Source organism: Poeciliopsis prolifica, unplaced genomic scaffold (genome assembly GCF_027474105.1).
Source record: "Poeciliopsis prolifica strain line A6 unplaced genomic scaffold, Auburn_PproV2 SCAFFOLD020, whole genome shotgun sequence".
Classification (NCBI taxonomy): domain Eukaryota; kingdom Metazoa; phylum Chordata; class Actinopteri; order Cyprinodontiformes; family Poeciliidae; genus Poeciliopsis; species Poeciliopsis prolifica.
Window position 1 is genome coordinate 1,505,777 of NW_026562395.1, and position 60,948 is coordinate 1,566,724.

Below are 60,948 nucleotides of genomic sequence, written 5' to 3' on the forward strand. Positions count from 1 at the left end.
TTTAACTCATTTCCCCTTCATTTTGACTTCCACCTCCCATGTCTGCCATACTGAAGGCTGAGGAGGTGGACTTGAGCCCTGCCGATGTGGAAGCCGTCCCCTCCGAGGTCTGTAAGGCCTATTTGCAAATTCAAAGCCTGGTGTCATGGTACAAGACTACAGAGGCCGTAATCCTAACCTGTCCTTTCTCCTTGACTTCACCCCAGCAACAGTCACCTGGACGTGCTGATCCTGCCCCCTCTCAGGTTCATAACACTGTTATTGGTGATTTGATCGCCCCAGTGGTTTTTTCTGCTCACGTGGGTTTGTTTGGTGGTTGACATTGCCCTACACACATCAGATCAAATCAGCTGTGTAGCAGATAATAAAAGTCCAGTCAGAGGTTGAGTTGTAAAAACCGATCACGAATGGGCATTTTCAACCATCATTTTCAATTTCTGCTGTGGCTTTCAGTTTCGCAGGTTGTGTTTGGGTTTTGCTTCGTGTGTGTGGTTCATTACATCATTTTGGGATTGCTGAAAAAAAAACGCTGGGGTTTGGTGGTTTATGTGCATGTCTGTTGGTGTTGTGGTGTTTCGAAACGCTTCGGCGGCATGGGTACAGCACTCAGATCATCAGAAATGCCAAAATGGTTTCTTGTTCCTGCACCCATGGTCAACTTTTCTTTTTTCAGTTTGGAATATTTACAGCAATTTTTTTAAAAGTCAAATTAGTTTCTGTTATTTTCTCTGCACATTTGAGTTTATTTTAATTTTTTTCATTAATTTTCTGCGTTTTTGTGCTGTATGTCTGCCTTCCAGAGTCCATTGAGAGTGCATGGGGACAATATTTATGTGAGGCACAGTAATTTAATGTTGGAGGTTGGTACTGGCGTCAACTGATGGCTGAAAACCAGATCTCTGTGTTTCTACTTTTTCTCTAACGCCATCAGAGCTACAGCCTGGTCTTTACTGGACTACCGTACAAGACTGCTGCCCTCTCGCACTCTCAGGCTCTGTGTGCATGCCGGCGTGTGGACGTTTACTCTACTTCAGCTTTTGGCAGATTTTCAGCAAATCCCGTCTCATTGATAAACTTTGTTTGAAGACCTTTCACTGCTCAATGTCCTGATTTGCGCAGCAGCTATTCTGATCAACTACGCCCTTATGTTGTACATTGATACCATACCCAAGGTAAAGTGTACCACTATTCTGGCCAGTAAAGGGGAGTTGGATCCGAATGTGTGAAATGCAAACTATTTGTTTCATGTGCTTTGACACAAAGGCACATAAGAGACTTGGTCATCTAGAAACAATTTCCCAGGCCAAGCGTTCACAATGGCTGCTTTGTGAATAGGATGTGTTGTGTAATGATGTCACTATAATGCATGCTCTGTTCATGTTCAGTGCTGTTTTGTGACTGTGTTTTTACCTTGTTTTGTTCTCAGTCCTTGATTGGTCAAAGGGTTTGATTATTGCCAGGCAGCTGCGTCTAACCTCACTAACCTCTGCCTCCGCACAAGGAGCTTCCTTCCTGTTTTCTCGTGATTGGCTGCCACTGCAGAGACGTGTGGTTGGATAACAAACTAAAACAACAACGCCTGTTCGTACAAATTGGGGCTGATGGTGATCGACTGCTATTGCGCTGAGAAGTCCACAAAGTATTTTTGATAGTTTTAGAGTTAAATGGTTCAAATCGGGGATCTCTTGTTGGAAATTAAATCCTCTAGTTTTCTAAGATGGCCTTTTTTGGCCCTTAAAAAACTGTTTTTAAAACCCAGGTTGGTTTTGTTCATTTTTATTCATTAACAAAACGCAATTTAAAAACTGCTTTTCAGCCTTACTCATGAAACGCTGTTTGATCTGAAACATTTAAGATTGACAAAAATTAAAAGAAATTTTAATTATATATATATATATATATATATATATAATATTATATATATATATATATATATATATATATATATTATATATATATATATATATATATATGGACAAACCAAGTAAAGTGAATTGCTACCAGCTCCATGTTGTACATTCTGCCATGCTGTTTGACCTCATTCATAGAAAAAATAAAACAAGTTGGGAGGCCCCGTTTCACTGAAGTCTGGATTTCCAGGTACTTTTCTTTAACCACAGAAAAAGCTTCAGTGAAGCCTGCCCTCCACCCTGTTGCCCTTTGGATTGACCGCCTTATCCCTTCTCCTTTCATCTTTCCCCTCCCTCCTCAACTACCTTCCCTCTTGCTCTTTTCTGTTACATTTCTGCCTCGTCATCTCACTATTGCTCCATTTTCTTCTTTTTTATTCCTAATCTTCTTTTGGAAAATCTCATCAAATCCTCACTGCTATCTTTCTTTGATTTTCTCCCATTCTCCTCACTGCTTGTACTCATCCCTTTCTCACTTACTCACCCCCCATTTACTATCAAATTCCTCATCCCCCGTATCCTGTCCGTCCCCATCAGGACCTCGATAAGACCCAAGACGAGGTTCTGAAACACCAGGCTAGCATTAGCCAGCTCAAGCGTTCCTTTATGGAGGCGCCACCTCCCTCTCCTCCCCAGCCCAACCAGTGGGAGAAACGTCTCACCTCCTCTCCTGCTACGATACGCGTCCAGCAGCAACAAGTGGTACGTCCATTCGGATGTCTATCTCTCTCAACAACCCATTATATCCGCTGATGATTGCTGGGTTGTTGTGTTAGTTGAACTCAAACTAACTGCATTTCCAAAGCTGTGTGTTTCTATGTACAGGTTGGTCCTCCATTGTGTTTAATAGTTGAACATTTGTTTTCGATTTTCATGGAGTCACTTCTCACTTAATTGAGCAAATGTTGCTGGCAATTAACTTTCCTAACTCCTCTACCTTTTTATCAGTGGTTATCTTGACTAACGGTCTGTTTCATTTTTGACAGCATGTGGGTTTAAACCTGCTTTCTCCTTAATCTCTGACTCTTATAAGTGATAAAAACCTATAGTTTTCTCTCCAGTTCTCCATTAACCCTCTGCCGCTGCTGTTTTGTGTGCGTCTCTTATCGTAGAGCCTCGAAGACGAAATAGCTTCAGTGCTTCTCAGCAGACGCACTACTGCTGAATTTTACTCAGCAGGCACTCCGCCTCCCTGCAGTGTACCAGAGCCACCACTAGATGCCGCTGTGACCACATATTCATCTGCTGCCGCTCCCACGGCTGTCTGCAGTTCATCTTTGTCTCATCCTGTTTCTGCACTCACTGCCACTGAGGTGCTTCTGCTGGTACTAAACATTAAGGTGTCGGTTTACTTTGTATGGTCCCAAATGGACAGTTACATTCCAGTTTGATGATGCTTTTTCTTAATTCAAAGAGTTTAAGGGTGAGAAATATTATGTTCTACTCATTACCTAACATATGTCACGATATCAGTTTGTTTTTGCAAGTTTCCTGTGCAACTGTTTTTTTTTTTTTTACGGAAAATATATCCGTCTTCATATGCTAAAGTGCCAGACTAGGACTGGCATGTTTAATTTTGATATGATAATTTAGAGACAAAACTTACAAAAAAAAGTTGTTTCCTGCTTCATAAAGGCAGCTTTTTGTTGTGAACGTCACATTTATTGAGTTGTGTTTCAGCTCCTTTCTTCTATACTGCAGCACCCAGGACAGTCTCTTCTTTACTCTAAATGTCATAAAAAGGGGTGGAAGTAACTTATTTTTGGAGAAAACAACCAGTATGAGGAGCAGGGTTTAGTTTTTTTTGTACGCTGGACCATTAGCTCACACAGGGGTCATCTCTAGTCCAATCATTATGTGAGATTTATCTTTATTTTCTCACCCATTTCTTTCTTTTTTTTCTTTTTACCTCCTCTCAGTTGACCAGCTTGAAAGTGAACTGACACCTTTTAATGCTTTAGTTAATTAAAGCTGCTTGGCAGATGTGTATATCAAGCCTGCTGTTGATGTTGCATGAATTAATTTGCGTCTGGGAGCACTTAATCCTCAGTGACTTGTTGATGCACTATTTTCAGGATTCATTTGATCTAAATCGACTAACAGCTGTGCAGTGGAAGGGTTTGTCATTTCTGGCGGTAAAGGAATGCAAATTGCCAAATCTGCACCCCAGACGTTCTGTGCCTATTAAAGACGGTGCGATCTGAAACAGCTGTTTTCACAGAGGCTGGAATGGGGGGGTACAAAAAGAACCTTATAATGTGTTTATTGTGTGCCTGTTTGCTGGAGCTTCTTTAAATGGCAAAAGAAACGCATTGCCATGCATGAAAAAAAGACTCTTCAATATCATATTTTCTTTTGTCGTTTGCTTCTGTGAGCAAACTTCATTTCTATTCTTATTTTCATCCTGTTTTTGCTCGCTGAGTTCTTGCTGTGCGCGTGCGGATGTAGCGTCTGTGCAGAACAGCGTCCCACAGACAAAGAGAGGACAAGATGAGAAGTGAAAGAGCCGATGAGAAAAGCTGGTCCCATCCCCACGCTGTGATGACAGGCGGCCCAGTGTTGCTAATTGCTAACTGTGATTTTCCTGCTGATGTGTGACTGATGTTGTCGACTTAACTTCTCTGTCACGCAGGTCAGTGTGCCGCAAACCGAAGCAGCTTCAGCTGATAACACAAGCTCTGAAACCAAAGAACCTGCAAAGGTGGTACTAACTTTCTTTGTAACCCCTCCCAGCTTTCCATTCATGACTTTCGCTTCCTTCCTGCCTCCATTTGTTCTCAACTGAGTTTTTACTTTCCCATTGCCACTTCGGTCGTTTCCTATTTGATCCGATGTTGAGGGTTCCTACACAGTCTGAAAAAGTATGGAATAGAATTTTTAGGCTGTGGATCTGGAAAAGTGGAAAGAATAAAGTCTAGGGAAATATTTTTGTTTCCAGGATTTTTTTTTTCTTGTCCAAAGTTTTCTTTTCCTCTTTATTCTTTGATTTCTTCTTTACTTTTTCATTTTGTTTTCTTCCCTCTCTCCTTTTTCCTTTTCCTTTCTTAGTTTTTTTCTTTTCCTTCTTTCCTTCCTTCTTTCACTCCAGCCTTTAATTAATTTTTAATTAAATGTAAAAGAAAGAGAATTTAAAACCGTGTAGAAACCCTGCAGGATCTTCTTCATTAATACCTCATCTTATTTTCCTCATGTTTTTTGTGTGTATATATATTTTTTTGTTAACCCATTTTTAATTTATGTTCAATGACCATATTTTGCTCTTGTGTTTTTTTGCTTTTTTTTTTTTGCGTTTGTTGTATACGTGTGCACCTCATCGTGTGTGTCTGTGCACTCTGTGTACGTGTGTGCGTGTGTGTAGACCACCGAAGTTGAAATCGAGGAAACTGTTGTCATCCAAGAAGTTTCCAGAGCGCCCAAACCCGGGGTCGTCACATTTACGACTGATCCTCCTGCCGCCTCACCCGCTGAGGGCGAACCTCAGGACCAGAAAGTGAAGGTCGAAGAGGAAGCGGCGGCGGTGGAGGAAGAAAGCCCCGCGAAGCCGGAGAAGGCGTCCTCTGAAAGCGAGAGTGAGGAGGAAGCAGAGTACCATCCAAACGTTTCTGCATCCGTCTCTCAATCACAAATACCAGAGGAGAAGGAAGAAGAAGAGCCGATGGAAGAGGAGCAGAAGCAAGCGTCTGCTCCGGTTGTTCCATCTCTTCCAGTGGAGGTCAACCAGCCTGCAGAAGAAATAAATCGTGAAGAAGAATCTAAGAAGGAGGAGATTCAGTTTGAGGAGAAGAAAGACAATCAGGAGGAGAAAGAAAGCGGACGGGAGACGGAGGACAGCACAGATGATCCGATGGTGACCCCCGAAGAGGCGCCAGAGGGCCTCATGCTGCCCGAGGAGAGCGCAGAGGCCGGCCCCACCGAGGAGCCGGAGCAGCCTAAAATGAACGGAGAAGCCTCGCTGGTGGAAGTGGATCCCCGGCCGCAGGTTATTTGTTGCTCTGAGGTAAAGCCAACTGCGGAGCTCCTCCAGGGTTTTGAACCTTCCTGCCAGCCGTAGAAAACACCCATTTCTTTCCCCGCTGCTTCTCACATCGCCGGTTTCCTTTTCCTGCTTGTGTGAAACTTTAAGCCCCATGTACATTCTCACACTCCTCTCCGTTCTGTGAAAGCATATTGAGAAAATAAACACCTTTTGAGGACAGTTAGGATTGTGCTGTAAGACTTCATCGCCATTATTGTTGGTGTTAATGTCAAATTCCTCAAGAAGCCACCTTTATGTTACTGCCCAGTCGCACTTTTTTATGTCTGCCACATTTCCTACCATTATCCTCATAGATATAGTGCCACTCATTGTGGTGTGTCGATGCTGTTGCCGCCTACGTTGTGCTGTGAAGTAAATGGGGCCTAAGTGGGAAATGCAAGATGCTTTTAGGTGTGCGCGTTTTCATTTTGCATGCTGATTTTCACCTTTATGAGCTGTGCCTGTGTGTCCTTTATTGTGTTTGGCAGTGATGCTGCTCCTCGTATTTGTGGAAATCGCCATTGCCAAGCACTTTGGAAATGCCACCCACTCATGAATGCCACCTTGTTTACATTTCAATAGCCGCTTTGTTTTCCAGTCATTAGAGCCCTGCTGGCTTTATTGGCTCATGTTCCCTTCATGTTGGTGCCGTCTCATGTTGGGAGTTGCATGTTGACACCCAAGAAAGTTCTGTGGTCGGTGCTGCTGCTATAGCTGCTGTAGCTGCTAGTTATCTTCTCTTGGCTAGTTTGTAATTTGCTTTTCCTGGCATGACGTTGCACGAGTTTAAGAGCTCTCGTTCCACCTGCATGAATGTTATTGCCTGTGTGCTTGTGTGTGCGCTTTGTTGATATATCTACACTTTCTGATACACATACAGTATTTACAGTCCCTTGCAATATTACTCAAAATTTCAACTTCACTGCCTATTTTTAGGGATTTCATGTGCGAAGCTAACACAAATTAGTGTAAACTAAAGTTTAGAAAAAACTTTATGCATGTTTTTTTTTTTTCTTTGATTAGGTCCCGTTCTATATGTTTGCTCAGTCCCCTATCTGACTCTGTAAACTTCTTTTTCAATTATTAGGTGACTGACAATTAAAAGCTATTGGTTGATCTGGATTTTATTTAGGAGCATCAGAGTTAACAAGTTTATGCCACACATTTTAGATTTTTAGCCATATATTCTTTCTCTGCAGCTTGAACTATCAATCACTACTTTGTTTTGGTCCATCACATAAAATCCCAATAAAATACATTAAGGGGAGCAACACTTTTGCAAGGCACTGTATATTATCAGCACTTACACAAAAGTCACTTTTGTTTGGTACCGTTGTCTTTGAACCAACTTCTCTTAATTTTGTGTTAAAGTGACGACTGTGTTGGAAGTCATTCTGATGCCAAAGATGTCTTATGTATCTATTTATTTGTTCCCAAAGCAGTCTCATGTTACACCTATTAACAGTCTCTCCTTCCTGCTCACTCCTGTCTCTCCTCCCTCCCCAGCCGCCTGTGGTAAAAACAGAAATGGTGACTATATCAGACACGTTTGCTGCCCAGAAAACTGAGATAGCCACAAAAGAAGTGCCCATCGTGCACACGGAAACCAAGACCATCACATACGAGGCCGCACAGGTGCACACTTGAGAAGCACAGGGAGTTTGTTCTTTTCATATTATTATGATTATTTCTTTCGTCTGTGTACCTTTTTTATTTAATGTGGGAAAACCCTTTAGTTTAACATACTACTCCTATTACTTGTGTCACAAAGTGCTTTCTTTTCTAGCAGCAGGGCATGGCGCCACCAGAGAAAAAAAAAAAGTCTTGCCTTGTAGAGATGAGTTCAAGAACTTGCTGATTTGGAGCCGATGACCTCATTTTTTCTCTCTTTTACTCAGTTGGACGGTAATGGTGACGGTGAACCCGGAGTGTTGATGACCGCTCAGACAATCACCTCTGAGTCTTTGTGTACCACCACCACCACGCACATTACCAAGGTACAGGACATGATTAAGCATTTTCATGTTGCTAGAACCTAAATCTTACAGTCCGTTAGTTCTTCTTTTTTTATGTCTTAAACTTCTGAGTTCAGGGTGTTAAGTTTCGGGTTTTATTCATATAATTTCCATCATTTTAAGATTGATTTATTTATCTATTAAATTTGGTTAAGTGCTACCTTTTGGTTAAAATATATGAATGTTTTTGTTCCATGTTTTAAAGTTGTCGATAGATTGCGCTCTACTTTGAGAAAACTCCAAGGGACATTTTGATGCACGGCAGCAAACGAGCATTATAGTCGAACTTTTAGCCTTTTGACTTCTTGTCTGCAATGGATTTTGACTCTTGCGAACAATTTATCTGTGAAATTTAAATGTTCTTGACTACCTGTCCTCTTCCCTGCTCATTTATCACAAAAACCTGCACAACTGTTTGAGTTTAAATAAATCCTACTGAAAGCTGAAGAAACCCTGAAGTCAAACTGAAGCCGAGTCTGACATAAAATTTTTTTTTCAATGACGCCATCATTCTTTTATGTTTCGTCGCCCCCCGGCTCAGCGCTTCCCTCCCAGCTGTGTCTCGCCAGCCGGGCCATTACACTTACAAATAACCACATGCGACGGTCATCAAAGTCGTGTCCTCCGTTTTGTTCCAGACATTAAAAGGCGGGCTCTCGGAGACGAGGATTGAGAAGCGCATCGTAATCACCGGCGACTGCGACATCGACCACGACCAGGTGGGTTCTCTGCCCCTCTGCCACTTTAACCTGACAACATGTGGAAGATGTGAAAGGTTCTGTCGAAGATCATTTCTTTAGATGTAGAGTGCAAAAGTATTGGGTTTTTTACATTTAAAAACATTGTTGGGTATTTAGACATCTGGTGACATGTCTTGTTGCTGGCAGCCAGAGGGCGACTTCTTCTTTATCACTTTCTCCCTCCATCTTTGCCTTGTTGGATGTTTTTCTTTGTTTTTGTCTAAACTTATCGATCTCCCGGTTCATTTGATTTGCTGTCTTTGCTTCCAAAGATTTTGTGTCTTGTGTTCTAAATCAGTTTAGTCAAACTCAAATGAAAAGGGACTGCCTTTGCATCTGCATGACTCCTGCTCTGTTGTTTGCTTAAGTTGCATGTCTGTTCGGTTTTGCTAAACGTTAGCAAAAACGACCAGCTCAAGTTTCAGCGTTTTGGGAATTAATTCCAATTGGAATAATTTCCTAATTTAAAGCCATTTTAGTCTGTCAGTCCTCTTATTTGCTATTCTGTCAACCCAAAAACGTAAAATGGTCCACTGATCTTTCATATGATGTGTTTATTTTTCATTTTTAATTTAAAATGCTTCTTATTTCATTTTTTTCCCTTTATTTAACACCATCATTTTGCCCTCCTTCCCCTCCACTGCCTGTCGTGCTCGGTGTCTCCCCTCTGTGGCTGCCCTCGGGTACTGCAGGCACTGGCACAGGCCATTAAGGAGGCCAAAGAGCAACATCCTGACATGTCTGTTACCAGAGTGGTTGTTCATAAAGAAACTGAACTGGCTGAGGAGGAGGATTGACTGAACTCAGGTAATAATAGTGAGCGTTGCACTATTGTTTTTGAAACATTTTCTGTCTTTCTGAGGTACTAGAAGAGTTTCAACACTGCAAATTGTCTTGTATCGCAGCATCATCAATTTTAAACAAATCTGGCCTTTAGTGCCAGTAAATTGTAAACATGTTCACACATGTACAGTTCACAGCACTATGTTTGCCACCAAAGAAATAAAACCCAATACAAGACCTAATAAATAATTGATACCAGCGAATATCACTACGGTCTGAATGCGTGTCGGCTTTATTGTCTACTGAACCGACTTCAGAGAAGAAAAAGAACGCACTGATTTTCCCACAGGGTTTTTAACTGAAGGCTTTTTTATGGCATTCTTCTAAAAAAAAAAACCCAATGGGTGTGTTTATAGGGTTCAATTATTGCTGTAGAGGCTTAGTTTCAGTTGACATAAATAGCATAAAATGATGCAGTTTTAGTTCTGTTTAGTTTTTAAATATTTTTTTCTAAAAGTAGATTTTTTATTTTTTCCCCTCCCCCTGGAATTAAATGGTTGATTATTCTGACATTTTTCACATGCTGCTGCAATAGAAGGACTTTTTGCACATCTTTACCAGTAAATGTGCCGGGTGATGTAGCTGAAAGTGGAATGAGTGTATAGGTCTGTGTGTGTGTGTATGTGAGAAAAAAACAACAAAAAAAAACTAAGTGGTGTGTTCTGTGAAAGGTGTCGGAATGTTTCTGACCACAGAGCTGCAGGCTGATTGCCCCCAATCTGCTTTCCAGAACTGAAAGACCAGCAGTGACCCTTACCTCCTCTGACAACATCTTCATCACTTTACAACAACCAAGCTGCACTGCCAAAGGGAGAGAGGAAGAGGAGGAGCTGAAGAATAGGAGGAAGAAGAGGTTCTATCCGGGGAGGGGGGGATTGAAGATGTCACTCTCAACCCAGATGGTCTTTCAGATATTTGTTTTGGTGCATTTCAGTTTCTCGTTGCTAAAAGAGAAAAAAAAAATATCCTCACTCTCTCTGAGGGAACAAAAAGAACCACTTTGTTAGCTTAACGTTTGTAGCTTCTATTCTTTTATATTAGAGCGTTTTCTTTACCTGGTTTATAAAAAAACACAAAAAAAGAGAGAGAGAGGCTATAGTGTGTGTTGCAAATATCGAATTAGGCTTCTGCTGATCTCCAACACGCCTGACATTCAAGAATATTTCATCTACGTCTCTATTATTACATCAGCAAAATTCTAAAATATCCCAAAATTATGTTAGCATAAAAAAAAGCCAATGGCTTCAGACTGAAATAGCCTCAGTCCACATCATTTTGCTCTAAATGAGGGTTTTTTAGAGAATTCCTTTGAAAATGAGTCAGTAAATTACAGCTTCTATTTTCCTTTAAAAAGATGTAAATTAAAAAAAAAGGAAAATATTTAACTCATTAATCCGGTTTGAAGAACATAGAAATCTTTTTACATTTTTTTACCTGATAAAACAACGCAAGCTATTTCACATTAATGCTTTATTATTACTGTTATTAATTACACAATGGCGGGAGCTGTAATTTTGCAGTAAATCATCCAGGTTTTTGGATCTTTTATTATTATTTTTTTTATGTTGTAAATGTAGCTTATTCATCCACATTCCTTGTGTTGTTACCAGCTGCTGAGTAAGGTCATCTTCAGTTCAGCTCTCGTTCTATTTCACCAACACAAGGTGACATTTCACCACTCATGTTTGGCGTGAAATTACATAAGCTTCAAAAGCAGAATGTGATGAATTTCACAAATCGACAGTCAGACGAAGTTGAACTGAAAGTCGGCGGATTTCAACGCTGGTCGATGCATTTCTTGTGCGGAAAAGAAGACAGAAAAATGAAGGTTATTAAAAAAAAACAAGATGATAATAATAAGAGCAGCTTTTCAGTAGCTCAGCGCCTCGTCGGGCTCTTCTACTGTTCAACACTAAGCATTCCTGCTGGGCCCCAGGGGAACATGGGAGATTAAACTGACATTTTAGTGGGAGAGACGACTGGTAAACTGGACGACGATTGGGAGAGAGCCAACCGATACCTCGGGAGTGAAAACCAATTGAAGCGGCGATACAAGTTGGCCTTACTCTTGCGCCGGTTCCAGCGCGGAGATGCTGTATTTTCAGAGAATATCTCCGTGCAAAATTTCTTTTCGTTTAAATTATTCAAAGCGAGCCGCGGAGCAGCGAAGGTACCAAAACGGAGACGACTTGAAACCAGTTCTGCCCCAGATTCAGACTAATGCAACTTTTACACGTTCGCTGTGACTACAAACCTGCTTGTTGTCGTAGTTCTTCACTGTTCACGCCCGGCTGCTTTTTATATCCGTTTCATATCCTGCTACACTTAACACTAAGAAAAAAAAAAAGCCTGTTAAAAGACGATACGGGATGGAGTCACGCATGCGTCATCCTTTCTTTTCTGTCAACTTCAGCCAGCTGAGAACAGGATGCTGCTGTCTGTGACTGGCTTAGGTTTAGATTATCTCAACTGAAATAATCTTACTTCATCTTGCTGCTGGTCTAGTCCAACCAAACGTTCTGCTCTATTCAAGCGTGATTTCAAGCGGTTCCCGTTGCACAAAAAAACACGAGAGGGGTAAAACAGTCGGTACAACATCACAGCGCAGCTTAAAGAGGGAGGAATTGGAGGGCCTGAAGTGCTCTTTAAACCCACAATGAATTCCTATGTTGTCTTTTTTCAAATTTTTGTAGAGTGACACCAAATCACACCGTTTTTAATTCTGAGAACCTTGAAGAAAAGGCTTTGTTGTTCAAGCGGACTCGGCTGAGAAAACATGTTCCACTTCTCTTTAATTGGACCTTTTGAAAATTATGTTGAAAGTAGTACAGCTTTTTCTACACATCCAGTCTGAAAAGTGTAACATGTCCAGTGGACTGCGAGTCTACAGGAAGGAAAAAAAACAAACAAACAAACAAAAAAACGTTCTGAACACAGGTCTTACTTCAACTATGCAGCTAAATAACATTCCACATGGGGAGGGAGCTTTGACTTCTAATCCTCTTGCAAAACAGAAGGAAAAAAATAAAACATGAAAAAAAATAAAACCACTTTCATCATCTCCAGGCAGCTTTGGAAGCGACCGCTGCTCCACATAGGAAAATCTCATTAAATGAACCTGTAATGCCACATCAGCTGAGTCTGTCGAGTCTCTCGTGGTTCGTCTTTTCTCCGTGAAACTGGTCTCGTAGTTGGGAGGGTGGGCTCTGTCGCTCCACCTTCCTGCTTATTTGTAATATTGCCACTGTGTATTTTGTTGGTGAAGAAAAACCACTACAGATCAACTCGTTCTGCCACCTTTTCTCTGCTACTGGTTCAGGGCTCTTCTTCTCTTTGAATCAACCGCAGGAGGTCCAGGGGGTTGGCGAGGTTGACTTTTCCAAAATGTTTGTAGCTTTAATGAAAGAAAAGAGAAAGAAAGAAAAAAAAGATCAGAATTTTAATCTTTTATTCAGATTACAAAGCTGATTATCATTACCAGCTGATTTTAAATCTGTCAGGGATTTTAACTAAAATGTCGTTGGAGCTTTATTCCACACAATAACAGCACAGTTTTGTATCTCGTCTAAACCTAACACTTTTATGAAGACGGACGTTTTGAAGAAATTAACCAGCCACCTCTTTGCTTCCTGCTACCGACACATCACTGGTAGGTTGTTTAGTCTAGCTGCATAATTGTGTTGTCTCCTCACACGCAGCCACTCCTCGCCCCTGTGTAACACTGTTCAAATAAACAATTGTTATACTCTTGAAACACTTCTAGTCGTCTTTTCTTTTTTTTTCCAGGCACTTATTTTATTGACATTAAAACCTAAACAATGCAAACGGACGTACATAGCCTGAGAACTGTGTTGGAGATCAGCATCATACATAATATTAACCTCACAGTATCCAATTTGCAAAAGAGTTATTACACATTTTGACATGCATTCACTGTTTCCACACTGAGTAGAGTTCAGACATTGTATGTACATAAGTTAAATTTGTCCTTCACTGTTAAGAGATTCCTGTCAGGAATGGGAATGTGATCCAAAACTTCTCCTCCTCAGACTGGGCCTCTGTCTGTGGATGACACTTGGGTCCTTCTCAAACCTGGACAGATCCCTCTCAGCTGGGGGTGAGAAGAAGGAACGGGGGCAAGACAGAAAATATTGGCTGAATGATTATTGTATAAGGCAAAGGACATTGAAGAGTAATGTTAAGTTTAGTGGCTAAAAGTTCAGATTGTTTGTAGTAACCATTTGGGTGGGTTCGCTATAGCGTGTATTACAGGTGACACCTGGAACAAGAGCCGCTTCGCCCGCCGGTACACATCAGCTGCTTCCGGAGTCCCAGAAGCCAAAAAGGCCTGATAGGACTCCTTCTTCAGCCTGACAGCATCCCTCACCAAAGGTGTCCACCAACGGGTTCAAAGGTTGCCGCCATGACAAGCCTTGTGGCCACAGCTCTGGTGAGCTGCCTCGACAATGGAGGCATGGAACAAGGTCCACTCGGATTCAATGTCTCCCCCGGAATGTGTTCGAAACCCTGCCGTGTTAGCTGTTGTACAAATAGTAGCTAATATAAACATAGTGAGCCACCAAAGGATTTTCTAGAAGCACTCATGGGTAGATATTTTTTGTTAATAGTGAAATGGGACATGACAGCCATATTTAACTGATTATCTGTGAATGGCTGTAAATTACAGGACTGAGGAGCGTAATTGATTAGATCTGCTCCAAGCATAAACAGCAGATGAGATTTTCACATTAACCAAGTCAAGCTTGTTTACTCTGGACATCTTCAAAAGAACAACACGGGAGATGAAAACACCCTTGCACCTCGCTTTTTTGATTTCATAGCTATTGCTTTGATGTAATTGGGCATGTATGTTTCCTTCAAATCCACTAGCAGGCAGATCAGATGGCCAAAATAGGGTCACAACTTTATTTATGGGATGTGGACGACTGGAGGCATCTGTCTGTGTTTTATGTCAACACTAAGAACAAAGGGGCTCGGGGTAAATCGGCAGAGCAGCATTTGTGACCAAGTCCCAGAACACACACAGAGGAAAGAAATCAAATGTTTCTGAATATTAAACTATTACTAACGACCACGCGCTTCCCCCCTTATACTTCACTCATTTTGGTTCAGACACACACCAACACGATAGGACCACAGTTGTGTAACAATCTCAGTTATCTATCATCATGGGATAAATTTAGATTTATCCCAAAAATGTCACAGTGTTGAGACTCAGGTTATTTTTATTTTATTTTTTTTATCCCCCCAGGAGCCAATTTTGGCCATTTTCACTTTTTTTTTTTTTTTTGGGGGGGGGGGGGATGTAGCTTACTCAGGACCCAAAGATATTTCTTTGTAGCCGCAGGCGACAAGTTGTCATGTGCAGCAAAAATAAATCTAGAGGTATGAATAATCCCTGGCCTGCTGTTAGCACAGTGCACTCGGATGACGCTAGAAAACGGGAAAACCTTTCTGCACATTCTTGTAATTGGCTGCTCCTCATTCTGGGATAAAATGAAAGTTTTTTTGCGGCCCTGAAGGCAGCCTGCCGTGGCGTCTGTTTAGTTGCGTTCACTCGTATTAAGTGCAACAGCGAATCATCTGGGTGACATGTCAACGAAGACCTAAAATCGTGCCCACCCTGTCTGAGTTTCCAGCTGAAGTAGATGATTAGTTGCAGGAGCAGCAGACAGACTGACAGGAACAGCAGCAACCCAAACAGCCAGAGAGGAAGAAAGCTGTCTGTGTCTCTGTTTGTGAGTGTGACAGCCTGTTGCAGGAAAAGGGCCAGATCAGCCCAGGGGCCACTCAGCACCTCCATGCTTGTTCTGGAAGAGAGGAGTGGACATCAGGGTTGATGTGACATAATGGACATGTAGCAAAATCTGTGTTTATGTATTGCAGGCATATTGACATTACGGTACATGTGAATTTCACAATTTTCACATATTTTATTAATCTAGTCCAAGGGCCTGAAATAAAGTTAAGAGTTCCACAGGCTAAACATAGAGCTGTGTTTTTAATCTTAATTTCCTCCATTTCCCCCTCCTCATTTTCACACTTTACATGTTCTTGGATATAAATTGTATTGTAATCCCATGCGCTGCATTCACTTCCAGCCCCATCTGTCACCACAGCTTAATTTAACGGGCATGTGTTCAGCAGCTCACTGACCCAACAAGCAGAGCGTCTGGATCTGTAAAGAGCACCTGGTTTGGGTTAACATAAAACAACGTGGCTCGCCTCGTAACGGAGCCCTCTCACAACACGCTGCTACATTTCTGCGTAAAAGAAACCGGCAGCCTTCAAAAGTCCTACTATGAAGTCTTATCTGCTGCATTATTTACCAAAAGACCTCCAGCTGGTTGGTAAATAAAGACAAGGGTTTTGGTTAATGTTCTATGTTCAAACAGGCGTTTGAATGGAGGGGAGACGATTTGCTTATGCAGAACCTATGCAGAGTGTAGCGCAGTCTGGCTACTGTAAGCACCACCATTACCAACTAAGCTGACACATTAACCACAAATAATCTCCGGCCAGTTGGTCACCATCAAATGTGGTCTGATGTGACTTATGAAGGGTTAACAATCCAATCATCCATCCATCCATCGTCTGCCGTTTATCTGGGGTCGGGTCGCGGGGGAAGCAGCTTAAGATGGGAGGCTCAGACTTCCCTCTCTCCAGCCACTCCTTCCAGCTCTTCTGGGGGAATCCCAAGGATCCCAAGCCAGCTGAGAGACATAGTCTCTCCAGCATGTCCTGGGTTTTCCTCAGGGCCTCCTCCCAGTGAACTTGGCCGGAACACCTCCCCAGAGAGGCGTCCAGGAGGCATCTTGACCAGATGCCCAAGCCCCCTCAACTGGCTCCTCTTGTTGTGGTTGAGCAGTGGCTCTACTCTGAGTCCCTCCCGGATGACCGAGCTTCTCACCCTATCTCTAAGGGAGAACCCAGCCACCCTACGGAGGAAACCCATTTTGGCTGCTTGTATCCGCAATCTCGTTCTTTCTGTCATAACCCAAAGCTCATGACCCATAGATGAGGGTAGGAACGTAGATCGACCGGTAAATCGAGAGCTTTGCTTTTTTGGCTCAGTTCTCTCTTCACCACAATGGACCGGTACAGCGCCCACTTCACGGCAGACACTGCGCCAATCCGCCGGGTCGATCTCCCGTTCCCTTCTTCCCTCATTCATGAACAAGATCCCAAGATACTTGAACTCCTTCACTTGGGGCAAGACACTCCCCTTGACCCGGAGAAAGCACTCTACCCTTTTCCGGCTCAAGACCATGGCCTCGGACTTGAAGACACTGATCCTCATCCCGACCGCTTCACACTCGGCTGCATAAAACCAGAGGAGAATGTTTGGCCAGAAGTTGCGTAGCACATTGGCACATACTCTTCATGCTTGCTGCGCAGCACGGCGGGTGGAAGGTCAACGTTTTTGGCTAGTCTTGCAGCCACTTCACCTTGGTACTCGGCGGTCATTGAACTTTTAAAGCGTGTCCACTGTCAAAGAATAGAATGGATGTTTTCATGTGATTTTGTAGACTTTTTTGGAAGTGGGAAAACTTGATAAATTAGCAGCGTGTCAGATCATCACCGGCTGCTGGGTCACAAGCAATGAAACATGTCTTCTAAAAAGCAAACTAAAGATGTTTCTATTCAGTCTGGTTTTTAGTTGGACCTTGCATAATGTAAATTTTGTTGTTGTTATATTAATCGTTTTAGCGAGCGCAATTTTATCGCTTGTGTGTCGTTTTGGTGATTTAAGATTTAAGCTATATTGATGTTTAGATACTTAAATGTTTTGCGTTTGTACGTTCAGATTTTTAGAACTATACTTTGTTTTTCATAGTTACTCCCAGTAGTTTCTCACTAAATTCATTTGCTTTTCCCCAGTTTATAATAATTCTTGTGTTTACTTATCTATTTGGGTCTTGCAGGTTGTCAGAGTTAGTCTTTCTTTTCTCCCAGTTTTCAACCTCAGAGAAACACTTTGCGTTAGAGTTGTTTCTTTGAAAAGTAGTCTGCCTTGTTGTCAGAGTTGATCCTAAAAGCTTTAAAATGCTTTCCTTTTTGTTTTTTTGAATACTTGTCAATTTTAATCATTTTAAAACCTGCTATGTCCTGAAATGTAAAACATAGCCTGGAAAGAAGACAGCAGCTTTAGAACTGCTTTCTGAGCTCATGACATGGCCCGGTTACTATTATTTGATTTTAAATTATTTTTCTCTCTTTCCAGCTTTAATAGTTAAAATGTCAAACTGTTATAGTGGGAAATGTGCAGATGGCGTCATAGCAGATCACCGGATCCACATCAAATCACTCAACTTTTACGCCGACAGTATTTTAGAAGTTTGCGATAGCCGCCCACATGTATAATTTCGACCGAATGAAGTAACGCAGAAACGTGACGCTGCTAGTTATTTCTGGGTCGCATTCCTACCTGTGAAATTACAGCCTGCATCTGAGAGTGCACTTATGCACTGAATTTAAATTACACTCTTATTCCTGGAGCAAACTGCCATGAAATTAGTCTGTTTCTCACCCACCAATGTCTGGTGACAAAAGCCGACGGCAGTAAAAACATAAGAGAGGGAAATGAAATGGAGACTCTCGTTCACGTGCAGGGCACGAACCAAAACTCAACTCTGCTATTGTGGAACGGGAAACCAAAGGTATGCACTCACACTTTTCGGGATCCTTCAGTGCGTAGATGTACATGTTGCCAGGTCCAAACCTCTGTCAGAGTGTGACAGCAATTGATTTAGTTATTTTGCAATAAAAACAAAAAACTGAAAAGACTTCCTTGCTCTGAGGCCTAATCCTTTCCTCTGCTTTTGCTGTTTGATCAAATCTGCCACTGTTCTTGATTCTCTGCCACTCTCCCTCTGCTGTCAGTGTGAACTTTGTCCTGTTTTAACAGTCCAGCCCTGTGATCAGTAAGAAGATTAGCTATACTGGCCTGAGTGTGAGCCTTTGTAACGTCCAGATACCGCGCAGGATTCCTTAACATTTCAGCTTCCTCCAAAAGAGCAAAATTTGAAAGGGAGTTCTTTATTTTATATTGAGCGCTTCGAGTGCATGTGTGCAGTCTGAGCAACACTCCGATCTCTGAACCTCAGGACTTTTGTACTCGATGCCTCATAAAACACTCAACAACACAGAGACGCTTTCGCCCGCTTGAATTGCTTTTTTGTTTTTTTTGGGAGGGTTTTTTTTCACTTTAGCTCCACCATTTCCTCTCTATCAATGACATTTATATTTCATAAACTTTGTATCTCATCACCTTTTGTTTTGCACTTCAGTTGAATGCAAATTCATCTTTTCTTTCCCTTTACAGCTTTTCCATAAAGCCTGATCTAATCTAGATAAGTGAACCTTTTGGGTTTAGTTGAATAAAGAGGAATAACTGTATTTCTAATGTGATGTTTGAGGGAGGAAGAATACAAAGAAAAATTTTAACTTTTATACAATTTTTTGTTAAATTACTATTTATTTGATGCTTCTTTATGGGCTTGTTGCAAAAAACCCAGAAAAGCTAGATATTTAGGACATATGTGAAGCTGAGTACCCACCGGGGCACAACATTAAATTCAAAGCCATTGAAAATATTTCTACTTTGATAGAGATATGACAGAAAAGGGGACAAGGTGTTGGATTTAAAGCACTAACTACAAAGTTAATGTGGTTTAGAGAAGTAACAGCTATTTGTGAATTAATTTAGTTATTTGATGGAATTCACAATGCTATGTTAAAGAGCATGTTAAAAGAACCTCAGCGTCACACGTTGAGGGAAGATCGTTCTCCACATTACCCTCCGCCATCCCAGGTTGCAGGCCTTTAAAACTGATTGTCTATCAATTTGAGGCCAAATTTCATGAGTTCTGAGCGATCATTTGAAAACGTAAATTACCCTCCTAACTCTTTCTCCCAGTCATCTGTGAACAAGTAAAGGCCTTGTTTGCTGCAAACAAACAAGAAAAGGAATTGAATTGGATTCCTTTTTCTTCACAGGTTTAACTTTGACGTTTTTCCCACCAGCCAGTTCCATTACTGAAAGAGAAACCGCCTTAATGATCCTATCAAATCACTCCACCAGATGTTTCATTCAGCCCGTTCCTAATAAGCTCCTAAAATCGCAAGTAAAACAGAAAAGCCCAAAATGCTGTGAGTTCACCGTTTACCGTCACCACCACTGGGATTTCAAAGCGCCGATGTTTCAGTTTGATTTCAGCGAGCGACCTTTGCACCAGGGCCGTGCAGAGACCTTTGGAAGGGCAGGGGCTCAAGTTTTAAAAAAGGGCACCTTTAACAAAAACACCGCACAACAACATAGCAACAAAATCTAATTGTATCCTACTATATCATTTCCATCATGGAGGACAATGCAAAGCACACGTAGTATTTTACTCTAAAGGTTATAAAGTTGCTGTTTCTGCTGCTGACAGTCTTGGAGGGCTGGAAGGTCAATGGTTATAAAGTTATGAAATAAGCTAGTTTTGCTGCCACCTCCTCTGAACGCGCCTGCTTTGCACCAACTTCGTAAAGGAAGATGTGTTTTTTTTCCCTTTTTTGATCCCTGTTTACTGTCCCGTCTCATCGGTGCTCCTGTGGCATGAAAGCAGAGCTGCTCCCATCTCAGTCAGGCTTGTTTTCTGTAAAACTCGCAGGCGTCAGTGCCAGTCGGTGAACCGCGCAGACTAATTGAGTGACGACATTGTGAGGATCAATAAAAATCGATCGCCTTTGTGTGATCAACAGATAGGGGGGGCTTGTTTTTGGAGAAGTGTGTCTCCGTGTCCCCCGCCGCCTTTTGACCGATGAAGCAGGACGAAGTCTGGAAAATTCCCACACGTCTTTCTACGGGGGTTTATAGATCTTTGTTTCTCCGTTTCTGTTTTCGCTGTTTGTTCGGAGAATTAATTACGTTTAGGCATTTTGCTGTTTATGTGTTTGTTGTCTGATAAATCACCACACATGGCTTTATTGGGTTTGCTTATGCTTAATAAGGAAAAGCCAGAGCCTGCAGGCCTTTTAAATTTAAACAGTTTAAAGTTTTAAAGTGGTTTTATGACTTTTCTCTCGTACATAATTGTTCAATAATGGCCTTTTTTATGGAAGAAAGGGCCTTGCGAAAGTAAATCACATGCCAAAAGACTGCACAGGGAAATAACCACTAGAACTACATCAGAGAAGGCAATAACTTTACATTAAATTAGATTTATGCATCAAAATTCTAACAATAAATTTAAAGGAGTTCAAGGTTTACAGGAAACCCGGCGCATGTGACTTTCTCATACCAGAAACTACGTTATCAGAAGAATCAGGATGTTATTGTGCCATACTCAGATATTACATTAGTTATCAAATTAAAGGGTGAATGAATGAATATTTATTTCAAACAAAATTTCATTAATTAGTAGTAAAAAGAAATATGATAATCAGTTCAAAGAGGAGCAGGAAGAAGCATAAACTTCCATTTATCACCTTACCTCATGTCCTTGCACATGGCACAAAATAAATTTGTATAAGCCTGGTTTCTCCTTATTCTATTTCAGTTTTATTCTATTGTACATAATTTAGTGGCCTGAGGTGAAGATGCAGTTCTGTAGGAAAAGAAATGGTTACCCGTGTTTCATAGGAAGTGAAGTGAACTGAACCACGTCTGCTCCCTGCTGCAAACTGTCACCTTTCATGCCTTCACTTGGTGCTTTTCAGGTACGGCCTGGATTGATTCTTTGTGCTTTTGTTGGATGTTAAAAAGGAAGCAAAGGAAAGAACTGCGAGTTCTCTGTGAAACCGTCTACCCGGGATAACCTTTAAAATAATATTTTCCTTTCATGAACGATGACACGAACTGCAACTGAAGATAAACGTTTCAGCTTTGTTTGACAGGCACCTGAATGGTGCATTTCTGTAAAAAGAAAACGTCAAATATCTTTTTTTTTTATCATCTTACAAGTAATTTGTCCAAATGGCTGACGGCTTTCCACCTCTCTCAATTTATCTTCTGTTCCCAGCCGCCTCTTGATTTCTTCATGAGCCACTTTGTTCCTTTTCTGACTGGTTTCATGTTTAAGCAGCAAAGTTTGTGAGTATGAAGGAATCTAGGAATCTAATTAGGCCTCCCCCTATCAAGCGCCACTGTGGCCCAGTGCAGTTTGTGGTGACATGAGGACTCAGGCTTCATGTCACAATTAGTGCACATGCAAAATTAATAGGACGCTTTTCCAATGTTGAGGAATAGTTGTGATGTGGAGAATACGGGCGTCTGGCTTCTTACAAAAACAGACTTCACGCACTTCCAAAGTAAGCACTAGTCAAATCACATAAAAACATCAATAGGTTACAGTTAAGGTTTCTCTGTCCAGGGCATCAAAGCTTGGAGACAAACAGCGGCTCAATAAATAAATAAATAAATAAATAAACATTTTTATGTCCAGTCAATGGAGCTGATTTTCAGCTTAATCATTACTAAATAAAAAAAATGTTTTGCTAAGATTTTTAAAAAAAACATTTAATCTGGAGTGAATTTGACCTGATATGTAGTTCAAAGTTTTGAGCTCAAACTTAACCAAAATGATTAAAACATTATTTAAGATTTATTTAATATAGATTCCAATTGTGAAAACAGAAAAGAGCATTTTCAGGGCTTTCTAGGTATTAGGACCACTTTAAATTGAAGCAGGTTAATGCACAATACATTGCAGGTGATTAAAGATCAACATACTTATATTAGTTATTAAAGATGCTTTCAGTTGCAGCTGGCAAAATAAGGGGCTCAACAAGGGCAAAATTCCTGCTGACAGTTGAAGGAGAAAGGTTAGCAAGGGTACAGAACATAAAATATAATTAAAAAAAAAAAGATTAATTGTACACAGGGAGCACACTGCTTTCTGACATGACAGGCTGGACCTCTGAGCCAGACTGCACTCCCAATTAAGATTACTGTGAATATTTTCTAACAAGCAGCAGGCGGGCTGTCACCATGTCACTGTGTGATAGTGGGAGAGTACACATGCTGAGGATGATGGTGATGCAGAGTAACTATGAACATGTTTTTCCCAACATTTTCTGGAATCTCCTACATCATTTTATTTTTGGGGGGGTGATTGTTGGGTGATTTTGCGGATATGTTTTTATGAAATGCTTTCCGAGACTCTCTCCAGCGTTCCTCCCTCCCTCGCTGCCTGTCTGGCTTGTTTAGCTTCCAGTTGTCATAGAAACCTTTTGGCCTTTTTAGCATAAGTTTTGTCTCGGGTCGCCGAAGATGCTCATCTCCATAGTAACTTGACTTACTAAAAGCTTCAAACCTTCCAACAAGCAGTATGACATTTACTTACAGGCTTATTGCAGCAAGAATGTGCATTTTCTGGGACATTGAGTTTTGACTGGCAGACATAAGACGAGAAGTTAAGAAAGAGCAAATCTCTCCGTTGCACAAATACCAACGGTGGAGCAGCTGCAAATCCATGGATGTCTTCTATGGGCTGTAATTTGATATAAAAATATCTCTGTTGATGGGTTCCCCTCAAGCTCAAAAGTATGTTTCGTAGCACATATGTTTTCCATAAATAAGAATGTGAAAGTTCTCAGCTTGAGTTCTGTTTTAGAGGACAGAGACAAAAATAATCAGGGAAAACAAAAATAAACGAATATCCTGTTTTGTATATTTACGAGCTACAAAGACTGCAGCACAGCTTGCCAATACAGGAAATGTGATTAGTCAAGTGGTTTAAAACTTTAGTGAACCATTTGGGAAGAAGAGTTGCATACATAAAGCAATTTTTGTTTTCTGGGGTGCACTAGATGGAATTTCACAAAAAAAAATACTTCAGATTTATACACTGAAAAATATGCCCAATTTAAAATTTTATGGAGAAAATTGCTGCAACCACAGGTATGTTTGAAGATGTCAAACGTACCTTTGTTTACTAAACACCAACTTTCAAACACGGCAATGAGGACAGGCTTCATAGAGACAGCAGTAGAGACAGTAGAGGTGATGCTAATCTAATTAAGCCTGACTGAGAGAAATCTTGTGATCTACAAAGGGTTCCCAAAAAGTGGAGTGCAGCTGTAGAAAATGGGTTTTAATCTTCTTAAATGTCAGTAATGTCTCAGGGCAGAGAAACTAAACCAAGAGAGACTCAAACATCCACAGAGTGCAAAGCCAACAACAGGAAGTGACATAACACATTTTACCCAATCACAGCAATCCAGGAATAGCTAATAAAAATGTAGGATCATGTGATATTATTTAAAAAGTCATGCATGTTCACAAGTAACTTACAACAGACAAAAATAAGATAATAATATTTTTTTTTTTTTTTACATCAAATGGTATTTGATAATTGAACGAGTCTGGTTAAAAAAAAAGAAATTTGAGATTGTGCTAAAGCTCAATCTGAACAATCAAGGAAATACATAAAATATGACTGGCTAAAACTACCAGTTATATAATCTAATAAATCTGTAAGTTATATGAAATGTTTAAAGATTAGAAAAAAAAAAAGAAAAAAAAAGCAAATCTAAACAAGACCAAAGTTGAAACTGAGTCAAGACTATTGACAACGTACAAATATTTCACAGCTAAATGAAGCTGTGCAGCTCGAGTATTCATACTGAAATCGTTTCCAGTGTGGATCCTCATCACGTGTTTGTGTACATTAGATTTCTGGGTAAATCTTTGTCCACAAACAGAAAGGTCTCTGTCCCGTGTGGGTTTTTAAACCTGCACTAAGGCTAAATCGCTTCCAACATTGATCACAAAACAAAGGTTTCTGTCCTGTGTGAACCATCGTGTGTGTTTCAACTTGATTGATCGCAAAATCTATTTCTCAAAGATCAGTTTTTGTCTTGTGTGGATGTTCATGTGTTGGTTTAAATGTGATTTATAGCCAAGTCCTTGTCCACATAAACACAATAGAAAGGTCTCAGACCTGTGTGGACTTTTTTCCAGTAACTGTTTTACCACAGTCTTCACAGCTAATCCTCACTGCTGTCTGAACTTTCCTTTGTGAGTCAACATGTTTCTTCTCTATTAAACACGCGTTATCGTCAGAGGTTGAAGACTCCATGTCTGAATGCGTCACGTGTTTCTGAGGAGAGCGACCGGGAACAAAATGATCAGAACTCTAAGATGAGCCAATAGGTTCGCTAACAACGTTTCCGTCTGACTCAGGACCTTTGCTCCCCATGCAGGCCTTGTGCCTGTCTACATCATCGTCCTCTTCGTTATCTGGAACCACCCCCCACCATTCTGTCCAGTGATAGATATTCCCCCATCATTCTCTTCTGGAAGCTCACTGCCTTTAATTTGGACTTGATGAAACTGTGAGAGCAGAGGGGACTGTTTATCATTTTCACTCTGTATCGGCGTGCCGGTGACTGGAAACCCGATAGCATTGATCTCCTCCTTCCTGTTGAGCTGCTCGGCCCGCAGACTGATGCGGACGCCCTCCTGTTGCTCCTCCATGTGGAGCTCAGGGTCACGCAGGTCAGCTCAAGATCTATGATATTCAGGGGCTTTTTCTTCAATCGCCATCATGTGCTTAACATCTGTGGGAAACACTGAAGTAGATTATACATATTAGAAAAGCTCGCTTGAGTGAAATGCTCATCCTCGCTGGCTAAGGAAAAGACTGATTCTTTAAAGAAGCTTTGGAGCAACAATGTATCTGGTGATTGTTTATATATCCATTAACTGCAACTCACTGACCACCAGAAATGTTCCTGTTCATACAGGTCTAAGTAAGAGGCTGTGTTTTGGTACAAGAGGCTCCATCAACTGAGGAAGAAGAGGGAGCTCGTTGTAATGAAGGACAACAACCCAATTTATTTCATCCATTTATTTGAGAATTGCGCAAGAAGCTACTGGAAAAGTAGTTGCCACTAAAAATAAAGATAATTTGTACGTCTGAAATCAATGAAAGGTTTTTGATGTCAGGAAATATATGCGGTTACAGGTTTGTTGGTATTTCATCTCTGACTTTGCGCATTTGGACGCTGGAAGGCCACAAGGTGAAAAGGGGTAAGAGGCAAATGAAAGTTAAAAAAAATAATAATGATGATTAGCCTCCACTTAGAGAGAGGTCGCAGAGACTGCGAGGGAAATCAGGGGCAGCATTTCTCACAGATTAATCGGTTCATAACGGATGTCGCAGTAATCAGCAGTTTGAGCGTATTTGCAGAGATAAGAGCTGCCGCAGAGACTAATGGCAAGGCAGACAACAAGAGGGGCTGGTGGGTGGACGTGTGAGACAGAAGGAGAGAGGGAAAAATAATGAAGGCAGAGAAATTTTCATAAAATGGTGCAGGCAAGTATTTCAGATTCCAACTCTGGTTGATTCAATCTGTTGTTTTGACAGTCGGCAAGAGACAGACAGAGTGTTGGAAGTTACTAATCAGCCGAGAAGGAGGCATGATGAGGGCTAACGCCAGAGAGGACCAGCCAGTGAGGGAGGACGATGAAGGAAAGGGGTTGAAGAGACTTGGTGGGCGGATGTGAGAGCGAGCGGCGATGAAGGGGACACCGGGGGAACGAGAGACGAGGGGTTGAACGGGCGAGGAGGAGAGAGGACGCCGAAAAGTCAGGAGAGTTGTTGAGCGCACTTGCATATTTCATCTGAGCTGAGCCAAAGAGCAGAAGCTGTGAGAGCGAAGCATGAAACAGGGGAAGCCTGAGCGAGGGAACAGCTTTGCACTGACTAATACTCGTTACTATAGCAGCGATTTAGCATCAGGGTTGGAGAGTGGTTACATAAGAGTGGCCAGTAGCATCCTTCATTAAATTTGCACTCGCATCCTGATCAGCTCCGCTCACCTTGGAGACGGAGGTTTTTTTAGCCTTCTGCACACTTTGATGTCACCGTGCAGGTCTAATCTTTTAATCTCCGAGATACACCCCCGATTCTCATAAGCCACAGTTATTAATCTCTGTTCTGCTGGAAGTAAACGGGAGTAACATTCCAGCCACAAATGTGAACTGCTGGATACAGGTTTCTCCGTACAGATGTGCAAGAAGGGTCCCCATTTAGTTCTGTTGGTTGTGAAAACATTTGCCTATATCTGTGTTTAGACCAGGTCAACTAGCTTTTCAATAAATATGGTGATTACATAAAAAAAAATATCAGAACTAGAGAAAGGAGTTTACTGAGAAACCAAGAAGGAATCTCCCTGATGCAAAATCAACAACTTTAGGTTCGAGTTACACTTGCAGCTGCTCATAAGAACAACCCCAATGCCCTCTGGCGGCTTCTTTTGTGGTTAGATGAGACAAGAGTGAGCAATCTGACCACAAATAGCCCCATCTTTAGGAGTCAAGATGGGAACACTGCATGGTGTCGATAGAATTTACGCTGAGAGTCTATTTTGCTGGCAGCGGTACCTGCGCACAAAGAGGATGGACTCTCAAACTTCACTTCAGATCGGTATTCAGACGCTTAAAACGACGGGGGAACAACTGGATGTTCCAACAGGACAGTGGTTCCAATAACAGATCCAAGCTGTGTGTGGAATAGACAAAGCACAGGAAGCAGATGCACCTGCTGCGCTTTGCCCCGCCGTGCAGTAGCCATCGCCAGAGAGAGATATTTAACAAATTTCCTACTAATATTTTTGTGTCTGCTGCTGGTTTGCTTTCCACAGAAAGCGGCTTAATGGGAACTGCGTGTTTTACAGAACAGCATGTAACCCGGCAGTTCGAAGTCAATTTAGCAGCTGTTTTTTTTTTTTCATCACCCACTGGCAATCTGCACTTTATCTGGAACACCTGTCCCAACAGTGCGTACTGTCTTTAGATAAGCAATTAAAATAATGTTTTCACATAAGCAGCTCGTCAGCATTAGTGAAGGTAGTCTTGAGAATCATCACCCCAATTGGTGGTGATGGTGAATATACAAATTTCTTAATCATATTTATCGGATTTATTGACTTATTTTCTAAACAGCCTTGTTTGTCCAGGGTGCGATCAGATGCCGCCGTCTCTTTATGAGGGAGAGAAGGACAAACACGAGAAGACGAGGTGAAAGAGAGACAGACAGAGAGAGAGGAAGGCAGCTTTTACTTAGACGTTTAACGTGCTATTCACAAATATAAAGGAGCTCCGAGGTTTTTAAAAAGGGTGGCTTATAATTAAATGGTTGTCCCTTTGACATATGAGTGTGCTGCATTTTAATACCGGCTGGCGCAGAAGCAGGGAGACTGGAGGCAGAAAACGGGAGCAGAAAAAGATTTACGCAGAAAAAGAGTAAATCTGTATGTGTGTTTTGTGAGTGTGTGTGTGAGAGAGAGAAAGGTGTGGAAAGAGAAACAGATTAAATGGAAGGACTAAAAGGTTATCTCTAACTGTAATGATGCTCTTGCTGTGAGTGGGTTCATTTAACCTCAGACGAAAGGGAGGAGTGATGGGCGCCAGAGAGAGAGGGAGAGATTGTTTTTTCTTGTTCAGTCAGGAAGATTACAATGACACACAGCAGAAATAATGAGAAGAGCAATAAACAGGTTCTGTTTGGCCCTTTTTGTGTGGTTGCCGTATTTCATTTGTTTGACTATTCCCTTCAAATCAGATGTGTCACGGTCACGAAATGGCAAATGGGTAATTTTGCAAGGGAATGTCGCTTTCCACAATGGATGGACTCAGAAGTGCCTCAGAATTATTACGCACAAAGTGGGAATGGCAAAAGGAAAACGTTTTAAAAACAAGGGATGGTGTTTGTTCATCTTTCAAAAAAATTACGTCATCAACACAATCAATTATTTTATTGCTGACGTTCCTTTCAGAGCCGTTCTTTGATTTTACGGCAAAAGTTTTGGAAAAAACAAAAAAAATCTCCACAAACTACTTTTATGAATCAGCACTGATGATATATGTATATTTTTATCATTAGCACACCTTGAGTCTTTAAGAGCAGGATGGTTGTTTTGTTTGTAGGATATCCAGGGAACATTTGGAAAGCATTAAAAAGAAATAAACTAAAAAGAAGTTTTTTAAACTCTCGTTGCAATAAGGCTTCGGGTCTAACGTTGTCAGCAAGTTCGGAAAGTGCATTGAAAATAAAAAAAAAAGAGAAAAGAAATAATTGCGTTATAGGAATCCATCCAAATTGTTGTCGACGCCTGTTTTATTAGACCTCCCTGAACAAATTATGACTGCTTTAAAAAAAAAATTATAGTCGCTTTAGGAGAAAGTTTATGAAGTAGGTTGGACCTCACGGTTTTCCCCCCCACAAGCAGGGTTTTTTTTTCAACAGCATTTATAGGCTGCTACAAACTGCAGGAAAGGCCAGAGATCTTCTCAAGAGAATCGTTTTCACCTTTCAGGGTTTCAATCTTGATCTCGCGGCCACAATTCTTCAATTTGTGATCTGGTAGGTGAGTTGCTGATGTAGAAACACGCTGGTGAAGTCAGCAGCTTAAATGCTTTAAAAACGAGTTATACCCCAGCCTAATAAAACATTCTTTGTATTGTATAGCCTATACATGTAGTGACCGTGAATCAGATGCCGTTGTGATTGCTGCATACCCTTCATTTGGTGATCGCAACCTAATCATAAACATTTAGATGCTGCATGTTGCTTAAACTTTGTTTTATTTGAATAAAATATAAAATCCAGGTTTTGGAAGGGGAGAGAGAGAGAGGGCGGGAAGGGACGTTTTCTATTGCCTTCATGCATGTGCAGTCAGTGTGGAGTCGGCACCGCTTGCTTACTTCCATGGAAAAAATTATTATTTTTTTTTTTAAATTAATCTGAAACAAAAAATTCGACCATGGGTGCTTCTGCCATCGTTTTCAGCTCAAACAAAACGGAAATACGCCCCAAAGCTGTCGTTCCAGGAGCTTATCGGGAAACCGGCCCCATAGTGACTCCCAAAATACTTGTAGTTTTCCTGCCATAAAGAGCAAAACCAAAAGGCGGAGAAAAAGGTTCGCCAGAGCAATATCTATCCACCATTTCAAATAACCAAAGAGCTGACTGCTCCCAGTCTGACATCAAATTGGTGTGGCGCCTCAAGAGCTCCTTCTGTTGACTCTGAAATGTTTTTAGCAAACATGCCAAATGCTCTGGTATTGGCGGCAAAAAAGAACACAAGACTCTTCAAGCGCTCTTGAGGAATTAAAATGTCATCGGATTATTTTTTATTGTTGACTGCAAGCCCTGACGAAATCCTTTAGATGCTGTGTTTCCGTCACAGGAAGCATTGTGCTTCCATGCTTTAGCGTGTGACGTTTGGTTCTGCTGGTTTATAATCTGAACTTTTCTGGAAAAAAGTTAGCTTTGTGGTGCCCAGATGAAAAGGTTTCAGATTTACCAAGCAGCGGATGCAAGAATGACACTGCCTGATGGTATCTGGACCCAGGATGGTTGCACCAACGGGACAATCACACCCTCTTGTCCTTCCGCTGCAAGAATCAAAGCCTTCTGCATGCTGGGTTGGGTGTATGTGTCAGATACTCTCTCTGGTCCTCTTCCTGCAACACATGCATGCAGTTCTCACACATACACAAGGAGGGGCTTTTAAGCTCTGTGTAGGCTGCTCTGTGGATAATTTCTAACTGTAAATGGAGTCATGTGTGTGTGTGCATTTGAGAGAGGGGGTGTGGAAAAGAGAGCAAGGGAAGGGAAACGGGGAAAGCTGTCAGGGGCACGTCTTTGTGCTGAAAAGCTAATATCGCTTCAAAATGTCTTGAAGTGGAAATTCAGATGTCATACTTCGACAACAACATGGCCTCGAGTTACGAAAAAGAGTTTATTAGCTGTTTGATTCAAAGCAGATGTTCCAAAGCTGCGACTCGGAGATCAGCAGCTCCCAACAGCTGAGCATGAAGGAACTGCACATGTGCAGTGTGCGAACACATGTACCTACAGAATAATCATTAAATCACAGAAAACACTGCAAACACAAGCTGTGAGCACAAGGTAGTGTAGTTTAATAATAACATTAAAGTTATATCTAAGCATACGAAAGACAAAACTTTTTCTAACTTTTGTAAAGAGCTGGAGAGTGAGGCAGTGGAAGATTTAATCTGAGATCATTTGTCAGATAAATAGTTCAGTTATGGAGCCATTTTGTTCATGTAAAGTCTTCTGTTTCAACTTTCTAATCAGTGTTACCAGGATTACCATTCATCCATGATCTGCATCACAGTTTGTCGTGCCTGATGAAAATCCATTTCGTGTTTCTGAACGTTTCGGTGCAGCAGTAGGGAAAACGAGCGAACACTGCTGAAGGACAAACCAATTAAAAACACACAGAGGAAAAATAAAAGAGAAAAACCTAAAAGGATGGAGTCGAAAAGCTTTTATTAATTGATCTCTTTCTTGTTATGTGGCAAGAGGATAGTGTGCTTTATGAAGAGTTTGATTATACGTCGACTCCTTAACTCGTGTCATTGACTTTGATGTCAGCGATTCTTTATTCTCTGTGCTTTAAGTATTTGGGCGAGACACATCTCACAAAAGCTGGCGAGTTTAAACAGATGTGGTTGTTACACTCGATAAATGCGACAATGCATGCAGATTAAACTGCGTTTAGCGAGCAGTTCGTATCCCATTGTGAGGTAATTACTGCAGGCAGCGGGGAAACTTGCCGATATGGTTCATTGTTACGATAATCAAAAGAAATGAAAAGCCTTTATATCCTCCACACACTAATCTTTGACTCAAAAGCCGTGCAAAATATTTCAAATAGAGACATCATTACGGTCACACTGTAATGGAGATGTGAGAAATTGAGCTTGGCGGCCTTAAGGGCTTCAGGATATCTTGTGTATTTCTAAATGATTGCACTTTAATACTGCATTAAATGACCTCATTCCATAAACACAACAAATCTTCCTTCGTTTCTATTGAATTCAGTGTTTTTGTGGAGAGCATTGATTCATAGCAAATGCCTTTTCATGGTTATTTGCAAGATAAACACCCTATTTGCACATGTACAGATGTATTTAATCCACTCATGTTGACATTTTAAACACACTTCAACTGGATCCTAGTTTGGATGCAATGAAGAAGTTAGCATTAGCTTGTCTCTTGCTCGTACGCTGGGTTCTTTGGTCAGCACTCATCGTCCTTATAACCCATAAAAGACGGCGCTCTGCGCCGACGCTTGCTTTCACGTGTCAGTTTAAGTAAGAAAAACCTCAACATGACTCTGCAACAGTTTGCACAGCCAACACAAGTCATGTTGCAGTCATGGACTGAAGCTGCAAAAGCCCGTTTTTCAGCCCACCGTCAACATGTTTGGACAGAATTTCGGATTCATTGGTCCATTTGGACCTCCAGTCATTTGCTCGTTTTTTTGCATTTTATTCTTAGCTTGCTCTTCTACTGCTGTCCATCTGCCTGAGCATGATGAGAAGAGCTGTTTGTTCGGAGATGATGTGTTCCATCATCTCTTGTGATTCTGCTGGGATGGTATTTACAGGCGTAATCAGCCACCTGTCATGTGGAAGAATATGCGTCGTCTTCATCTGATCCCTGCGTATCTTAGGCATGGATTGTTCTCCTGATGGCAGTCCACGTGAAATGTCTCCAATATGGTGTGTGAAAAATGGCAGTGAGATCAGTGAACCCTGCTGGGATGGTATGTCGAAGGATGGTATTGTTATACGGGATTTTTCTCATTGTCTGTGGTTTCTGCAAAGACACTTTACCCTTTCTGCAATCTATCATAATCACATGCATGTGTTGGTCCGATCAAATTAAGACTTTCTAGAACTTTCAGAACCAACTATTACGAGCTTCACTTGAGTGCATGTTGTTTAAGTTGCATGTATCATGAAACATGTTTGGGGAAAATGCATCATGGATTCAAACCTTCGCACCAAGTACTTTTTTAAAATTATTTATTGGTGTACCTTGTGTATCAATCAATCCAGTCTGTTTGTAAAGCACACTTGTACAGCAGTTAATGTGCTTTACATTATTGAAAAAAAGACAAATATAAAAAGTTATGAACACAACATACAGTCGACAATTGTGAAAACCAGAGAGAAACATTGCATTTTAACGAGTCACCAGTTGCGTGTCGAATATATCGGTCAATGTTCCGTTTATTACGGTTCAAAAGCAACTCTGAGTTCCTTTAAAGCAAAGCTTCTAGGATCTCAGTGTTTCCGCGTAATCATTATTATTTGCAAATGAATAATGATTGTGAAATGATTGCAAAATTGTGACGTGTTGGAAGCAAATCTCTTACCCTAACTATTTTTACAGCTGTTAATCAGTTCATTTTTCGACAGACCTTTCCACATGACGTCCTGCAATGAATGTTATGGGCTACATTGTAAATGTCTAAATTTACATACATGTTTGAATAAAATTATAATGGCTTCTGTAAAACACTGGATTATTGTGAGTGCCTTTACTGACAAACCTGCAGTATCAGTGCCTGGTGCTAAATCAGCAAGCGTGTGACGAAAGGGGTAGATTTTCATATTTTTTACTTCATCGCAACACGATTCTTGACTGATAAGCACAATTAAGCGCCCCAAAGAGCAAAGGGAAGCTCGGGCGCACTTCCAAAGGATGGAAAGGAGAGACATAAACTGTGAGAAAACGAGAAACTGGAACTAAAAGGACAGCTAAAGAGAAATAAGGAAGGAGCAATGCACCTTGGGGATCGCATTTGTGAAGATGAGAGCGGGACTGACATGCAGAACAGCCTGTTAGAGGAGGAAATGTAGAGGAGCACGAAGGAGAGGGGGTGTTGGTGCCCCGAGGTCGTTCCTTTCAGCAAAACTAATTTAATTGCCTCGTTAAGAGAGATCTGGGTTCTTTCCTCTTGATTGCTTGGCTAAACAGACAAGTCCTGCTAAGGTGAGAAATACAGGGTCCATTTGAACTTAAAACACACAGCGGCCACACAAACTGGCACAGATTGCTTCACACATGAACATGTGAATGAGCATGTGTGTTTAGGTCGTAGATTTCCATATATGGAAGCGGAGACATAAATGTGGACAAACACAAAATTTGTCAGACAGACGTTTGCATGCTTTATATTTATGCTCCTTCATTTACACACAAACACTGATTCTGGAAATCATGCATTCACTGCAGTTTATTAATGAGAACTGAGACCAAACAGCTGTCAGTGTGTGTGTGTGTGTGTGTCTCTGCGTTTGTGTGTAGTGCGCGGAGTGATTCAGATACAGACAGTGATCTGTGTTTAGCGAAAAAGCTTTTAATTTCAGGAGTCTTGAAGGGAACCCAGCTTGAAGATTTCTCACACACACGCACACAGCTGTGTGACCTCTCTGTCACTCCACCTACGCCCTGCGTACCCACGGACAGCTTTGTCCACAAACTCCCTGCAACATTTTAATTTCCCACAAGGCTCTTCTGCTCTCTGTCTCCGTTCCTTCGGCCGTTCAAGTGAATTCATTGCTGTTCGTTTCCGCTGCGCTGCACATGTGTTCATGATTAAAACCGAAGCCGGAAAATAGAGAGACTGCGTAAACATTTGATTAATAAACTTTCATGGTGGAAATTTGCCTTTGGACAAAACCACAAATAGTTTGCAGACGCTTTCCAGCGAAAGGTACGTGGCTCTCAAAATGTTCTGCAAATTAAAATTAGAAATGATTGTGTGCCTTTGTGTTTGACTCCATGTTATTTAATATGAGTCAAAGGCACATTTGTGGTCATTACTAGAAGCATATAGCATAAAGAGTAATAAACATTGCACAGTTGGATAACATCACAGTCTACTCTGTTTCGTGTCATCTGGGATATTGTGATGCACGTTCCACACGTCGAACCGAAACCTCCCTGGACTTGTTCCAGTCTGTACAAAATGAGGCGGCCAGCAAAGTTAGAAAACTATTTCTCCTTTCCCCTTCACTTTGCAGTGCTGCACATCCAAATACAAGGGTTAAGGTAGCAAAACAAACTGCGGGAATGTCACTTTAAAATCAGACGTTTAGCCTGCAGCTTGATATTTTGCTTGTGAAACAGGCTTCGAAAACATCACCGAATTGCTTTGTGCACTTTTGCATTGCAGAGGCTTTTCACCCGCAGATTCTCATGCACATAACACTCAGTTAATCTTTCCAATCAAGCCACATTATCCATCTGTAAGTGTGCACTTCCTGTATTCACCTGCCACAAATTAATTTCAGTCAGATAATATTGATTATCTAGTTAGTGGGGATAAACATCCACACTGAAGAACCAAGCGGGTGATTCTCTTAGAGAACTGTCTCAGGGCTCTTCTCATTAGCATCGCTTTCCACCTGTCTGTCTCAGCGCCACTCACTGCAGAGAAACTAAAAATTTTAAAGCCACCCTGAACACAAAGGAGGGAAACTGAGCTGAGGCAGAAAAACCGGGGTGGGAGAGGATGAGGGGATCAGAGAGACAGAAACGGAAAAAAATGAAAATATATGAGGGAATACGCAAACAGGGTGCAGTGTGAGGGGAGGAAATAATTGAAAAGCTCAAGAAACGGATGGGGGAATGATGAAGGGAGAGCGCAAACTAGGTAGAAGTGAAGATGGGTGAGGAAAGAGAAAGGCAGAAACCAAATTTCAGGAAGCAACATAAAGCAGACGCACAGCTCGCCGGTGACTCACCTGGTGCTGATGTGTTTGGTTTAATCAGCCTTACTGAGGAGGAATTTGGCTCGGTTTGAATCAGAAAAGTCTCGCACATCACAGTTGTGAGCAGTTCTGTGCACAAAAGCTTTGTATTTTATTTTTGCTTGAATGTGGAAAATATTTAAAGGTGGTATGAGATTGAATTTACAATTTCACACCACCTTTAATTACTTGGACTGAAGAGCAGAAGACTCGCGACAGTGCAGAAGATGCAACGCCAAGTCGAAACTTACTTAGACACCAGTTTTCATGTGTTCATGTTAATCAATCTCAGTTCTTTTCAAGCTTGATCAGTGAATTTTCCACTTCAAAGTGACGCTGAAAGCAGAGAAGTAATCCATAAAACAAAGACAGGATAATGATCTCTCTCGAAGTTGAGACTGAAGCCTCAGCGTTGGTGGCAGGTTTAGATGTTTTAAATCAATTTGAATCCCTGATTACATGCCGATATCTGCCGGAAATTAGAAATGAGTCATTCCTGAAATACGTGATGGAAACTTTTAAAGCCTATTCAGGTGCTGGATTATTATCACATCAGCTTATATTTCATTCTTGCTGCCAGTGAAAACGCTCACATGTCAGCTTAGTTACAAGGACAGGATGGATTTTCGACCAATTATGTGAACTATGTTCATATAAAGCAGCTCATAGCTTTTCCTCCCATCAGCACATCGAGGTCAATGCATCACATAAACGCTGCTGACCTCAGTCAGTATTTCAGTTATCTCTGTGGCAGTCGCGGAGTCTGTTGGTTGAATCAACCAAATTGCTGCTCAGTTTAGCTTTTTCCGGGATTCTGGCGGGGTTGGAGGGGTGAGCGTTGCTTTTAAAAGCTCGATTTGTGCCCGTGTGTGTTTACTCCTCAGGCAGGGGTCCAGAGCACATATCACGCTGCTATGGCAACTGGGCCGGCACCCCCCCATCTCTCCTTTGTGGCAAGTGCGCTAACCCACAGACAAATGAGCACACGCTCAGACAAGCGCCATAAGGCTCTTCTTCGGGTGATGCACTCAGTTTTCAACTTGATTCCAGAGGATTTGCTACACTGGGACAGGAAGTGACACGAGAGAGGTTAACAGGACCAGCGCGAGGTCAGAGCCACTGACGCACTTATGATGTTAATCTGTAACTGCATCTGAACATCTACAAACAAAACACATTTCAAAAACATTCACTTGTTTTTCCACTTGATTAAAAAAAAAAATCCAAAAAAAATCAAGCATTCATTTGCTCTGGACGCCAATATGCTTGAGAGCGGATGACTCACTTCCATTACTAATTCAGCGTTGCTCATCCAAACCGCGACGCTCTGCTTTTATCTGTGACAGTTCTGCTGATGCAGTGCACCCCTGCTGCCAGCCGCACCACCAGCCTCCACTGCGCACACCATTTCATTTGGCCTCCAGATGTGTCGTAGTAATTAGTCTGTTTAATGGCTGAGGATGTGAGCGAAGTGCCCACATTGCTACTGTTTATGTTTTGTTTTTTTTCTAATACACAAAACACCTACTTCTCACCCACAGCCCTCTGCAGCCGATTAGAGAAAGCACACAAAAAGTTTCAAGCAAGCAAATAAAAGCTCATGAAATGAAACTTAATTTAATGTTGGTTTTGTGGCTGATGTGTTTGCATCATCTTTTGCTGCGACTATGAGTTTTCTGTTTTGTGCGACTTTTCAAAAGGCCTTTCAAGACTTTATTTAGTCTGAACGCAAATCATCAGAAAAGGTCAGAACCGACAGGATTGTCCAGCGAACCTGATATGAACTTTATAAATGTTATTTCACGTGAAGTACACATTTCTCTATGCAGATAAACAGGACTGCACTTTGTTATAGTTTAGCAAAAACTGTATGTACACACACAGTTTTGATGACTAAACCACCAGGTGAATTTTGTGTCAATAATTTGATTCCTCTCACCATTTACAGACTCACTTGTTATTTATTTTCACGTGTGCCGATTACTTGGGTTGTTGCCAAAAAACCCACGATGTTAATTTTATGCCAGAGGCCCCATCAGAGCGGCAGAGACCGAGAAAACATGTCAGAGTGTCTGACCCATATTTTACCCACTGTTTAAATACAGAGGTCGTCTCACGTAAATGCACTTTTGAAAAATGAAACATTGGGCTGACTAGAAATTACTGAAATGCCAACAGCTCTTCAAAGTGTGCGAGAAGGCCTGGGAGGTGGGGAAGGTCTGCCTGTGGGATACTCAGACGATGGAGATTGATATAAAATGAATGCAAGTGGTGCTAAAGCACGGAGAAAGAGAGAGACAGACAGAGAGGGAGTTGAGATTGGTCTGCCCCCCCGCCCCTGTCGGAAGATTGAGGATTAACCATGGAAAGGCACTTTTCTGGATTAATTTCAGTGGCTAGAGTGAATCATTTTGAGGCACTTTATTCAGATGTGTGCATCATTTAGCCATCTGTTCTTTCGGGACAAACTTAAGTGATGTCATTCGCAGCTAAACTTTCGATGGAGGAGGTTGGTTCCCATATTCCCTGCAAGCTGTTGAAGCCTGAGGGTGCTGCATGGGGGATGCAAAGAGAACAAGTTGTTCATTGAAATGTGCAAATCTGTCTGGTCATCATTATTATTATTTTTGTGTGTGTGTGTGTGTGTGTGTGTGTGTGTGTGTGTGTGTGTGTGTATGTGTGTGTGTGTGTGTGTGTGTGGGTGTGTGTGTGTGTGTGTGTGTGTGTGTGTGTGTGAGATAATGAACCAGAACAAACCGGGAAGGAGACGAGTTGGTCTGTATTGAGGCTGCTAATAAAACAGTCTCAATTGAGGTGCACAATTTCTTTAGCTAAGATAATATCCTTTGTTACATCATGCACTTTGCTTGGTTGGCGCAGCGTAGGTCAGGCATGATCTATTTCCACATTCTGCCTTCGGGAAAGTAAAAACCCTTCGCTGTTCCCTCATTAGCGCCATCAGCCATCTGCTTATAACAGCATCGGTGAAGTCTGGTGATCTGCATGTACCACATATCCTTTCCTTCAGAGAAGTGCCTGTTTTATGTCTTTCTGCTGTGAAGAGCAACAACTGAAGAGGGAATCTGTATTTATTCAAACAATAATAAAGCATCCACTTTGGCACGTGTGGAATGGGATTAAAGCAAAGGCCTTACCTTGCATTTAAATGGTGAAGGAAAACAAACTGCCTCGGGTAAACAAGACTCTGGCGTCACGCTCTCCTGCTTCAGATGCTGCAGGATCCATAACTTGATCTCAAGACAGGCCAAAATATTCAGTTTCAACAAAACTTCTGGTGTTTACGTTTTGGTTTTCTGACTTCCGGTGGACATTGTTGCTTTTAGAGTCTGACCATTTGAGTTCAGATTTCTCAGTCCAAAAGCATGCATGTTGGGTGAAATAGTTTTTCTAAATTCCCCTCAGGAGCGAGGGTGTTGTCCTGTGTGTCTCTGTATCCATGTGAGGGACTTGCGACCTGCTGAGTCCCTCCACAGCCCCGCGTCGATAAGCCGGTGTAGACGACATTCAGCTGCTACTTTCTCTTTTTCATTTTTTACCTAATTTCTGTCCGTTGGTCTTTTGTCATCCACTCCCACACATCAGGTGATTCTTTGTACTTTCCCAGATAAACGTTCCTCATTGTTTTTTTGTTTCCTTTTTTTTCCACCTCCAGGGTGTTTTCTGTTTTCTTGGTAGCTGTCCGTCTTTGGACTCGGTGTGTGGGTGTTTCTTTTTCTCTTTATGCTGTTTTTCCTAAAAGAAAAATCTACTCTCTTTTTTTTTTCTTAAGTTTATTCAAGTTCCTGTGACACGCTGTGGTAAAAATGCAAGAGGAACTCAATATCACATTGTTTTTCTGGTCTCTTTATAGCTGATTTCAGCAAGTTCTTGTGCCAGATGCGTTTCTTAAACATTGACTGAAATGTGTTGAGTTACTGTGCTAATGCATGTTCGCAAACTAATGATGTCCAACTAAATTAAAGCCTTATTACGCAAGAACACGGATTACATGCAATACAATTGCACACAAAGAGAAAGGGAGATGGATTTCTGTGAAATGTAATACCAAATCTGTGTGTGTTGCCAGGAGGCAGAGCCAAGATCCCAGAGATGGCCAGGAAGTTAATTGTACCATTGTCTGATACAGAAATAGGAAAAACAGCTCAGCGTCCCCAGGGGATCGATGCCTCTGTGCCAAAAACAGAGAACTATTGTGAGTCCAGGCCAATAAAGACGCAGCCTGGGGTCCAGTAAATCCCAAAGGCAGCCACGTTTCTGCAAGTTCCCAGTTCGTGCCTCAAAATATGCAGACACGTGAGTGACGTTAAAAGGTTATCCATTTTTTAACAGGAAACGTGATCATGTTTATCTAAGAACGCGTGCGACTTGAGACTTTTACAGTCAGATCTTTTCTATGACACTGACAGAGTAAGAGGGAATTGCATAGTTATTTCATAGCCTGTAACATTTGAAAATGTCAAACCATTCGTCATCAGGAACAGAGCCGGAATCTGGCAAATTTCAATATACAGTCATATTCAATAGAGGATTATTGAAAAAGTTGACTTATTTCACTAACAACTTTTATTGGGTTATCTGTGTTTACACCAACTTCAACTCTTTCACAACACATGCAGACCAGACACGCTCACTAACAACTTGTTTTAGCATGTAAATTATGATTATTGTCTTTTTGAAGCTAATGAAAACACAAATATTTAAGATTAGAATATTATACCAAGCCAAAAAGAAATAACATTTTTAAAACAGAAACATGGGCTAAGTTTCATATTTGTTTGTGCCTTTTTTTATGTTCTTGTAATTTGAGAAACCTGATCAGAATGCATATTCTAATTTATTAAATGTGAGAACTAATATGTTTAATGGTGATGATGACATATTCCCAGTAATTTCTATCTCATGATACAGACTGTGTGTCATCACGAACATACTTAGCAGCAGACTGCAGCAAATATTTGTACCCTTCTGCTGCTATGGCTAACCAATGAGAACAGAAGCATAAAAAAAAGTTTCACACTGATCCTCTCGCACCGCAGATGATGCCACTGTTTTAAAATCACTTCCTATGGTTTGAATTTTCTGATGTAGCAGCAAATCAATCTTTCACTGTCATCTGCAGCCACCAGCTGCTAAAAAGCATTCATTTCTACGTCCCTGCAGAAACAGGTGGGATTTTTTTAAAGTAATAAGAACAACGCTTTTCAGAGAAAATAAATTTTATTCTGAGAAACAAAAAAACAACAAAATTGAACAGTGACTCACAGACCACTAGAAACTAGTTCGTCTGAGAAAGATTCTCAACACACATCCGACTGTAAAACAATTTTACTATACGACCTTGGTGGTTCAAACGTAGCGGAAAATGCTACTATAAAAGACGTTTACAGAGGCGTCAACAAAGATGGCTGCCACAATGTGTCTCGTGACTTTTATCTAGCAGCCCAAACCGAACTTCAAAAAAAGATAAGTTAGAACATCATCGAGAATTGATTTTATTTCAGTAATTCAGTCCAAAAAGAAGTGAAACCCCTGTATCATATGAATCCTCTTTTCAACCACCCTTTTTCCTTCCACTCAACTTTCCATCTACCGATTTGGACACATCATTACCAGCTCACCTGGTAGTGATTTTTTTTGTGTCTTTTTGGAGAATGTGTGCTGGATAATTATCAGTCATCCTCATGATTGCGTCTCTTCTTCCGTGTCTGTTGTTGATGTTTGTTTGTCGCAGTGTTTGGATATTCATATTCTAGTTTTCCAATAAACTTAATTATGTGTTCACTTGCTTTGTAATTGACAAGAATTAAATAAGCAAAGGTGAAATAAATAAAAACATTACCAGGAGAAGTAGCTGCATTGCTCTACGTTCTGTATTCAAGGACAGTTTCAGCTGCTTCACAAATCCCTATGTTCTGTTTCTTTTCAGTTTAATGGAAGAAAATGCCTGGCGGCATCTTGTGATGGGACAAAAACTATTTACATGTGCCAATCTTTGGAAACAAATGTGTGTAAAAATGCTTCAAAATGGTGATTTATGAAAACGCGACCAGAAACACTTCAGTCCCACATCATTTCTCTTGAGTCCTGACCGACATTTCCATTCCAGATACAGCTGGAAATGCAGTTACAGCAAAAAATATTCCTTTCCAATTTTGGTATTTCTTTACGTCGTAGATGAGGTTGGGTTCAGATATGATTATTAAACCATAGCCAAATTATTGAATGAATGTGTACATTTGGTTTTAGGAATTGGACAGTAAGGCAGGACAAGATGTCCGATTCTTTTAGGAGTTATTGCAAAATGTTTCTGAAAATATTCTTCAATCAGTGACACAATTGCTACTGATAAAACAAGAGATTTTCTGCACTCTAAGTGGGTTTGTGGCCATATATAAAGCTGACTAATCCTGAGTAAAATCTAACCCAGCAGTTAGCTGAAAATGCCCGCAGCAGAGCCACAGACACCAAACTGTTGGTATTTGCAGCCATCTTTGTTCTGAAGTTCCTGGGAAAGGTCAATATTACATGGCCACAGGGCAATGAGGGCCTCTTTGTTGTATTTATTCGCAGGGCACCGTCTTGAGTTAACATCGCTGTCTGAAGCCTGGTCCAGTTTGTTAAACTGCAGAGCATATTCATGTAATCTGGAAGTCGTTGCATTGATCCCTGCAGGGAGCTCCAGCTGTAAAACAGCACCTCTACTGCCGTGAAGTTGGCCTGTGGGGTCAGACAGCCATTTAAGTGCAAACCTGTTTGCTGTGCAGGTTCTAATCTTACTTTACTGGTGCTATTGCTCGTTGTTAAAAGAAAACAACAACCTTGTCTTAAAAGCACAACTTAGTCTCAAGGTCGTCAACTAAGACAGCATGAAGAACAATTTTGCAGACCAGGAGAGAGCTGGTGTTGCCTCTTACTTCGCTCAGAATCGTGTTTCTGAGCTTCCTCTCTTCAGCGTGCTGCTGTTAAACTCCTCCTGCTCGAAGCTCAGATTATTATGCGACCTGGATATCATGAGCAGCTTCTCTCGCTTGCTGTAATCGCGCCTGTCTGTCGGGGACGCCGGCGCATCCGAGGGCCGCTCCTCCCTGTCCTCCCTGTCCTCCAGGCGCGTGTATCCCTTGCTGCTGCCGCTGCTGCCTCTGGTCCCGCCGTGGCTGCGGCTGCTGTTGCTGCGGTCGAGCCGCGGCCAGCTGGGGTGCTTCCGCTGCTCCGAGCGCACGCTCAGCATGCTGGGCCCGCGCTCCAGGTCCAGGGATTTGGAGTGGCTGTGGCTGTTCAGCATGTGCAGAGAGGAGTTGGAGCCGAAGTCGCTCCTCGCCGCTCCCGGCGAGAGCCAGCAGCCTGAGGTAGAGGAGGGGGCCGGGGAGAGGCTGCACGAGGAGAAGGGAGAGCAGCGGGAGGAGGAGGACGCAGAGTTGCTGCGTTGCAGGCCCGGTGGCTTGGAGGCCTTGGCGACGGATGCTACTGGCACCACCAGAGACTCCATGGAGCTCAGAGGCGCTGGCCTCTCACCCTCCCTCCTCTCACCTCCTCTGTCCTCTTCGGTAATCGCCTCCATTTCTGGTTCATCAATTACGCAGTTGTTTAGCTTAATAACAGGGAGAGTAAAGGCAGAGATGGAGGAGGAGACAATAGACCCCGCATGGTGTCCTCCCTTCTCCCCATCTCCGTCCACTGACCACTGGTGTCGCACTGAGTCGCACTGTGACAGCCCAAGCCCGGCACCGTAAAAGGGCGCCAGCAGTCCCGCAAAGCTACAATCCAACCTCTCTCTGTGTCTATGGACCTCCTCATCCCCAAGCAGCACCTCCTCCTCCTCCGTGGACCCGACTCTGCTTCCGGAACGAGACGAGAAGCCCAGGAGGGAGTTGCTGGCCAGGCGCGCCGCTGCGTCAGCCCCAAAACCTCGAAGATCGGCCACGTCGCTGCTGCGGTGATGGTACTGCTTCTGCTCCCTCTGCCGGAGGCGATGGATGTCGATGACCGTGGAGTACATGTCCCTCATGTGGATTATCTAATGCAGAGGACAGCTGGGTTAGCCCGAATCACCTGCAGTCGTTTGCCACATTTAGGCCTCGTCCACATAATAGCTGGATCTCTGAGAAACCGAATAGATTTGAATAGATTTTGGCACATAAACTCCATTTAACATGACTTAAAACGCTTATTCCAAACTCTGACTAACGTGGAGATTTAAGGATTCTCTTCGTTTGCCTTTGCGTGTGTGCGATAAAAATCGGAGGTTTAGAGGTCGACGCATTTCAATCCCGTTTTGTTTGTTCGTTTGTACAAAAGCTGCTCCAAAATGTTGAGCTGCAAAGGAGGGAGACCACTGAGAGGTCAGCTGTTTTCCAGCAGGTGTCCCTCCCAGTGTGCAGGCATAAAGCTGCTCAACATCCTCATGCGTTGGTGTACTTACTTCGACATGATCCCCAATTAACGTTATCTTGTGTTTTATTAACTTTATATTCTAACACGGTATTTAAAAGTAGTTCAACCTCTCGGCCTGTCCACCCAAATCTACTTCCTGCCGCCATATGTTCCTAACAGGAAGTCGTGGTTGTTTTTTGAAGGGTTGCGATTGGTTGACATACGTTGTAGCTTTGCGCTACACTATGGGTTTGACATGTTTAGAACAACGCTCATTGGCGTAATTCTTTTCGTAACCCGATCCCGTCTGTACAGACTCGGCTACATGTGTGCAAGGCCTCAATTACAATAGATAACTCTGCATATATTCGGATAACTAGGACAGGGAGATGCTGAGAGGAGGGGTTTGATCAAATCAAGGAGGGGAAGAAAAGACCAGATGAACCGAGAAAATGTCATCAAAAGCAAATTGCAGACATGAAAGTGAAAGCAGGTCCAGAGAAATCAAATCTGGGTGTTAGAGGGGGTGCGGTACGTGCTGAGAGCAGAGAACATGCTTCTCACTTCATAAAGAGACAGAAATAAGAGGAATGTGAACATGGGACTGGCGAGGAATAATTTAAATCATTACTTATCCACAAAGTAAAATCCACTTGCAAGCATTATTTAACTTATCTGATCCAAAAGGGAAATTGATGTACGATCTGAGAAAATTTCCTCCCTACCTTAGTCTCCCTATCTCTGTTTTCATGAAGGATTGCATTAGCGCAGATGAAGATAAAAATCCCAATGCCCATGGTGAAGGGCCCGAGCATCTTCATCCTCTCAGAGTGAAGATGCTGTTCCAGGAACCGCATCAGAGCGCCGCCCGCCTGCTTCGAAGGCGAGTCTAAAACCAGAGCGCAGGGAAAAACGAGTAAAAAGAGTTGAAAGAAATCCGTCTCGGAGCAGCTTTGTGAACTCACCCAGATCTAAATGTTACCTTGAACATCATGGCTTGCGTTGGTCGCACCCTTCCCCACCTTCACTTCGTTTCCTCCTCCTGTCGGTGCGGCTTTATTGTGCGGCCAGTAACCCAGGGTCGCCATACCGATCCCTACTGCCAAGATGATTAGTCCCAGGAAGAGAAAAAAGCCAGAAGCCGAGTAGAGTCGAAGCCTTCCTCGGACCACCACAACGTCTGTGCGTCGCTTCCGCTTTCTAAGAGAAACGTGAGAGGCACAAAATGTATTGATTTATATATTGGTTCAAAGAAACCATACTATCTTCTACTCTTTTATTGGTCTTGGACAACATTCCTGGAACATATTTATAAGATTTTGTTTTGTGTTCGATGGCTTTTTCGATCAGAAATCTAAAGCAGCTTATGTGTTTGAGATAGTTGCATCGGAGGCTTTTTCATTTGTTCCTATACTTTCCAGGTGAAGTTTGAAGCACACACTGCAGAACATGATATCAGAACATTTGAGTCATTGGGAAAGTTTTATAAGGTTTCAGACTCTTAAGATTTACTGAAAAGAAAGCCGTTGACGGAAGCCCCTCGTTTGTCGAAAAAAATCTGCTGCCGACTTTTTTAACTCAACACACACGCACACACACACACGCGTGCGCGCGCGCACACTCACACAAACACACACACACATACACACACAAAAGTTGCACAGCTGAAAGAAAATTTCTGTTTTAAATTCCTAAAGAAGCATCACCTGGGCGCGCCCTCGGAGCCGGGGTGAGCCAGGCCTTGTGACGCGGGTGGAACGGGCCGATGCTGGGAGCGGGCCGAGTCCTGGCGCTTGAGCTTGGCCAAGCCTGTCAGTACACCTGCTGCCGCAGTCATCCTTTACCTGCAGACACACATTGGGAGGTCGCTGAGTTAATTTGTGGCTCTTAATAAAAAAAATAAAAATTACATCATGTTAATCATTCAACATGACAGATGATAAATTCACTGCAAAAGCCTTTTTCTACTCAGTTTAATGCTGCAAAATCATGCAATCCCAATATTTCCCCACCATTCTGCTTAATCAAAACCCATAAATCAGCCAACGTCAGGATAACCGGTACGCAGAAGACGAAAACTGATACGAGGAGAGAGAACTTTCTGCAGAACAGTGATAAAAGCACATCATTTCATTGATAATGGTTGAATTCATACAATGGATGACCAGCCTGGAACGTTTTATCCATTATTAATATTTTCTTTGAAGCTGTCCAGTCTATTTTCTCTTCATCCAAACTACACTAAAAAATGCTCATCTGCTCCTATTTGCTACACATTTCCCCATTCTACAACATGACATCTAAACATTAATAAATAAGTAAAATTCCCTTCAAAGAAAAATACAGGACGAAACCACCTTTCTGTGTATTATTGATTGTGGTGATACAGTGTTCATGTATTCATGTATCCACTAAAAGGAGCCTTGATTTGGTGCAACACACTTCTTCACATTTCAGTTCAAGTGCAGGATTTGACTCATCACTGCAGTGTCTGTGATGTGGTTGGTTGGATCAGTTTTAACCAGCAGCAGACGACGACATTGGTATGTTTTTATCAGGATCGACCCATTGAACTCCCACTGCTCTGTCGGCTCTAATCAGCAGTTTCTGAAGGTTTCCAGGGTTTTCCCCAAAGCGCACCATGCCACATTCACATCTGTGAACATTTCAGGTGATTTATAAAATAAACTTTAATGGGGAAGTGTTATGTAAATGTGCTTGTCATTCCATTTTGTACGTAACATTTTTTATTTTATTTACTTCTGATTTGTGTGGCTGTGATCTGGGCCAAGTCTCAATGGGACTTCCTGGATATATAATTGTGGAAAAAAAAAAAAAAAAAAAAAAATTTAATGGATGCAGTACACCCAGAAGGCACAGCATGTTTTGCAGGTATGAATCTCTTAAAACAGATAACATAAAGCAGAGATGTTAGATACCACACATTTGCATCATCCTTTGTAGTAATGCAAAGAATATTAGCAGTCCAGTAGATGAAAAGGGGCTCCCGGCGCGTTACACATCTAATGAACGTCTGCTGGCTGAGCAGAGGGACTCTTCTACCCGACACAGCATCCCTCCCACTAAGTGGAGCGGCACTGATCTGAATAATATCAGTGTACCTGCAAGCTTCGAACTGAGAGCCAGGGAGGACACAGAAGCACAAAGACATTTCATTTGGCATCCTGAGGAACAGAAGTCGAGAAACCAAAAGAATAAAAAAAATCTGGAGTCTGGATGTTGCAGACAGACAAGAATGACAAAAATTTAAAACAAAAACACATATTAGCAAAGAGGAAACAGACTACCAGCTGCTTCGGTGAGCAGATATCCATGGATGTGCATCTGCAGTGTTCAGAATGTGCTTCTATGCAAGGACACTTCATAATCAGAGTACACCCTTTCTCACAATGCTGCCGAACTTTGTTGTAAGGAATCATAACATCCTTTCTGTAATTTAAATATGGCTACCAGTGCATAGCAGTGATGACTAAAGCCACAGATAATGCTTGAAAGTGAAACTACGATCTGCTCAGAGTGTGTTTCAGCCAGTGCAAATGAAACGTACATGCTACACTGACCAGATCAGCTCCCAAGTCCCTGTCAAACCTTGTTGTTTTTGTTACATTTCAGTTTTTGCTCCTTTCCTTACGTATCGTAAAGTTATGCAAATGTAACAACATTTAAATGAAGCCTCAGCTCTGCTCTCCACCAGCTCTGATGTCTATTAATAGCTATTAAAAAAGAGCTTGAAACAAACACCAGATTACTTTTAAGAGCCTTCATTTGGGTTCAAATGCTCTATAATCTGGTTTCACATGAGCATTATCTTTGTCCTCGTGGAGGATTAAGGTTTTTTTGTGCAAACGTTTGGCTCAGTCCTTAGAGTTTGTGCATTGCAAAGTTGTTTTCTGTGTTGTTGTGTCCTTTGGCAGCAGACTTAACCTCATGCATATACTGGTGTTTAGTCCATTAATCACATCTTCCCTGTTAAAGCTGAGATATGTGTGAGTTGAGACGCAAGAACCCTCCAAAAAAAAAAAAAAAAACTCACAATCAACAATTTTTGATTCAATCTTTAGTCCTACACTGAACTTTGGACCAGAAAGCACGACTTCATCTTGTGAAAGCAGTCTGTGTCATAAGCGGAGAGCGAGGCACTCAAGCTGTCAGTCTGTCATTAGGCGAACATGAGCAGAAGAAGAAAGACAAGAAGAAAAAGCAGCGCTCTTTCTTATGCTTTTCAAGCAGGTTAGACTTTCATAATGCTGTTAAACTTTAATGAAAAGCACGAGGAAATGAAAGCAGAGCAATCAGAGCAGCTGCTGCTTGGTTTCATTAACCTCATTCTAAAGGTTTTTTACTATTCTGATCTCTAAAGGCCCCTAAAACCAAACTATGAATGCTTTTTCAATCACCTTAGCTTCATGTAGCAATGATCGACTAGGACAAATACTTAACAAGCGTCGCTAATTCTTTGAGATGCACAACGTTCAGTGTATATGTGTTTTCAGGGGACAATTATTGCTGCTTGCTTGCATTCAGTGAGAAAATTTGGAGATAATGAACGAAGATATTGTAAAGAAGTATTTACTTCTTGCTATTTTTATTCTGCTTTGGCTTCTTGTCACACTTACATGTTTCAGATGATCAACTTTTTCAGTATTGGACACAAATGAGCTGTTTAAGTACAATTAAATTAAATGGTAATTGAGGAAAACCATCGTGTCCTCAAGTGGAAATCTGGGCAATTGATCTAAAATTTATTCTTAATCCATATTCACTGCAATCAGAAATATTATAATGAACTGCTTAGGAAGTAATAAATGTCTAATTACTTAATCACCATGTAATCAGGTGTGCATGAGGTAACATTTGTTGTTGCTAATAAGTTGTTTCATTGCCATGACAGTCCAGAAGCAACATCTTTGATAAAACCTTCCTGAAATTATGACTTTTGATTTTTACCCCAGAAGCACATGGAGTTATTTTCCCCTCCAACCCTCTCATCACAGTCTCAGCACAGCAATTGGTTAGACTGATCTTATTTTTCAAATGATCATTTGTAAACTTTTTTGCATGGACTCAGATTACCCTTGTCTGACATTAGAATAAGCTTGAAGGTCTGAAAATTTCCTTCCCGGATCTGGTTTCACGTTGATTACCTCGCTCCCCCTCCCATCTCGTGTTGTCTCCTCCTTCTATTTTTATCCGTTCTCTAATTTTAAATCGGTCTAATTTGGTCACTTCTTGTTTTTCTTCTTTCGTTCCCTTTCGGCTGTACCCTGAAGGAATAACAAAAAGCGCTAACAAATCTAAGGACGCCAAAAATTGCCAAGCACCGGAGGGTCTCTCCTCCTACCCCTCTTTTCTCCTTCAGCCACATATATATATTTATCTTGTCAATCATCCTTTCGGTTACCAAAGAGGGCTTTATCACAGATGGTGAATCACACACAAGGATAAACACAAGCAGCCACTTTTCTCGGGTTTGATCTGGTTCAGATCTCTCCTTTTTGCTCCTCGACGTGCGTCAAACATGAACCCACACAGCGTTTTTCAGCAACAGGAGAGATGTCTTATTCCAGGAATAAGAGGAACGGCTGAAGATAGAGGACAGGAAACAGGGATTATAGAGAGAAAATTGACTGAGTGAGGAAAAGAAGGGGGAACAGAGAGGGAACAAGGAAGTGCTTTCATCCTTGCACCTGCCAAGGTGCGACGATGAGTCATGACCTCAACCTCGCCGAAAAGAAAGCTCCTAAGAGACAAAGGTGGCGGCAAGCAAGGGAAGCGAGATCTGGCGATCAGCAAGATAAGAGAGAGAGAGAAATGAGGGGAATCAAGCCTGGTGCGTTTTGCACTGCAGTCTCAACGAGTTGGGAGTGAGAAACATGCAGAGCGGAGAGGAAGAACTGTTGCAGTAACAGACACACCAGAAGCCTAACGAGAAACCACTCTGGCTCTGACACAATGAGACGAGAGCCTAAATCAAATGAGGAGCTAATATTCAGAGAGCGAGCTCGACTGCTAACAGACCGTCAGTTCATCGTGCATATTAATCGTTCTTCGAAGGCAAAGGATTTAGTTGTTTAAAAATAACTGCGTCCCATCAGTTCTGCCATTACATTAAGTTCCGTGTTTGAATTCACATCCTTTTTCTCCCCCTTAGCTTGTAAAAATGTGAAATCTCCATTAGGGGTGTTTGGTGAATAATGAATTAGCCGTGCGATCACCTCAGTAATGAATAAATTGCTCTCGTTGTTACAGAATACCAGTCACAGTCAGGCAGGGATGATATTAAAGCCATTCCGACATCCTCAAACGTTAAACAACTCACTCCAACATCTTGATAAATGTTTTCCACCCTGTGCTGTAGCTTTTCCTCACCCACTGCATTTCAACACCTCTGTGTTTACCCTGCACTTATTCTGTCTTTGAGCAGTGACAGGTGTTTTTAAGGATTACCACACATTCCCACTTCCATATGACACATCACACCAGATTATTGTCCCTATGGCAACTGCATCTGCTGCTAGGTGACATGTTTCTATAGCAACAAACCAGCTGTGTGCACAGGAATCACAACTACAGACACGGAGTAAAAGTGAGCCGTCTCTCCTCTTTATCTTTGCTTTGCAGCGAAGAGATGTCGCTCTGTTTCAGTCACGGTTTAAAGTGGGCCTCGCCGGTTACTTGTCTGAACTTTGCGACGGCTCTTACTAGCTGCTTACCGCTTGCTTAACTTTATTAAGGTGCTTAAACTTTGTCACCAAGAAAACATGGACACGCAGCTGAAACAATGGGCAGCAGAACATAAGACAACTTTGCAAAAAGTCTTTGTGACATTGGATGTTTAAAAGGTTCCTACACCGTGTTCCAAATTGTTATTTAAGTGATATTTTTTTCAGATTTTCTTTAATGGTCAATGCAAATGATGGTCAGTATAATTTTCAAGTCATGAAAAAAGTGTGACACAACTGCAGTCAGCATCGCTGCACAGCTGGCTGCTGCAAGACATGAGGAATGTGAATCATGAACAAATCATTTTAAATACGAGTCCCATTCTGTAACTTTTATGGTGTGAAATAAAAATTTGGAATGACACGGTTGCCATCCTCTTATCAGCTGGAAACGGGTACGGCTGAGAGGAGGAGGAGGAGAAAAGGAGGCGACGCCAAAGGAAACTGGCGAGGAACAAGGGGGTGGGTGTACAGAGGCGCACGGATCTGGCAACGAATGCGACATGAATAGAGGTGATAGTGAAAGAGAGACCTAGATTCAGGTTGTTAATTACATCTCTTTTGGATTTGCGCCAGAGCTCTAGATTTCCTCAGTCTCTAGCTCCTTGCTTTAGGAAGAAAAGTGGAGAAGGAAGTGAGCACAACAGGTTGGATGGTTCTCAAAATAAGGAAATGGGGGGAAAGAGGTTGAAACCAGATGGAGACGGCACGGAGATAACGACAGAAACGGGTACTCTACGAGTGATTTTATGAAACACACTGACAGGCTTTTCATTCTCTGTATATGGACCTTGTGCACAGATGTCACAGAGTAATATGAACTGATATTTAAAAGAAAGAGAAAGATGCAGAAGGTGTGACAAAAGCCTGGCAAAACAGAAGCTCTCCACTGAAAGATGCGCTTCATCCCAACATCTCAAGCAAATCTTTAACCTTTAAATGCCTGGAAATCTGTCCAAATAAGCACTTCAGATTATACGTCGATCAACTCATGATGTTACAAACTGGTGTTTTAATTCGCTTAGAATGATAGGAATCGGTTATGCTTTCTGTTTAACACGTGCGTCGGAGAACCGAAGGAAGGTTTAGTTTTCAGAGACAGATATCGAGAGGGACGCTGAGGTAGCTGGAAGGAGATCTTTTGTACCAGAGCAATAACAACTAGATCTGACAGGAGGGAACACGCAAAGTAAGAATAACATCAGAATCGGACAACGAATAAATACCCAGTGTTGAAAATATGGCTAAAATAAACTCACAAATTGACATCAAATATTGTCCTTTTTCAACATGTTTTGGGTTATTTATTAAAGCCCAAATATATACCTGAGTTTGACAAGATAATACAACCCCCCCCCAAAAAAATAACAGACTGACCCAGGATCAAACTCATAATTTTGAATAAGTAAAGCGTCGTCTTTACTTGATGAGAAATGCCATTACCCTCCCTCACAATAGTCAGTAGAATACCAGTCCAGACTTTCCCCCTTGCACTAGTTGGATATATTTGTATTTTAATAAGAAAGACATACTGCACCGACATACATTTGCATTATCGCCACAGTATTACAGCAGAATAAAGTGACTAAATTCATTTATACAGAACGAAGCGGAGTCTAAGCGCAGACTCCTTTTAGACCAGGGGAATCATTAGAGCCTGCCCCAGCATTCATTGGGCAGCCATTGCATGCCAGCATGAAACACTCACCCCCAGCCTAACTCCTAAAGGCAGAACACATAAACACCACAAGCTGTGTAAGCGTGCTACCCCTCTATTAATTTATACTACCAAAACAGCCACCGGTGTGGGTGTGTTCAGCGAGGATCCCAAAAGATGAACGTCTTGTGTTTTCATTCTTTGCCAGGCTCATCGTGTGTTTGATTTTGCTACTAGCCATGTATCATGTGAAAGGATGTCAAACAGTTAGCTGGGAAACAATAAAAGTTTCTGCCACTTAATCGCCATTACTGGGTTTAAATGTGTTTTAGTTAGATGAGTTAGTGCCAGAATGGCTCCGATCTTCTCAAGCTGAATGAAGCAAACATTTACCACCTGTTGTTATGCCCTCCCACCTTTTATCTTGCTTTTAAAAAAAAAAAAAAAAAAACTAAAGCCTGCTGGTTTTGAGGTTACAGTGGGAAACTAAAAGAAGGCAAAAAAAAAAAATTTTTTCAGAAAGACTTGGCTGTGAGGAGCACGCTTGTAAAGTGATGGATTTAAAAGGCTGGAAGTCAAAGCAGATAGGAACCATCTAACATCAGCTTGTTTGACGTCCTGCAGTATCCATTCAAGTCCAAAGTCCAAGTCCAAATATTGAGAGCAATCATCTTGTTTACTTAAGAAAAACAAAACAAAAAAATAAACAGAGAAGTCTATCAACGTGACTGCAAATAATTATGAATATACCCTACACAGGAAACTCTTCAATTTTCCTCCTCATACAGGAAGAAACAAAGTGAGTGCTGACAGTCCTTGCCTTTGCCAATGTTGCCCAAATTATTGGCCCAAATTATTCCCACTCTGACACTTTTCCATTCACGAGACAACAGGAACGTGAAAACTCCAGGTAGAGAGGAAGATTCAACTCCACAACCTTCTTGCTGTAATGTTTTCCTTCAGCGTCGCAAAGTTTCTCCTTCCGCAAAAAAATCAAACACTTCCTCTCAGTCGAGTTCATCATGTCAAAGAAGTGGATGTCTCACAGAAAACATCAACTCCACATCATGTTGTCTGGGTTTGGGAGCATCTTCAGTCAAGGAAATATTGTGCCACGTGGAAGCAGAAAATCTCTTCCCCATGTTTCAGATGTATTTTTTCTGAATCACTTTAATTACTGTAAGAAGGTCAAAGGTGAAGGCTAGCTGCACAGATGTTGCCCAAATCAGGTTTCAGTCATGCTTTTTGCTTAATACTGCTGTATGTACTTTGCTTTATTTAGCCTGGAAGAAAATATGAGGTAACCCAAATCCTCTAAGGGTCATCATTCAGTCTTTATAATTTAAACAAAGTCCAAGTCGCCTACATTTAGTGGCATCCACAATTCCCACAGATATTTCTCACTGATCCAACACTAAGTTTGACATTTTAAAAAGACATAACTAGCACTGGATGCATAGAATTTGTCTCACAAGATATTTGTTTATTCATTTTTTTAAAAAATATTTCCAGATTGAGAGGTTACAGATCTCAGATTTTCTTACAACTCAAATTCAAATGTAGTTGCAAGGTCAGTAATCTGTCATTTTAACGGTGGCAAGGTGAAAGGACATAATCTGCCTACAGCCCAGATAGGGCAAAACGTGAAGCGCGTGTGGGGGGCGGACTGTCTGGCAAGGGTAGAGCAATTTCCTCTTAGCTCTTCCAACTCTGTCGTTCTTTATGTTTGTCAGCGTTGTTTCATTTTAAAACTGATCTCGGTAATTATGCAGCCGCTGCGTTGCCACTTAAGCTTAGACGACTGGCAATCCTTGTCAGAACGAGTGTCAGAGAAACCAAAAAAAGAAAGAAAAAAAAAAAGCAGACCAAGGCAAAAGCAGATAATGAGCGAGCGCTCGTGCTGTTCTCCGGGCTGGCGGTCGCGGGTGAGTCATCTGTCTGGAGGATATGTCACTACGTGTTTTCACACTGACCTTTTGGAAACATATTTTCTGATGCTTCTTAAGTGTCAAATCCTGCACTCCCTTCAACATCATTCTATTTTTTTTTTTTAACCTTCAGTAGATTGATGAAACATGCTGTTTTTTCTTAAACGACTCATAATCGATCACACTTCATAAGAAATACAGCCTCATATGAGGAATGGAGCTCCATATTACTAAATTACCCATCGGATTGAGAAACTCACTGTTGATTCCAGTCAAATGACAAATTTTTTTTTTTTTTTCATCCCAGCGAAACTGCCAGCCAGTCACACGTTTGTCCAAACTACTCCAGGTATTTAACCAGGAACCAATAAGCCCCATCTGATCTGAAGCACCAATGGAGGTTTTGATATCCATATGCTCTTTTTTTCTTTTTTTTTTTTTTGAAAAATCACAAATCTCTTCTGTGTTTCTATAAAAAATTCACCCTCTTGTCATTGTTTTGGGGTCTTAAGAGTGACAGTGAAGAAACCGCTGACCTACTGCGACGGAGGTTCTTCAACAGGATTATCCAGACTGCTTGATATCACCGAAGGAGGATTAGCAAACAAGTCACTTGACTTTCTAATGATTCTTAAATCCAAGTTCTCTGAGGACGCCTTATTGTGATTCACTTGGCTCAGTGAGTAACTCTGTTTTTCTGAAAACAGAGTTAACAGGTCCTAAGGTTACAGTGACTCTTGATCTAACATAATTAAGCTAATTCTGAAAAAAATAAACCAACAGCTGAGCATCTGTCGATTCAGAGTGTCCAACAAATACCCAACAAAATATAACTCAACACAGACCGGTATCAACCTGTACTAGTTCATAAATTATGGACTACATATGCTTAAACATGGATTTATATATTCTTATTGTCTTTTTCATTCTTTTGCTCTTTTCTTTGGTTTGTTGTTTTGTTGTATTTCCTTCTAATTCATGTAAAGCACTTTGAATTGCCTTGTTGCTGAAAATGCACCATATAAATGAAATTATCTTTCCTTACCAACCCAAATCTAAACTAACGATGTTCCAGCAGTATAAAGGAAATTTGTTGAACTTTACTAGAGTACAGCTCTAGTTCACTTTCCAGCTTTTAGTGATTTGAGACACTGCAACATTTTTATTCATTATGTAATTTTCAAAATTGACATAATCCTTGCAGGGTCGGTGGATGAAGAGTTGGGTATGATGTGGACCAGTGTTGCCATTATGTGTGTGTGTTTACATATGTAAACAGTGTGAGAACTGAGCCATTTGAAGGCGGAATAAATGTGTTACATTATACAGAAGAAACTTAAACATGCAAATATCCAAACACAGGCAGTTGTTGGTTCTCCTGACTTTTTCACAACATGCTGCTCCTACAACCATTTAATTGGTTGTTGGTGAATTGCTGTGCAGAGACTTGTTCCACGTGTGTCTTGCACATCTTGATCTTCACACTTTGAACAGAGACTAAATTGAAATCAGGCATATCTTGCGCAAAAGTGAAAATGTATTCATAGTTGGAGACTCTTTACAGTTAGTATTCCTGTGGTTACCCATCATATTTCCTGGATGCTGTGCTGGGTCCAAAAATTAAATTAGACTCTGTGCTGCTCTGTTGGTGTAAAACTGAATATTTTGTTTCATGACACGTCCCTCCAGTATGGGGATGACTTTGCGCCAGGTGTTGGCGACGCATTGCCGCTTTGGTGCATAACCTTGTCACAAATCTTTGGGCATCATTAGAAATCCATGCAGCCTGGGTTAATTATTGATGCTTTAAGCATGATAGCATGCATTTAAACTGTCCCAGTCATATTGAGTCACTTCACTTTTAATGAAGCTTTAATCCTTGTCTTGTTTGCAGGACATAGTGAATTGGATGGTGAAGAGCTTTGTTCTTCAAAAGGATGATAAGCTGGTAGAGCTTATTATCGATAGATGATCTAATTTTTGAGTGTTGTAAATGTTAGAAAAGAGGTATTTGTTTTTTATAGTGACATTAAATTAACATTTGATTCAGTTGTGTTGTTGGAACATCCAATTCTGTCCAACATTTGATTCTTATGAAGATTTATTTTTGTTGCCTCCTACAAATTTTATCTGAAGGAAATATCCTGATTATTTTTTATTTTGTCTTAACTGTTCATTAATTGGATGAGAAGATGCCCTATTTCTCTTCTTTTCCAAATAGAGTGCCTTTCTCATTCAAATTGTGAATAGCACCTTTAATAGAGAGTGCTTGCGACTATATTCAACCACACGCAGTGTGAAAATTAGTAGATTGATTGTCAAATACACCAGTATAGCTTAACATTTAAGACTGCACTGCTGGCATGAATGAAAATCAAAACTAAAACAAGACATTGATTATAAACTCTTTCTATTGAGGCAGGAAGGAACAGTTATGTCAACGACAAACTGGTTCAAAGTAAAATGCACCACTGAACTTGCTAACATTTTCATAAATAACAAGATAAGGCTGCCTGATCTTACCCAGATTTGGGAAACCAGAGTTGTCAGTGATCAGCAAGGAAGAACACCTAGTGGTCAGATCTGGGAATAGCATGTACTGAACACACTGCCTTGTTTGGCCAACGCTCAAATGCTGAATGTGATTTTATGGTTGGGCTGCACAGTGGTGCAGTTCCATGTTGTCCTTGTGCATGCAAATTATTGGTAAATTGGTCTCTCTAAATTCTCCCCAGGTGTGTGTGTGCATGGTTGTTTGTCCTGTGTGTCTCTGTGTTGCCCTGCAACAGACTGGCAACCTGTCCAGGGTGAACCCCGCCTGTTAGAGATTTTTTGGTATTATCATTTTGTTAAAGTGTTGTTTTCCTGTATAAACTGACCTGGAGGTTACGACTGTCTTCATGCGAGGTAGTAAAACTTTATGGTTCTCAGACCTTAAATTCTTCTTATGTTTATCTGCTCACTTCCTTAACTGATAGTTTGACCTAGAGCTGAACTGGGCTCAGATGGTAGATCAGATATCACACCTGGAACTGAGTTGTTGGTCTGTTTGTGTTAAATGCTTTACGACCTCTGTTGTTTCCTGACTGCCCCATGTGACTGTTTTTCTTTGACAATAAAGAGGGAGCTCACGTGAAAGAATCAGAACGCTCTGTGAACAGCTTGACGAAGCTGTTGATGGAGACTTCTCCTTCTGCAGAAGCTAGACCATATTTAATTCATATACGTTGTCTGTGGTTATTTTATTGTAGGTTCGAGGAAAATACCTAACACCGCCTCTCGCCCAAAATGTTCGATGAAGATGGGAACAAAAAAATGGACAGATTTTTATGGTTGTATGCTCTAACTTTTTTTTATAAATATATTCAAAACAGCAACTTGAGAAAGGTAATGACCTCGTTTGCTCGTTAGACAATGAAGTAATCCAACATGTTTTAAAGCCACTGCTAACACATTTTGACCTGATTGAGCCTGGTTGTGTTTCTGGACAAGCTTTGTTGCCAGATCTCAGTTCAATCTTTAGACAGCTGAATGGCTATTCAGTCCAAGGAGCAATCACAGAGGCATAGCATCAAATCAGTATATACCTCTGTTCCGGCATTCAGTTCACTTTAAGTAAAATCCACCTTGAAACTTTCCAGATTATTTAGAGAACCTGCACTGAACATCTGTACACACTGTTCTTATTTCTCCAGCTCAAGGTTACAACAAATAATTCATCATATATTCATCATTATTTAAGAACATCCAATTAATCACAATTACTGTATTTTTCTACCTGAAATAAATTTAACAACTAACCAATAAAGTTTGGTGCAATTTTATTTGCTCTGCTCCTCTTAAGATTTGGCCAAGCTCATAAAAGTTGGCAAAGTCCATCAGTTTCTTGGTAGAAAAACAAAAAACCCTCCCCAAAAAACTGGATCAGGATATCACAACTTCGCACTGAAAATAGATAAGCTTGGAAAAAAATATATACATTTGGGCCAAAAAACACTTGATTTGATCAAGTACAACGAATATTTAATACTTTGGACCTGAAGAGTGCTGAAGTGTTTCAACTGTTTATCCAGACTCCAAAACTGCGTGTTGAATTAATAGATAGAAAACATGAACAGCACTCAATAAAAATCCACTCTGGCTGCATAAACATTACCTTGTGGAGTCAAAATGAAATTAGAAATAGGGAACTGATGAATCTGTGCACCATCATAGAGCAGCAATGAACAGAATGTATCCTTGAGATGACGAGATCTTTGCTTTGGCACATCAGCAGCCCGTTCTAATCCCTCTTGATCTAACATTGCAAGATTGCCCAACTTTAAACAGTGCCGCCTACAAACTAAAAGCAGCCTGCTAGTCTGGAATAGGTTTTCTTAAATTAAACGTGTTTACAAATGCTGAAAAGTGGCTGAATATTGGGAACTGGCTGTGAAAACATTGCATGTCTAAACTTATGAGTCGGTCCAAAAGGGAAAGATCCCGGTGGTTTATGTCAGGCAAAGGTCAGTGCTGACACTCTCTTAGCAAAACAAGCGACCTTAAATGAAAAAAAAAAAAAAAGAACGAAAGAGATCATTTCACACAAAGACAAACACATTTTTCGAATTTTAAAGTGGAGTGAGAGTGCTGGCCACATGTACGAAGAGAGAATGAATGTTTATCTTTTATCAGCACACTGGGAACAAGTGAAAGGTGAAATCTCCAACGTTAACTCACTGCAGAGAAGAGCAACATCTCTGGTTCACAAAGCCACCTTAACAACCATCTGCATTCCAACCAGCTGTTTTCAGCTGCATGCCAGAAACAAAATAAGCATTTTCTGTATAAACATATGTATTTGGACTTTCCTCAACTCTACTGGGATTTAGACTGGAACTGTTTGCTTTTGTCAGATGAGACTAAGATTGATCTTTTGAGAGGAAAACAATTCAGGTTGGTTTGGAGAATTGTGATGCTCTGGGCTTGTTTGTTTTACAAAGGCATAGATTTACAGAGTATGACACCATGAACTTTATAAAATGTTACAGAATTTGAAATAAAAAAAAGTGCTCTCTGCACCAAATTTAGAAAGTGTTAAAGCAGAAGAATCAATGATGGCCCACTTGAAAAAGCTGGATACACAAGAGGGGCATCAATGATCGTGACACCATTGATCACATATAAAGCAATTTTGCCTTCACAGATGATTTCCTTCCCCACTGAATAATTAAAATCTCACAATTCTGGTTGGATTTTCAAGAACTTTAATTGAGCGATTACGCAACTTCAATGAAAGGCACTTTAATCAACTACAATTTCGAACACATTATCTGCGAATGTCTGAATGTGTCGACTCGTTGCATACACATAAAACTGAACTCAATCCAGAGCTACAATGGAACGGTTTAGAGATCAAGGATATCTGAATGTTTGTGTGTAGACCAAAGATTTCATCTTGGTCTCATCTGGCCACAGCACCTCCTTCAGTGTGTTTGCTCTGCCCTCTATGTGGCTTGAAACACATCCAAAAGGGGACGTTTTATGGCTTTTCTTTCTCTCTTTTTTTTTTCTTGATACTCGTCCAGGAGGGTCAGATTTGTAAATTGTGGACTCTGGTGGGGTTTTGTCCTTCTTCTTCTTCTTCTTCTTCTTCTTCAGAAAGCTGCTTTATTCTTGAACAAACTTTTGAGGCGTTCACAGATCAGACAAACTAATGGGACTGAATTGCTCTGTTTACACTTTTGGTTGGGCTGGATTTTATTTACGAGCACCAGAGTAAAGGGGGACTGAACACATACCTGTAGAACGTTTTATATCTTTTACAGTTTTACTTTCCCCCTCGCAATTATACACTACTTGAGGTGATCATCAAATAAAATTTGAATAAATTTTATTCAAATGTGGAAAAAATAAAACTTCAAGGGTCATGTTTCTCATTATTGTTAAAACATTAAAAAATCATATAGGTATATATATATATATATATATATATATATATATATAAATATATATATATATATATATATATATATATATAGCCTATACACTGATTTTTCTTTTTTTATTTATTTATATATGAAACATAAAAAGCATGCAGGGCTGTCAGCTTTAACTGTTGGATCAGAAGTTGGTCTGTCGGTTTCCTACCTTACTGTAAGACGAGTTTCCGCTGTCACGGTGCAATCAGGCATGCAGAGGGACTACGCTTTGTATCCTGGGGGAAAGTCCAAAGCCATCTTCCACACTGAAGCCCACGACTTCCAGCGAGACGACGCCGCACCGGGGAGAACTAAGATGACAGCTCGCTCCCATGCAGCCTTTTGGAAACAGCAGCAGCCCGCAGCAGCATCCCAGCTCCTTTAAGGCAGACCGAGAGGCGTCATTTCGACAGTTTCCAGATGAATTAGGACTTGAGCGACGAGAAGCGTCGATTTGTGCGCGGAACACTTTTTTTTTCTTCCTTTACGCCTGGTGGAGAGCGCAGTACGCGCGCAGAGTTATGATGAGGGCGGAGAAACACGCTAATTAAGGGAAATCATTTTTCTCCTCCTCGTTCGGATTATTTAGATGCGTAAAAGCTCGCATTGTAATAAAGATGTTACAATGCAAAGGAAGAATAGGAAGAAGAAGCCAAAGAAAAGCAGTCAAAGCGGCGCCCCCTGTGTTTGCCTGATGCGTAAAAGTCGTTTCGTGGAGCGTTCGGGTCCAAAATCTGATTGCGCGTCCAAACAACAACAAACAAAACAAACAAAGAAAGTACTACAAAATGGTCAGATGGAGAATTTCCGTTTCAAGAACTTCAGGTTCAAGTCAGATAATTTTGTTTTGTTTTAAAATCCAATGAATTGAATCGAGCAGCAGCTCCATCCAGGTCTTCTGAAAGCCTTTACACTCGTGGGAATGCGCGAAAGAGGCAGGAGGAGAGAGAGAGAGAGAGAGAGAGCGAAAGGAAGAAAAGAGAGATGTAGAGGGGGATGTATTATCTGCATGTACGCCCAGGAGGAAGAGCATGCATGCGTGTTTCATTTATTTTTAAGAGGAATAACAAGTCAGGGAGCAAATCCTTCCAGGGAGCAGATAACACCCTTGTGACGTCTTTGTTCATATCCATATCCTTGGAGAGAAATAAATGA

General features: G+C 41.3%; 2 protein-coding genes and 1 long non-coding RNA gene across 19 annotated transcripts in view; 1 reads left to right on the forward strand and 2 right to left on the reverse strand.

The window, feature by feature from the left end:
- epb41l2 (erythrocyte membrane protein band 4.1 like 2) overlaps window positions 1-13,277 on the forward strand; it is a 51,073-nt gene extending 37,796 nt beyond the window's left edge. For 5 of the 17 annotated variants that reach the window (XM_055044081.1, XM_055044077.1, XM_055044082.1 and 2 more), the window contains exons 15-26: window positions 57-107; window positions 207-245; window positions 801-860; window positions 2,448-2,612; window positions 3,023-3,223; window positions 4,543-4,611; window positions 5,269-5,907; window positions 7,432-7,560; window positions 7,824-7,922; window positions 8,579-8,659; window positions 9,373-9,487; window positions 10,254-13,277. In XM_055044081.1, coding sequence (XP_054900056.1) covers window positions 57-107; window positions 207-245; window positions 801-860; window positions 2,448-2,612; window positions 3,023-3,223; window positions 4,543-4,611; window positions 5,269-5,907; window positions 7,432-7,560; window positions 7,824-7,922; window positions 8,579-8,659; window positions 9,373-9,477 — 1,638 coding nt within the window. In that variant the 3' untranslated portion in view covers window positions 9,478-9,487; window positions 10,254-13,277. Of the gene's footprint in view, window positions 32-56; window positions 108-206; window positions 246-800; window positions 861-2,447; window positions 2,613-3,022; window positions 3,224-4,542; window positions 4,612-5,268; window positions 5,908-7,431; window positions 7,561-7,823; window positions 7,923-8,578; window positions 8,660-9,372; window positions 9,488-10,253 lie in introns of those variants that run through there. The other 12 variants (XM_055044085.1, XM_055044093.1, XM_055044083.1 and 9 more) reach the window with 12 other exon arrangements.
- A 218-nt stretch (window positions 13,278-13,495) lies between these two features.
- Window positions 13,496-18,620, reverse strand: LOC129368926 (uncharacterized). The gene is made up of 3 exons (XR_008606901.1): window positions 18,217-18,620; window positions 15,167-15,354; window positions 13,496-13,634 (listed from the first exon to the last, which is right to left on the reverse strand). It is a non-coding gene; the product is annotated as an uncharacterized LOC129368926 (long non-coding RNA).
- A 21,719-nt stretch (window positions 18,621-40,339) lies between these two features.
- tmem200a (transmembrane protein 200A) lies at window positions 40,340-60,716 on the reverse strand. The gene is made up of 5 exons (XM_055044686.1): window positions 59,963-60,716; window positions 45,212-45,349; window positions 44,488-44,705; window positions 44,231-44,394; window positions 40,340-43,149 (listed from the first exon to the last, which is right to left on the reverse strand). Exons 2-5 carry the CDS (start codon window positions 45,340-45,342, stop codon window positions 42,055-42,057), a joined length of 1,608 nt encoding a protein of 535 aa, XP_054900661.1. The 5' UTR covers window positions 45,343-45,349; window positions 59,963-60,716; the 3' UTR covers window positions 40,340-42,054.
- Window positions 60,717-60,948: the final 232 nt, after the last annotated feature.

Bases quoted from the DNA above. Each gene is read 5' to 3' on its own strand.
- tmem200a (XM_055044686.1), bottom strand. From the start codon at position 45,342: ATGACTGCGGCAGCAGGTGTACTGACAGGCTTGGCCAAGCTCAAGCGC. The intron at 44,706-45,211 runs GTGATGCTTCTT...CGTTTCTCTTAG, and splicing joins GGCTCCGAGGGCGCGCCCAG to AAAGCGGAAGCGACGCACAG. The intron at 44,395-44,487 runs GTAACATTTAGA...CTCTGGTTTTAG, and splicing joins CGCAAGCCATGATGTTCAAG to ACTCGCCTTCGAAGCAGGCG.